At 35.7% G+C, this 72,089-nt stretch overlaps 2 protein-coding genes across 3 annotated transcripts in view; both read right to left on the reverse strand.

Annotated features, from left to right (window-relative positions):
• The window catches only part of LOC141399448 (ficolin-3-like), a 7,946-nt gene extending 6,371 nt beyond the window's left edge, over positions 1-1,575 (reverse strand). The window contains exon 1 of one of the 2 annotated variants that reach the window (XM_073978210.1): positions 1,436-1,575. In XM_073978210.1, coding sequence (XP_073834311.1) covers positions 1,436-1,501 — 66 coding nt within the window. In that variant the 5' untranslated portion in view covers positions 1,502-1,575. Of the gene's footprint in view, positions 1-1,039 lie in introns of both variants that reach the window. The other variant, XM_073978209.1, reaches the window with a different exon arrangement.
• A 24,582-nt stretch (positions 1,576-26,157) lies between these two features.
• On the reverse strand, positions 26,158-46,702 carry LOC141396635 (uncharacterized). The gene is made up of 13 exons (XM_073972257.1): positions 46,622-46,702; positions 46,399-46,514; positions 36,231-36,329; positions 35,751-35,849; positions 35,576-35,674; positions 30,194-30,292; positions 29,692-29,790; positions 29,519-29,617; positions 29,349-29,447; positions 27,257-27,355; positions 27,163-27,183; positions 26,494-26,988; positions 26,158-26,404 (listed from the first exon to the last, which is right to left on the reverse strand). The coding sequence occupies exons 1-13, from the start codon at positions 46,700-46,702 to the stop codon at positions 26,287-26,289; spliced, it is 1,623 nt and encodes a 540-aa protein (XP_073828358.1). The 3' UTR covers positions 26,158-26,286.
• Positions 46,703-72,089: the final 25,387 nt, after the last annotated feature.

Below are 72,089 nucleotides of genomic sequence, written 5' to 3' on the forward strand. Positions count from 1 at the left end.
TTGGAAACATTTTCGAGGTCATCATTTAGTTTCCGTGTACACTGCACAATATCGTTCAAAGGGCAACTAATGTAGACCTGTACATCATCCGCATACATGTGTGCCTTGCTATGTACTAATTGGAGGGGAAGGTCATTGACATAGAGTGTGAAAAGTAGAGGTCCTAAAATAGATCCTTGTGGTACTCCTTTATCAACCATCAAGGCTCTAGAAGCTTTCGTTCCCGAGTACACGGATTGAGATCTATTTGAGAGATAGGATTGTATAAGATGTGTCGAAGTATTTGAAAAATTGAAGAATCTACGTAGTTTGAAGCAAAGGTTGTTGTGATCAACTGTGTCAAATTCTTTAGAGTGATCGAGGAGAACTAGAAAGCAGAGATCATTATCATCTATCGCACATCTTATTGTTTCAGAGATTTCTATTAGTGCACTGGTACAACTGTGATCGGCCCGGAAACCCGATTGGGTTTCTATTATCAACGAATTCCGATGGATGTGGTCAGATATTTGCTTGTGCAGTATCTTCTCAAATATTTTGGACAAATAACATAGAATCGCTTTTGGTCGGTATTCCAAGTTAGACTTCAAAACAGGTATAATCTTCGCATGTTTCCATTGCACAGGATAAGTGCTGGTTGCGAGAATAGTATTGAAAAGATGTGTAATAAATGGCAGAAGACTTGGGAGAAGTATCCGTAAGAACTTGGGGTCAAGTCCATCAGGCCCAATGGCATTAGATTTGACGGCAGCGAAGCTCTGTAAGACTTCATCTACAGTGACGTTTCTAAACTCAAAATGTCCATCAGCAAAGACTTCTATATTATCATAAAAAGAAGAATTTGCTCGAAGAGACGGAATATTAATGAATGTTTTGTTTAATTCATCCACATCACCTTGAAAGGTGGACGTAGTCTTCGATTTCCCAAGACCAATGTCATTAATTGTTCTCCAAGTACTTTGTGAGTCTATTGCAGAACTAAAACGACTGGCGTAGTACTCAATTTTTGCTGTGTTAATCGCTCTATTCACTAACTTACGGGAGGAACGAAATATATCGTAGAGTTCTGTTGTTTTAAAGCGCTTCCACCGGAAATACGCTGCATCTCTATTTTTAATTAGGACTTTAATATTTGAGTTAAACCAGGGCTTCGAATTAGGGTTGCTGTTTTTATATTTCATCGGAACAGTGGAATCATTCAATTGAAGAATGTTTTGTTAAAGAAATTGTAATTGTAGATCAGCTGTAGGTATTCTGTATACTTCACACCAATTTATCTGACTTAATCTGTCATTCAGATCACTGTAGCTAATACTCCTGTAATCTCGGAAAGCAGATGTCTGGTTAAAATGTCTGGTGAATGGAATTCATAGGTAAGGAATATTAAGTCGTGCTTATGGGATTTCTACACGGTATGTTTTTTACATATTCATACATAGCAAATGTCACTTTTTTTCGCCCATATGTAATTCCTTCTGCACGGCAAAATTTTATTTTTCATTCGTTTTCTGTTGTTTTCTTTATTTATATCGCGTACAAACAAAACAGCTGTTTACCTTTGGTTGTACAGACGAGAATAGAGCGCGTTCTATTCAAAAAATATACATATGTATGCACATAACACTTTGATGCATTGAAATTTCTGTATGGTTCACACCATGTGTACAAAATTCAGATTTGTAAAAAGTGACAGTTGCTATGCACAATTATGTAAAAAACATACCGTGTAGAACACCTTTTAGAAAAACATGACGCTGCAATTTGATCGTACAGAAGGATTTTAGATGGATTGTTAACAAAAAACAGATCTAATAGTGTATTAGAAGTAGATGTGAGCTGGATTGTCTAATAAATTTGAGTTAAAGTCCCCTGGACAAGTTGAAGATCAATATTATTATTAGGTCTGTAAATACACCCTATTAACATTTTCGTATTGTTAGACTTGAGTTGAATAAAAACATTTTCAATTACGTCACCTATTTTGGATTTTGACACAAATTTGGCATTTAAGGTTTTTTTTTGCAAATATGGCAACTCCACCTCCACGACGTTCCCGATCCGACCTATAAACGGAGTAGCCCTTTAAATTAATAAGAGCATCAGGGATAGTAGAAAAGAGCCATGTTTCCGATACACAAATAATGTCAATATTAGATGTTTCAAAAATGTATCTAAACTCATCTGTTTTATTTATTAGGCTCTGGGAATTAAAATGGCATATGTTTAAGCCACTTCTTTGTTTGGATAAAATATTAACCATAGTCTTGGTACCATTCTGGGAATCTCTGACTGTACTAGCCATAAACGTCATGACTGGTGTTACAAGGGTTAGAGGAAAATGCATCAGCAGCGTTCATAAGGAAGTTGATTGATAAAAATTTAAGTTCGTAATTGTATGTATAATCAACGTTATTTAAGGGATATAAGATATAAAAATTAGTACTGAATAGTGTAAACATGTAACTGAGAGCAGGAAAATAAATAGCGATGATGGACCAAGTGATAATGTAGTTATTAGGTGAGTTGAGCAACACTCGATCCGTTTTCCAATGTTTCGAAATCATCAAGAATTTTACTGTGAGATACGCATATCGGTTCATTGCAGTTGAGGCGCTTGATGTGAACGAGGCCACGAAAGGTATATGCTGCCTTTATTAACCCTTTCTTCTTCAGGTGTAAAGCATCCTGTAGTAGTGCATAATTTGCATTTGAAATGTTTTCGTGTATGTAAAATTGTGCAGTGGAATTAAAACCAATAGAATTGAGTAACAATTTGTAGTTGTTGGCCTTACGATAGCGTGAAAGCGATTTAAGAAAGTAGTTTTTATCGTAAGGAGACATGAATTTGATAAAAATTACTGCGTCAGGCGAATTAACTTTTTTCGTGTTATTCCGATTATGCAGACGGTGGATCGATTTAATATTTGGCACCTTTATATTTAAGCATGTGCAAATGTTGGTAAATACATCGGTTAAGTTTTCGTTGCTATGAAACGGGATTCCATTAAGCCTAATTTCGCAGGCAACGGGGGCATTATCTTGTCTTAATAACTGTATTCTTAGTTCTTCAATTTCTGATTTGATATTTGTAAAGTCATCAGCCACTTTTTCAAGCTTGGAAACTCGTTGATGAACATTGTTGAGATCAGTTCTGAATTCAGACAGTTTAGCATCTAACTCCTTCAGAATGCGATTTTCCGTCTCTTGTAGCATCACTTTGAATTGATTCATAAGTCGATCTGTAAGTTTGGAGAACCGTTCATCCAGTTTTTGCATTAGTCTGAAGGGGGAGTCTGCCATACGTGGTGTTTTCGGGGAGTTCCCGATGAGACGTTGTGTAAAACTTTCTCTGTGGCGTTTAGGTGCCCTAGAGTCTTTTATTACAGATTCGTAATCTATAGACAAATTTGCCTGTGTAGTGTCTAGTTCGTTTTGATCATTCATCATTGTGTGTAAATATGGTTAGTGATTCATACCGCGAATTGTAGGTATAGGTAGTGTACTCTTTAATATAGGCCCCATAGAAGAGGTACATTCGATTTTGAAGCTTTTGGCAAACATTCATTTTAATACCCTTCACCATAAGATGTTTACCATTCCGTTCATTCATTACAACACTACTTTTTGTCTGAGAATAAAGTATATATGTACATATATTTTTGATCAGCATACACTTCTAATTCGATTTAACTTTGTCCGTCTGTCGATCTGATGAAATGAACATAGAACTCACAACGAATTAAATTTTATTTAGTCAATTGTAGTAATCCTAAGATAATTTTCTAACTGAATTAGCTTTTATCTCACATTTAAAGTTTCCATTGGTCAGAATACTCCATGAAAAATTTTGGCATACATCTCCATTTCGGTATACCCCAAACATAAGAGTACATCCTGATCTAATTTGCCATTTAAGGAGGCTAGTGTTTAAAAAAATTTTAGACATTGGTCCATATTATCGTCCAAATGGAATGAACGTAACATGGTATTTCGGATTCAGAATGCGTAGCAAATATTGATGTCTCATTCGTGTTAAACCTGGTTTAAAAGAAAGTTAGCAGTTAGCATATTCCACGGCTCCTGGGAATAAGCTGTAGAGTTTAGTATTTTCAAAATCGAATAGAAACTAATGGTTCCGTTTTACTAAGGTACAACTCGCATTGGTGTGTATAGCAAATTCGGCCCAGCCCAACTTTCTTCTTTTGGTTTAAAGTACCACATTGAAGAGAATTTGAGGTAAGCATTTATCTAATCAAAAGCTTTGGAAACTGATGTACATTGGACGGTTTTCTCAAAAACATCCGATCACAGAATCGACATACCTTCAACCAACCTTTTGCATTTATTATCTGTCTTCATAACCACCTCGGTTTCGCATCTCGTTATTCATATTAAATATGGATCCCTTGATTACGCACGAACTCTATGCAATGATGTGAATAATGCAAGTTGTTGAGTTGATGAAAATAAGAATGTGTTAACAAAGATCCAAATCGATGGTGAATTTGGCCGTGGGTATGTGGGGTCGATGACAACGAACACAATAATCAATTTTGGGTTACGTAAATAATAATAACCACATCAATAGAACGGCCGGTCAATGTCAGGTTCAATCCGTGTTCTTCAATAATAAGTCTGTCTGGTTACTTTCCCAGCAAGAATTGTCCAGCAAGAACTTTCTCAGAGAGTAAGGGGTTTTTATTCTCTTTTGCTAGAAAATTGTAAAAAGTAAACAGACACCTTCCCAGCAAAAACCAGCAAGCAATCAGCTGACTTGCCAAAACAGAACAATTTGTCCGCCAACAAAGGAAGCAAACACGTTGTATTTTATTAAAAATAAAAAAGAAAATGAAACAAAAAAGTATTTTTCCACTTTACAAATTTGTTCTCCATAAAACAATACAATTAGACTATGTTATTTCCACAATAAAATTGTTTTTAATGTTCACAAACATAAATCAACAAAAAACTAAAAACGGCTGATTGATTGTTTTCAGGAAGAAGAAGAGCTTGCAAGTGCTTGCTAGAAGAAATTTGTCCAGCAAGAATTTGCAAGCTCTCAGTGAAAGAACTGTCAAAATGTCTCTCTCGAATCGCTCTCTTTTGCTGGTTTTTTGTGTTAACAGACGACTTCCAGCAACAATTGGTACAAATTGTTACAAATTTTTGGGTAACCAGACACAGCTAATATTAGGTGTGTACGATAACCCAATAATTTGTACAAATTCGTACAAATTTTTACTGAATGCTGTTCGATAACAAAATTATCCAGCAAAAGAGAGCGAGTTTGGAGAGATTTTTGGAGAGTTTTGTGACTGAGAACTTGCAAATTTTTGCTGGGAAAATTTGTCCCGCAAAAATTTGCAAGTCTGATCAGCTGATTTGAAAACATTTGTTTTGTTTTATTTTTTATTCTTGTTTGGCGAAAACAAAATTAAACATTGAAATATCAAAAAATTAAACATCAAAAGCTGAAAAATATAAAAAAATCATGGAAAACAAGAACATCAAATTGATGTAAAAACTTTTCTTCTTCTTCTTCTTTTTCAAAACAGTTGATTCCTTGCAAGTTTTTACAAATTGTTGTTCGATAACTTTCTGCAATTTTTCTTGCTTGAGAGAGTAAAATTCACTGAGAGAGGTTGCTGGAATTGACTGAGTATTTTTTGCTGGGAAAGTTATCGTACACACCTATTAACTTCGAAGTCATTTGAAAATATCCGTTATATTCTGCCAGCGTACTTCCTATTAGATTTTCCAAAAATAACAATCCAGAGAATGGTAATATCAATTGAAGCTGCTAGTATTAAATTACTTTTCGCAATTAATTTGCACAAAGAATTGATTGAATAAAATGAAAACTGAAATTTATTAAATTAAATAAAACAATTTTATAGAACTTTTAAAAATTGACATAGAGATCTTTTAAAAAGTCAATAGCATGTGGTGCATACACCATTTTCGCCAAAAAACTGTAAAAAAGTGATACGATATACTCCGAATGCAAAAGCTCGACAGAAATGTGTGGAAAAATTTACATTCTTCAAAATTTTAGGTTTTATCCTTTTCTGCCATGAGACCATTCCGAATTGGTGCGAATTGTCAAAGTCTGTTCAGCCGTTCTTGAGTTATAAGCGTAGTAACTAACATCATTCTTTTTTATATACATATAGATATAGATATATAGATACATAGATGCCACAACTTCACTTCCAATGAAATTACCTCGGAGCTCTTGATGCTTCAATTAACCCACCAATTTTGTGGATTTGTACCTTTTTCCTCAAAACTGTGGAAACCACTTTTGGCATTATCATCTTAGTCTTTTCAATCGGTATCTGACCGAAACCACCACTAATCTTTACAAACTCTAAACTAAGCCCTTCTAACCATTTTTCGCTGTTAAGTTCCTAAAAAGACGCTTGAAAATAAATAAAAATCGATTTGATTGTGAATAAAAAATTCTGTACAACTTTCAAAAATTGACATAGGCGTACAATGGACCCTCACAGTAGGTGCAAATACAATTTTCGCCAAAAACTGTCCAAATAAGTGCCAAGATTTACTCCAAACGCGAAGCTCGATAGAAATTTGTGGAAAAATTTACTTTATTAAAAAAATATTTTTGCAAATTTTTCGCAAATTTTCGCGATTTTTTTAGGTTTTATCCTTTTCTGCCATGAGACCATTCCGAATTGGTGCGAATTGTCAAAATCTGTTCAGCCGTTCTTGAGTTATAAGCGTAGTAACTAACATCATCCTTTTTATACCCTACACCACACAGTGGATAGGGTTTAATGTCTTTGTACATTTGTATGTAACATACAAAAGGAAACGAAATAGACCCACAGTTCCTTTTGGGGATATACATATAATCACTTTCTGAGTCGATTTATGCGTGTCCGTCCGTCTGTCCATGTATTTTTGTTCGCAGCATACAGGTCGCATTTTTTGTCCGATTCAGCTGAAAATTGGGGACTACAACTTTTTTAGCCATAGGAAGAACGCTATTGCTTTTGGTGAAAATCGGTTCAGATTTGGATATAGCTCCCATATATATTTTCGCCCGATTTCACGTATTTGCTGCACCAAACACGCTATATACGTCCAATTTTGATGAAATTTTGAATGTGTGACTGAATTTTGTCTACAAATAAGTGTGCAAAATTATATTGAAATCGGTCCGGATTTGGATATAGCTCCCATATATATTTTCGGCCGATTTCACGTATTTCCTGTACCACACACGATATATATTTCCGATTTCGATGAAATTTGGAATGTGTGACTGAATTCAGTCTAGAAATAAATGAGCCAAATTATATCGAAATCGGTTCAGATTTGGATATAGCTCCCATATATACGTATGTTCGCCCGATTTCACGTATTTGCTGCACCAAACACGCTATATATGTCCGATTTTGATGAAATTTGGAATGTTTGACTGAATTCGGTCTAGAAATAAGTGTGCCAAATTATATCGAAATCGGTTCCGATTTGGATATAACTCCCATATATATTTTCGGCCGATTTCACGTATTTTCTGATGAAATTTGGAATGTGTGACCAATTTCAGTCTAGAAATAAATGAGCCAAATTATATAGAAAATCGGTTCAGATTTGGATATAGCTCCCATATATATTTTCGGCAGATTTCACGTATTTTCTGTACCAAACACGCTATATATTTCCGATTTCGATGAAATTTGGAATGTGTGACTGAATTCAGTCTAGAAATAAATGCGCCAAATTATATCGAAATCGGTTCAGATTTGGATATAGCACCCATATATATTTTCGGCCGATTTCGTGTATTTTCTGCTCCAAACACGATATATAAGTCCGATTTCAATGATATTGGAATGTGTGGCTGAATTCGGTCTGGAAATAAATGTGCCAAATTATATCAAAATCGGTTAAGATCTGGATATAGCTCCGATTTATATTTTACATATTCACAGTGGTTTAGGGTATCATATAGTCGGCCCCACCCGACTTTGATCCTTTCCTTACTGGTTTATATATATAGATACCGAAGATCGGAAGGTACCGCTATAGGGGGCTATACCAAAACATTAGCCGATATTGTTCATATTAATCCAAAAATGATGCTACAGCATCCTCTGGTCAAATACAAAATCGCTTATGTTGAAAAATTCGCAAAAGAACGATTCACAGAAGAACGGTAGTAAAAATAAAAGATTAAAGAATAAAAAGGCAACCTAGTTCGAAATTGGCTCGGCCTTCTTCATTCTTTTATCAGAAGCAAGCATGGCAAGCAGGCGAAGCAGCTTATGTACCCAGGCCTTTATACTTTTATTTTTATTATGTCAGAAATGAAGCAGGAAAGCAAGGCTTTAAGGCCACTACACATAAGAAGCATGACATTCTTGCTTAAGTAATATCTGGTAAATGACTAAAGACCAAATTCGACCTAATTCAAATGTGATTCTGAAATCTTTTTATTAGGTCGAGCTTGGTCTTTAGCCTTTTATCAGATATGACTTCAGCGAGACTGTCATGCTTTTCATGTGGCGAGACCTTTAGCCTTCGTTGAAGTAACAAAACTTTCCTCCAGAAATTTCTCGGTACAGGTCGATGTTTTGATACATCCCCCATAGAAAGGTACGCCCGATTTTCTGTATTTTGAAATTTTTAGCTCTATTATTTACCCCCTGTTTTTGTAAAAAATTTTATTGTTCTCACACGAATTGTCAAATTTTGTAAATCAATTTACTCGCCTTAGCGCAAATGTGGAACGCTGATTTTTGAATGCGGAATTCTTAACTACATATAGAACGTGTCTACGAAGAATTAGGTCTGTATGTCATCTAGGGGTTGAGGTATAGATGCCCAAATTATTACGAATATAGACGAACGAACAAAAAATAGTTACAAAAACAGGGGTTAATCGGAGTAACTGAAATTTCGTATTAAAGACCTGGGTACATAAGCGGCTTTGCCTTGCTTTCCTGCTTCATTTCTGACATAAAAAATAAAAGAATAAAGGCCTGCGTACATAAGCTGCCTTGCCTGCTTACCTTGCTTACTTCTGATAAAAGAATAAAAAAGAAAAGGGCAACCCAGTTCGAAATTTCCTCGGCCTTCTTTATTCTTTTATTTTTGTTATGTCAAAAATGAAGCAGGAAAGCAAGGCAATCAGGCAGAGCAGCTTATGTACGCAGGCCTTTAAGGCCTTGGCTGCTTACCTTGCTTACTTCTGATAAATTGCTGTAATGGGGAATTCGGCCTAAGAACACCTAATTTCATGAAATTTTTTAATGAAATTTACTCTAGTGTGGAACGGGATTTATGTACTCAGCCCTTTATGATTCTTGTAGTAGTTTTCATGATGTAAATCCAGCTATAGACCTAGTGTCATGATTCTTACAGAATTTGTCTTACCGTTAAATATTCATTATCTTCTGTGGCGCCACGTTGTGCCGCATAAACTAAAACCAGCAGCAGTGCCAGAAATTTCATTGCTATCTTTTTTCTTCGCCTATTTCGAAATGTTTCACGTTTTAAAAGCAAACTTGAACTAACAAATAATGTGATGTCTTAATTATATTTATATGAACGATAATAATTTTGAACTAAGACAAGAAACAAAAATTATAAAAATATGATCATCACCATTTTAAGTCTGCTGATATCAATACTGTACTGACATCAGAAGTGTTGATATGATATAACTCCTTTATATATAGCAAAAATATGTGTAGTTCGAGGGGGCTTTTTTCTGGAGCTTTTTGTTTTCTTTTCCCTGATATGAAATTCTCTAGAATTCCTGTTAAGTTTCTTAGAAACGAATGATCGAAAGTTTTCAACACTACATCACAATACTATTTTTGTTTATGATGAACAAAAACAGAGTTGCGTTTTGCCCTCTCCACCACCATCGACGATATGGTACTGTGGTTTCTTTGTTGTTGCTTAATTATTTTTTTTGTTCACTTATTTGTCAAGCGTCCAAAATTGATAATCTTTTATGTTTGGATTTATGATATAATTTGTGAGAGTGCTCAAATTAATTGCAGACTTCTGATTGTATTCTTATCATTCTAGTGTGGCGCAAAAGAAGAGCGCGCCTGCTACTTGAGTTGTCTGTGTGTGGAGTCGTTCAATCCAAAAATAGAGAAATGATAGAAAATTGAGTTTTACTTTGTGGCACTTGTAGCTACTCCATGAATTATTAATATGTTCTTCTAGATGAATCTCAATTAGTGAAAAAATTAGGGGTGTGTGGCTTCTATCTTTATTAAATGTGACAACATTGTAGTTAATTTATCTATAATTCATTTATAAATTAGAGTTGTGCCAATTGAACTATATTGAACGACCTAGTTCATTATCTAGTTCAATGGACACCGGTCATGTGTAGGGACAAACTGCGTATACTTAATATCACATGTTAGTTTGTATGACGTTACTCATACGTTTTAGAACTAGGACAGTGAACTAGGTCGTTGAATTGCCCAACTCTATTATAAATACTGAAATCGAAAGGCAATGATTAAAAGGAGGTGGGGAAATTCCCAACTTGCGTATCATTCTCATTATTGGCCTGTTCCCGTACTTTATAAAGTGGTAAAAGTCGTAAAAGTTGTAAAAGTCGTAAACGATTTTCATATAAATTTTGTGTACGAGAACGCAAAATGTGTAAAAGTGGTAAAAATTGTAAAAAGTTTTTAGTTCTGGAACAGAGCTAATATGAGAATTATCCTAGGTGCATCATTTTTTGTACAAATAATTTTGCACATGGAACCCGCAGGGTCAAAGAAGACCTGTAGTGCAATTCTGTAACTCATTTTTTTGGTCACCGACAAAAAATCGGTAAAATTAAAACTCAAAATTATGAATGAAAAGAGCTTTGTTCCTTTCCTTTTTAATGGTAAGGGTGGTAAAAGAGAAAAGTGTCAAAATTGCTCTCTCATGAACATTTTTACCAGAAAAGTAAAGGAACGGAAAAATGGTAGATGTGGCAGCAATGTCGAAAAGAAACCATGGTTTAATAATAAAGGTTATACTATGTTTACATTTACGAAATCCACTCGATTTCAACTGTCAATTCCATTGCCCAAACGTCAAATGAAATCCATTCGATTTCAGATGAGTTTTCATTTGACGTATACACAAAGGAATTGACAGATGAAATCCAGTGGATTTCGTAAATGTAAACATAGTATTAGCCAAAGCTTTATGTCAATTTAAATTTTTTCATTCTAGTATGCCTAAAACTTCAAAACAATATAAACAAACTGTGTATGTGTGTGTGGTGTTTGAATAATATGCCAAACAATTTTAAAAACAATCGAATTCAATGATTTTTAAAATTGTTTTTAGACCATTTGTATGGAAGAAATTGGTGAGATTTGCATTGAAACAATCAGTTTATCATATTCACAACTCGATTATGTGGAGAAAACTTAACTCTTCATTCATTTTTCGCGTTTTTTATAAAATGCTCAAAAAATGCATTGTAAACAAACCCACTTGTTGCTTTTATTTTGAAGTTTTAGGAATTCAAGAAAAACAAGGGTTCTATAGATTTTTTTCATTTAAATCTACCTCTTTACTTATACCATGAAAGAAACATAAAAAATCAATTTTCGTCTTTTATTTCACAATTTTTAATTTAGTTTTGTCAGCGTTCGATTTTTTCTTCTGTTTGTTTTTTTCATTGTGAAATAATCGTCAAACAAAAGTCGAAAATCAGTTCTGCCATTTTCTACCTGTAGAAATTTTGCTGGAAGCCTGTGGTAGAAGAGAAAGTCATTTTCGCTCTCTCTTCCCTCTCACTCTCTTAAAAATTGCTTCCAGTTTTGCCACTTTTCGGGGTTAAGGAACGCTTTGCAGGTTAAAAATGGTAACAAATGGGAAAAATTGTAACCTCAGGTAAGTAAAGGAACACAGCTAAGTATAAATAGAAGTTGAAATTCCAGTTGCTATCGGTAGAGCTTAGCGACTACTTTAAATCCGTATTATGAAAACGTGACATTTAAAAATTTCCACTTACCGTCGGTAGTTCTGTCGTTACTAGTTACTCATTTTTTGAGTTACCGACAAAAAATTGGTAAAATTAAAATTAACGATCAATATACATATCGTCACAATAAATGCACGAAAACGTAACCCACATGGAAATCGAAATTCGCTTTTTAATGGAATCTGATACATAAAACTAAAATACATGCTCTGGCAAAAGCTTCTACGTTCAAAAATACCGATCCTATTCAGGAAATGGTATTTCAGAAAATATGCATGTTCGTTTGCTCAAAATTTGTACGAATTGTCACTGGATGTTGTTCGTTTACACTACAGTACAATGCCAACGGCCTTTGTCGTTTATAAGAAGTTACTCGACTTGTACAAATTATTGAGTAAACGAATTCACCTAATGTGTTAACATTGCAGATGTTGTTGTAATGGCGGATCCCAAAACCAAGCGATTTCGCGGTTTTATACCCAAACAGACGGCATCGTTAATTTTCATTATACTCCGGTTACACTTAACCCGATAAACCCAGTGGGTTTGGGTGTTTAATGTCAATTCCATAGCGCAAACGTCAAATAAATCCGCATAAACTAAAACGCATTTTACATTTGCACTTAAAACAGGTGTTTTGGGAGTTTACGTCATTTATTTGACAGATCCCTGCAAACATTTTTTCAAATTAATTAATTAATCGCTTAAAGATAATCTGCGATTCGCGTGGAAGATCAATTTAATCGCGGAAGAGCGCGCCTAATGATAACCTGCGAATCGCCGACATAAAGTAACTGTGTCCGGGAAGCGAATCGCGAGGAAGAATCGCAGATTAATCATCTGGAAGATCTTCAGAAGATCAACATGTAAAGAAAAATTAAAAAAAGAATAGAATAATTGTTTTTTAAATGGTTTTATTTAGCTCACCCCGTTTGTTTTATTATTTATTCTTGGGTCAAATTTAGTAATTCAAATTTGACCCTCTTCCTGTCAACCGATTAATCTGAAATTTTGTATACAGTTTCGATTTTGGTGACAATACAATTATGTTTATTCATTATCATTATAAATTCAAGATGGCCGCTGCTACAAAATGGCGGATAACGTAGGTATTATCAATCCCATCAATATGAGTATCAAATGAAAGGGCTCAACAAGCAGAATACAATATACTATAAGAAATTGAAATCCAAGATGGCGGCCGCTACAAAGTGGCGGATAACGTAGGTTTTATCAATCCCATCAATATGGGTATCAAATGAAAGTGCTCAACCAGTAGAATACAATGTACTATATAAAATTAAAATCCAAGATGGCGGCCTCTACAAAATGGCGGATAACTTAGGTTTTATAAATCCCATCAACATGGGTATCAAATGAAAGGTCTCAACAAGTAGAAAACAATTTACTATGCAAAATTGAAATCTAAGATGGCCGCCGCTACCAAATGGCTGATAACAATTTTTTATCAATCCCACCAAAATGGGTATCAAATAAAAGGGCTTGACAAGAAGAATACAGTGCACTATACAACCTCAATATTTAAGATGGGTGCAGCCACCAAATGCGTTTAATTAAGAATTAAATTTAGAAATTGAATCTGTAATTTAGGTATCTGATTAATCCAGCCTGAATCCACCACCCAAGTCCAGATTTTTTATCGTTTTGAGGACTGTGTGACGTTAGGGTGGCTAAAAATGATACGTCGTTAGCGGTACACCACCCAAGTTAAGGTGAAAGGTTAAAACGCGCCGAGAACTGTATGGGATTAGGGTGGATAAAAATGAGATGTCGTTAGCGTTTCCCCTCAAGACTCAGGCGCATCTTGTTGTACATAGCCTTGCCCCTTAATTGGACCTCTGGGGGGTCGACCGTTTAAATGTCCATTACTCGTGGGAACAAAATGGTAAAAAAAATATAAAAAATACAAACACAAATAAAACAGAAACTGCAACACAACGTAAACGAAGGCTTCAAAAAGCGAAAGAAAAGTATAAAGCAAAACGAGGTAAAGAAAGTGAGGGTGATAGAAATTAGAACAGAACATATAGAACAATTAGCGTCAAAAACACAATATGAGGCCAGGTTAAAAAAGCAACGTCAGCGATATACACAAATGACGGCGTCAGAATCGCCTGAAGAATATGAAGCCAAGTTAACAAAGCAACGTGAGCGATACATACAGATGATAGCGTCAGAAACGCCTGAAGAATATGAAGCCAGGTTAACAAAACAACGGGAGCGATACACACAGATGTCTGTTGCCTTTAATACTATCATGGGCGTCTACAATACATAAAATACAAGCCAGCACTGTGGATCACGCAGTCGTATACTTACGTGCGAAACTGTTTGAAGAAGGTCAAGCCTACGTGGCTCTTAGTAGAGTAAGATCTTTGCAGGGACTACTTATAGAGGAGTTGGACTGCAATAAACAAACGGGCAAGAAACCTTGCAATAATGAAGCACTAAATGAATTAAACAATTTGTAGACAATTGACGTGCCCCACGGTTTTATTTTAGTCTAGTCTATGCATATGTTTATAATTCCCACGACTGTATCTATTTTATTATTTTTTGGTTTTTAGTACATTTATCTCAAACATTGCAATGTATGTTTAACATAAAACCGTTTAACTTAAAAAGTTTTTTTACCTATTTTTATTGTTTCTTTTATTTGTTGTTTAGTTTCTGCTTTTCTTTTCTGCTTTGTTATGGTTTTTAATTATTCCTTTATGTTGTGGTTATTTGTTATAGGCACTGTGTACTCAGTACTGTTTCCTCAGTCAATATGTTGTCTTTTGGTTAAACTTTGCAAAACCTGGACATGTGTGGTTTGTCAATACTCATAATATTATACGTACCATTTATATCAAAGTTCTGAAGAAAGTGTATATAAGCATTATATGCAACAAAATCAAAAATTTTAGTAACAATCATCTGTTGCTCTTCCAGAAGAGTCTGCTGTGATTCCCAACGGCGATCATTTGAAAAATGTAAGAAAACAATGTAAACAATCACCTAATGATCGCCGTGGGGAATCACAGAAGATTAATCTAAGCGAACAATCTTCCAAAAATTGAAAAAATGTTGGCAGGGATATTGTATGGAATTGACAACTTAAATGATTAACTGCCTTTATTGAAATTAATTCGTGCATTATCCACATTCATAATGCATAAAATCATTCTGAATTTAAACAGCATTTAGGTATTTCAATATGGAAATACTGTAAAAAGAGTCCATATTCATGTAGGTTTACATTTGCTTTTTGCGTCATTTTACTCATACACACGCACACAACCTACGTACCATGGTGGAATAAGAAGGTGTTACAATAATTGTTCACAAACGTCAAATTTGCCGTTGTTCCTGTATTATTTGCTCAGTTCCAGAACCTGCAAGCAGCTACTACTTTTTACTACGATAACATTTTTTCCTTTATGTTATCGAAAAAATAGTAAAAATTAGTAGATTCTTGCAGTACTGGAACAGACCAATTGTGTCATGATACGTACACAATAATTTTTAATGGCTATATCACACCTGTCTGTATATTAGTATACCCAAGGTGACAACATACATGTAAAAAAGCATATGGTGTGATATAGCCATTAAGGTTGAAACCCAATGAAATACGCCGCTTTTTCACGCTCAGCTTCATGTAAAAGACTAAAGGACAAGTACTACCTAATTCAAATGAATTAGGCAGCATTTGAATTAGGTAGTACTTTGCCTTTAATCTTTTACATGAAACTGAGCGGACAAAAAGCGGCGTATTTCATTCTGTTCACACCTTAAAGGTAGAAACACAATGAAATACACCGCTTTATCACGCTCAGTTTAATGTAAAAGACTAAAGGCAAAGTACTATCTAATTCAAATTAATTAGGTAGCATTTGAATTAGGTAGCATTTGAATGCATTTGAATGCGGCGTATTTCACGGAATAGGAATTACTATGAAGAGGAAAGACTTAAAAATATCAAAACTAATTTTTAATTTATTCCGTCATTTAGGTATAGATGGTGCTTATGTGGATGGCAAAGTTCGTATTCGTACACCTAGAATCACTATTTGTTTGTGGTATTTAAGGATTTTTTTAAGCGAAATACCACTATTTTTTGTTTAGTTCGTCTATTAAAATGCTTTTGTTGTAGAAAATGTAAAAATAACAATATCTTTATTAAACATTTTGCATGAATAAAAGGTCGGACGAACATTCGAAATACCTAAAAACCGAAAATGTCGTTATATTACCCTAGCCCGGTTTATGTTTCGTTGCATTTCCAAACGCTGAAAACATTTATTTGCACATGAGACCTCTCATATTGTTGCAGAAGTACTACTATTTCGGGAACAAATTGTCATAGTTAATTACATAATACTACGGTTACACTAGAGTCTTTTGCCGGGTTAACCCACTTCGAGAGGATTTATTTGACGTTTGCGATATGGAATTGACATTTGAAATCCAAACCCACTGTGTTAATCCGGTTAAGTGTAACCGGGGTATAATAATATATACATATATAATTGTTCAACAAACATCCCATAGGGACATGGGAGACTTCTCTCATATTAATGAGTGCACCCCGATTCACATTAGCTCAATGATATGGGACCTACAGTTTATCGCCGAGTCCGAACGGCGTGTCTAAGACATCACTTTTGTAGAGAAGTTTTACATGGCTGAAATACTCAGAAAATTTCGCCAAAATTACTGTGGGGTATTTTGCCACCGTTGAAAAGTGTGCAAGGCGGGTGTGGATATCATTGCACCACAGTCAATCATATGTATTAACATTTTTTAGGTATTTCGAATGTTCGTCCGAACTTTTATTCATGCAAAATATTGATTATTTAAATAAAGGAAAACAATGCACATTTATTTGGACGAGATTTCGACTTTCAATTTCTCAGTAGCCAAAAAAATCCATATGTTTACAATTTATGCCGTCATCAGACCATCTGCTTTTTCACATGTATGACATCAGCTGTTCTGTATATTGGTATACCCAAAGTGACAACATACATGTGAAAAAGCAGATGGTCTGATGGCCGCCTTAGTGATCTTGTGCTGCCCTGCCCATAAGGAAATCGCGATTACCCTGGGTTCCTGGTGTTCATGACAAGACAGTTACTATCTAATTTCTCACTAATAATCCCAATTTACATATATAATCTCAGTATTGGTTTACATTTACGAAATCCACTCGATTTCAACTGTCAAATCCATAGGTTAAACGTCAAATGAAATCCAGATGAGATTTCATTTGACGTTTGAGCTATGGATGTGACAGTTGAAATCGAGTGGATTTTGTAAATGTAAACTTAGCATCAAATCTGCACTTATGGAAATAAATAGATTACCTCCCGATGAATTTCCTAAGGAATACATCAATCGTCGGTATATTAAAATATAGATTTCGGTATATAAACACCATGTCGTTCTACGACTTTTAAATTGAATCATACTCTATACTCGTATTTTCTTTTTTCGCTCCAAAGGAATTCCCCAGTCTTGGGCCTATCTAGAAAAGAAACTTAACAAATCTTAAAACAGAATTGAATCACAACGAATGTGTTTTCTAACATTTGCGCCATACCATAATCGAACATGGTAAATTATGTGTACTATCAATATTGAATTGACTTACTAGACTTTATTGGCATTGTCAGGTTAATGATAAAAAAAAACATTTTGCACAGATTGAATGTATTTGTAAACAAAAGAGTGTAGATTTATGTGCAAACGATTTTCAATTCCGCGTGATTCCAAACTGTTTTGTTCATAAATTTTTATTTATCAATTTTATTTAAAAACAAGTAAGAAAAGTCTATAGTCGGACGGAGCCGACCATTGGATACCCTATACCACTATCCCTGGACAATCGCTCTCCACGGAACTTCTTTTCAATGATTGTGAAAATTTAATTATCAAATGTCAGAGATGTAATGTATAATACTTATGACCAAAACCAAAAAGTTATCTAGCATGACAAAGACATTTTTGTAGCAGGAAAGGAAAATTTAGTTCACACAAACTAAAATGTAATGAAACCCAATTATGTAGTACTACTACTTCCGTTGTTTAACCGCTACGTTATTGATTGGTTTTGTACGCTTCTTCTTCATCATAAACTCAAACTTTGTTTAAAATTTTGCGGGTTATTATTTTGACCTACAGAGCCGCTACAAAATTGGTTTAAATTTTTTTTTTGGTCCATTTCATCCCATGAAAATTTCACGATCATCACCAAAAACTAATCATTTCTATTCTGGCCCGAACCCAACCTCCTTAAAAAAATCTTTACAATCGGTCCACACATTGCTAAATCGTTTTATCTCGTCGAGATATGAATTTTGGCATACCAAATAAGGGGTCTAGGACGAATTTCATGGTGTAACATAAACTTTTGGAGAGACAATATGTAGCATGGGATAAAAATGTGGTTCTCTACACAGAACCCATTATAAAGGGTGTTTTTTTAAGCTAGATAGAACTTTAAATTGTAAAAAGTAACACAAAAAATTAAATTTTGATGAAACTTTTTTTATTTGTTTCAGTATACTCTGACAAATCATCATGAATAGACTCACGCTTGAACAACGCTACGAAATTATCCAAATTTACTTTGAAAATCAGTCGTCGACTCGACCCGTTGTTTTATCGCAAAATTGTGTTCAACGATGAGGCGCATTTTTGGCTTAACGGGTTTGTTAATAAGCAAAATTGCCGCATATGGAGTGAGACCAATCCACAAGAGACCCTACAGACTCCATTACATCCAGAAAAATGCACCGTATGGTGCGGTTTTCACGCTGGTGGCATCATCGGACCTTATTTCTTCAAAAATGAGGCCGGAGCTCGCGTTACGGTCAATGGAGATCGTTACCGCACCATGATCAATGATTTTTTGTTTGAAAATATGGATGACATTGATCCGGAGGAGATGTGGTTTCAACAGGATGGCGTTACGTGCCACACGGCGAACGCAACCATCGACTTATTGAAATCAAAATTTGGCGATAAGTTGATTTCGATAAGTGGACCTGTCAATTGGCCATATGCCCGAAGTCATTTTCAAATGTTAATGTCAAGTATTGGTCTTTCGAATAAAAAAAATTTTGATTACAATTTAATTTTTTGTGTTATTTTTTACAATTTCAAGTTCTATCGGGCTTAAAAAAACATCCTTTATATTAGGCAGTAGGCCCGTTATCTAGCAAACACTTTATTGCAATTTACATCAGAGGACAAGTCAGTAGTTTTTTTCCATATGTAGGCTACTTTGCGAAATATATATGTCCTCAAGGAATTAAAATATCGACCAAAAATAAATTTTTTATATTTTTCATACAAAAGTAATGGTCCATTTCACCCGCTAAAGAATATCAGATGCGAATTTGCACCTGGAATGTTCGCACTCTTTATAGAGAAGGTGCAGTCTTCGCATTGGCAGACGTACTTGAAAAGTACAAGACCGATATTACTGCCATACAGGAAATACGATGGATTGGGAAAGGCGTCGCAACAACACCTAAAGGTGACGCACTGTATTATAGCTGCCATGACGTAAAGCATGAATTTGGTTGTGAATTCGTAGTTAATCGGAGACTAACAGGGTGTTTTTGTAAAAATGCTTGCCTGTCACACGAACCTTTCGTACTAAAACGTATACGTTCAAAATTTGGTTCTTGTAAAATTTTACGAACCATTCGTTTTTATCTGAAAGCTTTCGTCTATTTCATAAAAGCTTTTATATTTCAGGGTTTCCATGATACTTATTTTGTGAAATTTGCATAGACGTCTGCACGTAAAATGTGTTACTTGATGACAACCCCGATAAACAGATGAAAAACACAAAATAAGAAAAAAATTTAATCAAATTTGTCCAAAAATAATTGTGATAATATGAAGAGACGGATGTACATATACGCGTGTGCTTCTATGGAAATAAATAAAATTGCATTCCCTTCCAGTGTTCGTGTGTTTTGTGCCATTTATTACTCAAATTATTTAATTTTCATTCAAAACGATGGGTCTTTTCCATTCGTTTATTTTTGACGTATTCGTTCGTCTGATTTTGTTACGAAAACCAAAAAAATTACGAAAATAAAAAGCTTTCATTTGTTTGTCTCACGAATACAAACGTCAACTGCTATGAAAACCAAATTGTGTCTTCGTTCATGAAATCGACGAACGAATGGGCAAAAACTTTTTACAAAAACACGCTGTAAAACATCTGGTATCCAGCTTCACTCCAAAGAATGAAAGACTTGCTGCAATTCGGATAAAAGCTAAATTCTTCAACATCAGCTTTATTTGCGCTCATGCTCCCACTGAAGAAAAGGACGAACAGATCAAAGATATATTTTACGAGCGCTTAGAAGAAACATATGACCGCTGCCCTGCCCATGACATTAAAATCATTCTAGGCGATTTTAATGCCAAAATTGGAAAGGAGAATATCTTTGGCCCAACAGTCGGGAAATTCAGTCTCCACAGCGAAACATCTGACAATGGTATGAGGCTGATAGACTTTGCAGCTGCAAAAAACATGGTAGTTAGCAGTACCAGATTTAATAATCTCGATATTCATAAGGGCACCCGGCTGTCTCCAGATCAGAAAACAAGAAACCAAATTGATCATGTTGTGATAGATGGAAGACATTCATCGAGCGATGTACGATCGTTCCGAGGCGCAAACATTGATTCGGACCACTACCTTGTTGCAGCAAAGGTACGCACCCGCTTAAACGTAGCAAACAAAGTACGAACAGATACAACACGAAAGTTAGACATCGGTAAGCTGCAATCACAACAGATAGCCACAGCATATTCCACTCAACTAGCCCAATTGCTTAATCAAAGCACTCCTCATCCCGATAACATATCAGCGCAATGGCAAAGCATTGCCCACTCCATGCAAACAGCCGCAAAATCCATACTTGGATACCAGAGACCTCCACCAAGGAATCCATGGTATGATCAGGAGTGTCGTGCTGCCACCGAAGAGAAAAATGCGGCATATAGGGCTACTTTACAATCCGTAGCAACGCGTAGCGCACGAGAGAGATACAGGGAGAAAAGGAGAGAGGAGAAACGTCCTTTCCGCAGGAAAAAGAGAGAGATGGAAAAGCGGGAGTGTGAAAAAATCTAGATGTACAGGAGCCAGAATGAAGTCCGAAAATTCTACCAAAGAGTCAAGCATCAAACTGATGGCTTTGGTACAGGCACATCCTCCTGTAGAGACCAGCAAGGTAATTTGGTAACTGATACAGATAGTGTACTCAGGATATGGAAAGAACATTTTTCAAATCTGTTGGTATCCAATAGCAGCGAAGACGACGAAGATACCACAGTCCCAATCCCAGAAGATGGTATTGAATGTATACCGCCCAGCCAAGATGAGGTAAAGACAGCAATAAATCGGCTGAAGAATAATAAGGCAGCAGGGGCCGATGGCTTACCAGCCGAGCTGTTCAAAACCGGAGGCGACACGCTGATAAGGTGTATTCATCAGCTAGTTAGCACCATCTGGCAGGAAGAACGAGTACCCGACGATTGGAACCTGAGTATCCTGTGCCCCGTCCACAAGAAGGGAGATAAGACTGTATGCTCTAACTATAGGGGCATAAGTCTACTCCCTATTGCCTACAAGATCGTGTCAGGGATATTGTGCGAACGACTAAAGCCTATGGTCAACGAGATAATTGGACCATACCAATGCGGCTTTAGACCTGGAAAGTCCACCATTGACCAGATATTTACCCTGCGGCAAATCCTGGAGAAGACCCAAGAGATGCAGATCGACACATACCACCTTTTTGTCGATTATAAAGCAGCCTTCGACAGCCCGCTGCGTTCCAAGGTATTCCAAACCATGTCTGAATTTGGTATCCCCGCAAAGCTCATCCGGCTTTGTAAAGTGACTTTAACTGACACGAGGTCCTCAGTTAAAATAGGAAAGAACCTCTCCGAAGAGTTTGGTACCAAAAGAGGTTTCAGACAAGGAGACAGCCTTTCGTGTGACCTCTTCAACATCCTGCTAGAAAAGGTTATACGAGAGGCAAACGTCAAAAGAAGTGGCACAATCTACACATGTTACTTGCTTATGCTGATGATATAGACATCATGGGCCGATCAGTAAAAGAAGTAACTGATACCTGTATAAAGGACGAAGGAGAATCTGCTAAGGTGGGTCTGGCGGTAAACGGTGAGAAGACCAAGTTGATGGTGTCGACGCGCAATGCGTCCATTGAGCTCGGACCGACTGTGGAAGTTGGTTCCTATAATTTTGAGGTAGTAAAAGACTTCGTATACCTCGGCACCTCCGTAAACACAACAAACGACATCAGTTGTGAAATAAAAAGAAGAATTGTATTGGCCAACAGATGCTACTTTGGTTTAAGTAAGCAGTTTAAAAACAAAGCCACATCTCGTCAAACAAAAATAACGCTCTACAAAACACTGATACTACCCGTGCTGATGTATGGCTCCGAAGCCTGGGTACTTGCGCAAGCAGACATGGCAGTGCTTGGTGTGATTGAGAGAAAAATTCTTCGAAAGATCTACGGACCAATCTGCGTTGACGGTGAATATCGACGTCGCATGAACCACGAGCTGTATCTGCTATACAACGACATCAATATAGTTAAACGTATCGAGATGCAGCGATTGCGTTGGCTAGGCCATATCATAAGAATGAGCGATGATGAACCCGCTAAAAAGGCGTATGAACACATGCCACATGGCGGTGCACGCAGAATTGGCAGGCCAAGGAATAGATGGCGCAAACAAGTGGATGATGAGATGAAAAGGCGCGGTATTCCAGAGTGCAAAGCAACAAATAGAGAGGAATGGGGATCTCTTCTTAGTTCGGCCTATAGAACAAATGTTCTGTAATGGGCCAGCTAAGTAAGTACTACAAACAAAGAACGGAATATATTTGGCTGTAACTCTGTTATCTGATCATGCACACCAACATAATTGGCATCAATTGAAAGGCCAAGCGTTCCACTTTCAAGTATATCTCACTTGTCCGGAATGTCACTTCCAGGAATTAAGATATAAAAATTTTCACAATATTCACACAAAAGTTTTGGTCCATTTAACTCTCTAAATATTATCCGATCGCCATCTCAAATTGCAAGCTTCTCCTTTGTGATATACTCTAACCTTATTTAAAATAACGCGTTGATCGGACTATTATTGAGACCTACAGAGCCGCTAGAAAATTGGATAAATATTATGTTTTTGGTCCATTTCACCATTCCATTTCACGATCAACACCAATAAGAATAGGGATCTATTCTGATCTGAACCCGACCTCCATACAAAATTTCGCGATGAAGATTGGTATACCACATTGGGGGTCTCCGACGAATATTTCGCGGTGTTACATGAATTTTTACCAAAACAAACTTATAATACCCTTTTCCACATTGTGGTATAGGGTATAATTATTATAAATTGTATGATTTTACTTTCGGTGTTATTGGCCGGCCTAATAACATGATTAAGTGTTTCCATAACCATCACTGAAGGGACAAGAGAGACTTGTTTCTCTCTTATCAGTGAGTGCATGAATACTAACTTGGCTAATAGCACACAAGAAATCCTCAACCAGATTGATAAAAGCAGGACAAATCTAACAAAAGACAGTCACGGCTGTAAGATTCTCAATCTGCGCCCATAATATATGTATGTGTGTAAACCTAAGATGTCAGGTGTCAGAAACTCGGTGTATTATATCCCAAATATAGTTGGGCCCTGCTGTCGTAGATCCTAGCTAAAAACATCAGTATCTTCCCCTGCACACCCAACAAACAAATAAATTTCGACCCAATATCTCACAACCTGGCAAACAGAACCACACCACCATTATAAACAAACATGATATTAAAATCCTGCAATGGAATTGCAACGGCCTTAAATCGCAAAACAAAAATAGGAATTCTCATTCTCAAAAAGGATATCTCATATTCTTACACAAAAATTTGACAAGACAGCGAAAAAGACGCTGGCGGAGGGATTGCCTTTATTGTCCATGACTCGGCTACCTACAGTCCCATGACACACACATTGAAATTCAGGGCATCAAGAGTTCCTCAGATGAAAATAACATACGACTCTTAAATATGTACCTAAATTCATCCCCAGTCTGTATGTCGAGCGGATTTCAAACCTGACATCTGAAAACACCTGACTGGTGAAATCACAATTCTTCTCGGATAAATTAACACCCACCACGAATCGTAGTGGGGCATCATTTCTGTGTCATCATTGAAGACCACCCCACTCATATCACGGCTTCGTGCAGAAGCTCTCCATATATGTATTTGCATTTCAAGTCCCGAACTTACCACATCCACTTCATTACATGTAAACATATACCTCAATTCTGAACGCCCCCCAAAGCTGCCTCGCCTGGTTGCCTTGCTTTCTTGCTTCATTTCTGACATAACATAAAATAAAAGAATAAAGAAGGCCGAGTCAATTTCGAACTAGGTTGCCCTTTTCTTTTTTATTAATTTATCAGAAGCAAGCAAGGCAAGCAGGCGAGGCAACTTATGTACCCAGGCCTTTAAGGAAAGAGAATTTTCAAACACCCCGATACCAATCACCACACCGGTATGCGAAGGAAAGGGACAAGTGCAGAAAACACATTGAAGAATCCGACATGGGAGTAAAAAGACTGTCGACGACTTAAAAAAAAAACATTTCTAACACAAAGAGTAAAGGCCTGGGTACATAAGCTGGCTCGCCTGATTGCCTTGTTTTCTTGCATAATAAAAATAAAAGAATAAAGAAGGCCGAGCAAATTTCGAACTGGGTAGCCCTTTTCTTTTCTATTCTTTTATCAGAAGCAAGCAAGGCAAGTAGGCAAGGCAGCTTATGTACTTATCCGTAAGGATAAGATAGCAATAAGTTTACTGTTAATTTCTTTTTTCAATATATCTCTTTTAAATTTTTCGAGGTCGAATGGAGATAGCTACAATTAATGCGAAAGATGAAAAAAGCTGGAGGCATTTGAATTGTGGATTTATAGAAGAATTTTAAAAGTACCCTGGATCGTTCGAGGAACGTATGAAGCCCTAAACACATCCAACGTTTGAGGAAAGTTCTGTGTTATTTCTGGAGAGAAGAATAAAGAAAAATTTAAACTTGGCAGCACTTTGTATTTTGTTCATATAAGTCCCAATTTACATTAGGCGAGTTTACTTGCGGCAATTGTCAGTTTGTTGGTGAGAGAGGGTGCTGAGAGGCAAAGGGTTACCATATGCCTCACCTCTCTCTCCTACAAAATGACAATTGCCGCAAGTAAACTCGCCCAATGTAAATTGGGACTAACAGAAATGATACAAAACTTTACTCAAACGTTGGATGTGTTTAGGATACCACTACCGCAATTTCATAAATTTATGGTCTATTCCAGAACTGCAAGAATCTACTAATTTTTGCTATTATTTCCGATAACCAGAAGGAAAAATGTTATCGTAGTAAAAAGTATTAGCTTCTTGCAGGTTCTGGAACAGAGCATTTACTTTACTATGGAACTCGATCTAGATACGCACAATTTCATGAAATTTTTTCAATGAAACCACTCTAGTGTGGACCGGGACGCGTATATATTTGAATGATAGTGTGTACTCCACTTTAAGAAGAATGTCCACGTTCGACTATTGATTAAAACAGTAAAAAATCTTTTATTTTAAGCACGTAATTAGGGCAATCATGAATATTCCTCACGACGTTTTTTCGCACGGAAAATAATTTAAAAAGGTGAAATTCTTTAAAACCAATATTTTAAAACGTGGAAAACTACTATAATCACTTAATTATGCAATATTCTCGACAATATTGTGGACAAAAATATTCCCTTTTTTGATTTGTAAATACAAAAATAAAAAAAATGTGAAATTGGGGAAAGAGAACAAATTCTTCACGGAATTTTTATTCATGATTGCCCTGAATGAGAAACAATAAACACCAACTCATCCAAACAACTTTTAAAGGGAAAAATTAAGAAAGACCCAGCAGAGAAATATGAGAACGTTCTTGATTAAAGAATATTCAAGACCGGACTGGCTACGATGACGTAAGGAACTTGTTCAGGGAGGTCATAAATAGAGAACTGCCGACAGTATAAATAAAATATGTTTTTTTGTAAATTGAAATACAATTTTATTATTTTAAAACTATTTAATATATGATCGCTTATATCGGAACAATGGATGGACAAATACAAGAAGAAGAAGAAATAAAATAATATCATAGACTCATATTTTCTAAGGTTTAGATCGTATCATCATCTCAGCAGATTTCAAAGTATACTTCCAGCCATTCCATGTGCCCCAGAAAATTCCATAAACATCATCAACCGGATTGTAGTATGAATGTAGATCACTAAAAATAAAATAGACAATTAGGTTTCGAATACCCAAATTTACATATATATCGCCCTCTCTCTCTCTCTCTCTTTCGCTTTAACTTACCACATTGTTTGCACGGAACGCCACCAGCCACCACCACGTTCTGTGGGGAAATTGCCACGATTATTGTCTTTGGTAGCGAATGCTGCTCCAACATGTACACGCAACGAATCACCAGCATCGCCGTCATAATGTCCCAAATCTTTGATGACATAACTTTCTGCTTCGCTGCCAACCCTAAAGATATCATATTTGGCATAACGTGTTTGATTTTGATGATCTTTGAGTACGACCAATAGCTCTTGTGTTGCACCATATGTCGTGAGGGCGTGTAATTTTTCAAGACCTAAGAAAAATTCACCATTTGGATTACCAAAACCTTTTTTATAATCTTCCCAGCCAAGATCAAATGCCACCGAACCATCTAAACGTCGGGATATTGTGGTCCATTCACGATGTCGATTGAGCGACACAACATCGACAGTTTCTTCAAAGGAATATGATTTGGGAGCGGTATTTTCAAGGATTCTCAAGCTAAGTTCCTGTTGTGTGTCATGTCTGTGAGAGGAATTGTGATTTAGTTACTGAATTTGTTTTTGTAGTTTTTGGCTACATTACACCATATGCTTTTTCACATGTATGTTTTCACTTTGGATATACTAATATACAGACCAGCTGATGTCATACATGTAAAAAGGCATATTATGTGATATAGCCATTAGAGATTCTTACCTTTCCTCCAAATTGTTGAAACTAAAAATAAATACATTTTGAAGAAAACGGCAATTAACTGAAGAATAATAGTATTCGGAATAATATTAGTTACCTTTGTTTAAATCCTTCAAGGTTTGATTCCATGGATTTCTGAACATTGATGCTAATATTTTGAAGGGCAAGATTAACTCGTTCTTCTTGATCACTTAAACTGTAAAATGGAAAGAAATGATATTAACAGAAAAAAATTATAAAGAAAGAGCCACACAAGAGAATCATTAATATGTTGGATTCGTTGGCCCGCTGCCGCTTGGACCTTCAAAATAAGAAACCAATGAGAACCATAAACCTTTCCTGTAGACTGAAATGTCATTATATGTATCTAAATTGATGAATGTGTGCATAGATGTACATCCATCTTCAGAACAACAGCAGATAAAAATGTACAGAGACAAAGCGTAAGGTCCGAATTCACACTTACACATTGTTCGGTAAAGTAAATTGAGTTTTTGCGAGAGAGTGTGGACGAAAGAGTTCCTTCATCCCCGCTCTCTTCCATAAATTCAATTTACTTTACCGAAAAATGTGTACGTGTGAATTTGGACAAGGCGTAGTTTCCTTTCAAGAGTTTTGTCGCAACCAAACCTCAAGGCTGATATCACGAGCAGTATAATACCCTAGACAGACGGCAGCGTTAATATGCATTAAGAACTGCATTTAATTTTGCTCTGACAGACGACACTTTCTGCATTTACGAAACAGCTGATTGCTGGTAAAAACTGTTTTGTTGTTGTTGGCAATGCAAATTGTGTCTCAGAGCATGAATATCTCTTTCCTTCATATGAATATGGTGTCTCTTTTACGGTATTGCCATATTGAAATACCTAAATGCCCTTTAAATTCAGTTTCATTTTGTGCATTAAGAATGTGGAGAATGCACGAATTAATTTGAATTAAGGCAGTTAATGCACATTAACGCTGCCGTCTGTCTAGGGTATAACCTCAAATCATATATGGAAAGCATGCAGGTGGATGAGTGTGTTTATAGACTTTACCGAAACAACCTGCAAGGCGTAGTTTCTTTTCAAGATTTTAATGGCAGAACGAAAAACGCTACAGAATATAATCCGAAAATGTGAAGATTCAATCCTCAAGGCTGATATCAGGAATTTATATTCCACGAGCAGAATATATTGAAATCATATCTGGAAAGCAACCAAGTGAACTGCTTTCGACATAATAGGTCTGCACGATAACCCAAAAATTTATACAAATTTGTCAAACTTTTACAAAGTGCTGTTCGATAACAAACTTGTTCGGTAAAAGAGAACTGACAGAACTTGCAACTAGTTGCAAGAACTTGCAAATACTTTTTACTTGCGAAGTTATCGAACAAGCCTAATGTTATGAATCGTCTTTTTATCCTCTCTTTTATCAGAAAGCAAGAATGTCATGCTTCTTATGTACCGATACCTTAAGGGCAAAACTAATTCGCCTTGCTATATTTCTACTAAAAGATTTAATGACAAAGGGCAACATAGTTCGAATTTGTCTTGACCGTTCTTTATTCTTTTACCAGAAATAAAGTGAGGTAAGCAATAAAAATGCATTGAGTTTTGACCTTAAAGGCCTGTGTACATAAGCTGCCTCGCCTGATTGCCTTGCTTTCCTGCTTCATTTCTGACATTACAAAAGAATAAAGAAGAAAAGGGTAACCTAATTCGAAATTGGCTCGACCTTCTTTATTCTTTTATTTCTGTTATGCCAGAAATGAAGCAGGAAAGCAAGGTAAGCAGACTAGGCTGCCTCGTCGCTTGCCTTGCTTGCTTCTGATAAAAGCGGAAGCCAGGAAGGCTGCTTATGCACACAGGCCTTTAAGTCTTCTTTTCAAGGATCATAGCTAAGAATAATAGTCAACGTCGCTTTCCTCTACAAATAGAGAACCTCTAATGGCTTGAGTACATAAGCTACCTCGCCTGCTTGTCTTGCTTGCGTCTGATAAAAGAATAAAAAAGAAAAGGGCAAACCAGTTCGAAATTTGCTCGGCCTTATTTATTCTTTTTTTTTTATTATGTCAGAAATGAAGCAGGAAAGCGAGGCAATCAGGCGAGGCAGCTTATGTACCCACCCCTTAAGTTCTATCTTATATTTAAATGACATCTGAAAATCGTGGAGCTTTTCAATTTTCACATAAATTATCCTACCTTTTGCGTATTTCCTCCATGCCATTTTCCATGTATTTCTTGGAATCATTTGTTAGAGAGTCCACTAAATGTGTTACACGTACTTCTTGGTTATCGAGTCTAAAAGTAACAGAAATGAAAAACAGTTGAAATGAATTAAAAGTGTCAATATCGCTTTTTTTGGCACTTACCTCTTTTGCAGAACTTCTATGGACTCTTCTACAGATTGTTTGGCATTCGCGGATACCGTGTGAATCAAATTACCAATTTGCTCTACTTGTTGGTCCTGCCTGTTGAGGGAAAGGCAAATAAGTATAATAAGTATATCCAACATAGTATAATAAGTATATCCAACAAAATTTACCTCTTTTGTAGTTCAACCAGACCCGTTTCCAGAAATACTTTGGCATCTGAAGATATGCTATTAGCCAGTTGCAAAATACGATCTTCTCCTATTTCTTGTCTTAAAAAAGGATTAAAAAGAATTACATATTTTTTGTTTGATAGGAAGTTTGTTTGAGGTCTTCGAAAAAACTAATGGCCCGTTTCTCTAAGACGATTCGAATTCAAATTCGTTCGAATTGCTACCTTACTCCTATTGTTGTAGAAAAAATTATTTGATTGAAAGCACAATGAATCAAATATTTTTCAAAACACAGAAGTTTGGTCGTAAGTCGAACGAATTTGTATTCGAATCGTCTTAGTGAAGCAGGCCATAAATCTAATGGAGCAGAGTTTTAGGAATCACTTTTCAAATTCTAATTCAAAAGAAATCTATAAGATGCTCACTGGTTAGGATATATTTATGTTCGAACTTTTAAATCCATTTTTTTTTTGTACATCTATCCTATATTAAGCTTTCCTACCTCTTTTTAAGTTCCTCCAAGGCTGCATCCGTATATTTCTTGGAATTATTTGCAAGTGAATCCACTAAATTAGCAATACCAACTTCTTGATCATCGAGTCTTAAAGAAGAGAAGAAATATTTTAGTTAAAGAGGGATCTATTGTTAATATGCTGTTCACTTAAACAAAATAAAGCCGAAAATACAACCAACGTTTCAGTAAAGTTGGGCGTATAAAAGAGCACTAGCAACATAGATAGACTTTTTCTTTATTCTTTTATCAGAAACAGGGACGTACGCAGGGGGGGGGGGCACAGGGGGCCCGGGCCCCCCCGAAATGGTTTGGTCGAACAAAATTTGTTAAGATGCTGTAACTAGTTATTATATTTTTTTCTCATAAAAATGTTTGTATTTTTGCAGATTTCAAATTAAAGCTTATATTTTCTTAAGTTTCTGAACAGTAAATGTACATCATTAACAAGTTTTGTAAGAAAATATTTGAAAAATTTTTTTAGTATGCTGTTGTTGAGAGAAACTTCCAATGAAATCTGAATTACTTCTTCATGTCATATTATTCCACTATCAAATGCGAATCCTTAATGAATGTACTCCAAGTTTATGTCATATTTGAACTATACAGAGCTCTCGAGGCTTAAAACTCATCCTGTAACAACAAAAATAACGAGTTCAGTATTGTGGGAATGGAAGTATATGAAAAAATGTCTATTGGATACAATGAATGAAGGGTCGGTCCTTCGTGGACTACATCTTGAAAACCAATTAGAAATTTGTTTTACTGCCATCGCCAAAATTTTGTTATTCTATTTTAGACAAATTTGCTGCTAAACTGTATGAGAAAATAATGAAGACAAATGAATTTTTGTGCGTTACTTGATTTTTTCCTTATCATCACCGAAGTATAATTGTAGCCTCAGACTTTAAGGTTACGAGATTATATACACTAGGATACAATACAAATATGTAGGTCTCATCAAAATAATGATTTTAGACTCCACATAAATATGTTTGGACAAAATCCTTTTCAGACATGATGGATGTACTTACCACCGTCCATCCTTCTGTATCTCTGTTTGTCTGGCATGTTGGAACTCATGATAACTCTCGAACGGATCAACCGATTTGGTCCAAGTTACGGATCTCGTAATGTTTTGTCCAAATTAAATTTAAGTCATATCGGTACCTCCGCCATAAAAGTTCACAATTTTCACTAAAATGGTCGAAGGGACTAACCGATTCGGTCCAAAATCGAACCACTCGCAAAATTACATCCAAAAGTACATCAAGTTCCAAGAGAATATGTTTGGACAACATCTTCAGGTCACTCATACAAGTCTAACATAACCGCAGTTTAAAGACTGTTTGAGGATCCTTTAGACATTTTGTAGTCTTGTTTACAGAGATATCCTATTTTTCGTGGACAAGTTCATGCTTCCTGACAAAGCTCTAAATGCTACGGTAACCAACTAAAATAGCTTATGGGCGCTGTAATTATCGAGAGGAGCGTCTCTCAAAATAAGATCCATTTCTAAAATTATTTAGCTTATTATAACCGAATAATTAAGTGGGGTTCAATAAGGATCGATTGTTATTTGTCAAAACTATATAGAACTAAGTCCATCAAAGTGTTTGTCCAAAGTCCATCAAAGTGTTTGTTAAAGTGTCGAGTCCAATTAAAAAAAATATAATGCTTCTTCTTTAACATTATAATAAAAGTAAAAAATAATCCTGAATCAGACTCTATCTCTTCCGGTAAATAACACTGTGCAGCATTTATAAGGTATTCTTGTGCAAAAAATTTGAAGTGAGGATTTTTGAAAGTACAGACCCAAAGTACAAAAGCCCTAGTTGCGTTTTGTTGAGTCAGATCCACATGGTGTGCCTTAACCAATTTTAAATGGAAGGTGAAAACCGCTTACACATGGGAAGATTTCGCTGATTCTGAAACAGCAATGTTCATAGATAAGAAAAATAAAAAAAATCAGAAAAAATTGCAGGAGGGATTTATTTAAATCGCGATTAAAATTCACAATTTTAGGGGGTTTTTAGATTTTCACGATTTTGCTTGGAAACCGCAAGTCGTATCGAAATGAGTCTAAAGAAAATGTTGTGGCTATGAAAATTCTCTACAAGACTGACCTTTAGGTTTTTTCGTAGGTTTTACCATTTTTGAGATATAGAGGATTAGTTCGAATTTTTAGGTTTTTATCTTAAGTCTTAAAGATTTTGCTTGGATACCGCAAGTCATATCAAAATGGGACTAAATAAAATGTTGAAGCTCTGAAAATTCTCTACAAGATTGGATGATTTATTTTTCCCTAGGTTTTACCATTTTCATGATATATAAGTTTAATTTAGGAAATTGCAGTAATGACATTACAGTCAGTGCATTGTCTCAATTTGAACTTTTATATATCAAAAACGGTAAAACCTACGAAAATATTATAAAGGTCAATCTTATGGAGAATTTTCACAGCTACAAAATGTTTTTAGGCTAATTTACATGGGACTCGCGGTTTCCAAGCAAAATCGTGAAAACCTAAAGAACCCCTAAAAATGTGAACTTAAATCGCGATTTATTTGAAAATCCCTCCGGCGATTTTTTTTTTTTGTTTCTTGATATGTCTCATCTATGAACAGTCTAGTTTCAGAATCTGCAAAAAGGTGTAAGCACCTTCCATTTAAATTTAGTTAAGGCACACCGTGTCCAGCTTGGATTTTATGGCCCCCTCTAAACATTGCTAATTATCGACTTTTTACAGCAACTCGGGGCTATATCTCTGAAACCAATGCAAATCTTCTTCTGACCTCTGAAGCAAATTTGTAGATAAGGGTCAGAATAAAATATTTGGACAAATATTGGACTGGAAAAACTACATTTGTTACCTCAAATTTTATAATATATCTAAAAATTCCATAATTTGTATAGATTTCGCACCATATATCCAAAACTGTTAAATTTTTCTTAATGTTTTCATTTGGAAACATATCAACGACAACGGCAGCCGATATTCTTAAAAATTAGGCTAAGATCATCGAAATAGTAAAAATCTTGCTATAGCAAAGACAACGGCAAATCTTTGTGGTTGTAAAATTCTGCGATAAACTATAACGTGAGCCCGTATGATTTAAAACTTCAATATACTGAAAACGGGGCTTAAATTTTACATGGCGACTTTACCGAACCGGGCCACGTTCGTCTATTTTCAATTCTAAATATCCTACTCTGTAAATTTTAAAATTGTATCTTAAATATAATGAATTCTTTCTATTGAATTTATATACTTTGTACCAATATCTATATATATAAAAATGGTGTAAAAAATGTATAGTAATTCATAAAATGAGAACAGCTAGGCCGATTTCTGTAAAATTTTTTGTCAGTTATTCGTATTTTCGAGGAGAAGGTCTTTACGGAAGAAAATTTTGGAAAATCTCTCTGGAAAAGTCGGAAAAATCGAAAATTGAGTTTTTGTATGAAATTTTATTCCTTAGTAGCGAGACGAAGTTCGCCGGGTCCGCTAGTTTCATATAAAATTCGAAAAATCGAAATTTTGTTGGCTCATTTTAAAGTACATGTAGAATAGAATATGTGCCAAAATTTTCAGTCCATCGGACAAAAATTTACCGAAATATTAGCTATCGAAGGGAAACATTTATTGTGTTCTGTATGTAACATAGAATTTAAAAACGTCTTTTCCTCGAAATGGCACTTTTGAAAGCGGTGGCAACTGTAGCTCGAAAACGGATGCTCCGGTCTTTATATGTTTTTGTGGGACTATTATACACATAAATCATGTGCTTACCGAGAGAGTCTTTAAAAAACTGCTGACGGAGTCCGAAAAAAAAACTGTGGTTTATAAATCGAAATTTTGATTTTAACTGTTCAAAATTTTTAAAATTTGATTTTTTAATTCCGTTTCTATAATGGAAAAGATTATTAGGTTCGTAATGATCCCACAAAAATATATGCTGATCGGTTTATTCTTTTTTAAACAACAGTGTAGTAAAACAGTGCTTTATAGTCGGGCATTTGTCAGAAAGATTATTCAAAAGAAAAAAATAGATTTATTATAAAAAATGCATGAAAATGGCTTTTCTGATACTTATAAGTGGCCATAACCCCTTAAAATAGCTTTACGTAACGCTACCCAACATTTGAATTTTTCATGATTTTTGGTCAAGTTGGGCCCCCCCGAAATGAAATCCTGCGTACGTCCCTGATCAGAAATGACGTCCAACTTTATTGAAACGTTGAAAGTGTTTTCGGCTTAAACATGAGGGTGAGCAGATCCTCTTCTTATTGGAGGTCGTTACAATAAAATGAGAAGATTGTCTATTGCCACATGTGGTAAGAGTATGTTTGCATTTATGATATCCAGTCAATTCCCTTGTCCCGGTCCACACTAAGAGTAACTTCACTGAAAATTTGACATGGAAGTAAATGTAAAAAATGTAAAATAAAACGGTCTGATTGTTTCATACGAATATTGCAATAAAGCAAAATTGCAGAACACATGAAAGCGTGTACACTAGTTTCTTGAAATTATGTGTTTTCCCAAAAAATCCTAAATGTCTTGTCAAAATTTAATTGAAATTACTTTAGTGTGGACAGGGATCCTGCTTCAAGTGAAAAGTACTGGATTTCGCATTAGTTTTTATTTGAGATTTTTTAATTCAATTAGGCCGAAAACACAATAAACGTTCGAGTAATAGCCTGCGTACATAAGCTGCCTTGCCTGATTGCCTTGCTTTCCTGCTCCATTTCTGACAAAATTTCGAACTGGGTTGCCCTTTTCATTTTTATTCTTTTATCAGAAGCAAGCAAGGTAAGCAGACAAGGCAGCTTATGTACTCACCCCTTTACAGTTTGCGTTATTTCTGTTAAAAGGAATAAAGAATGCCCAAGCAAAATTAAAAATTGGTTGCTCATTGCCCCTTATTCTTTTACCAAAAAATTAAGCAAAAAATGTTTATTGTTTTTCAGCTTTAAAGGCCTCGACACATAAGAAACATGATATTCTTGCTTAAGTCATATCTGGTAAATGACTAAAGACCAAGTTCGACCTAATTCAAATGTGATTCTGAAATCTTTTAATTAGGTCGAACTTGGCCTTTAGTCTTTTATCAGATATGACTTCAACAAGAATGTCACGCTTCTTATGTGTCGAGGCCTTAAGGCTTAGCTACATAAGCTGCCTTGGTTGCTTTCCTTGCTTGTTTCTGATAAAATAATAACAAAGAAAAGGGCAACCCGCTTCGAAATTGGCTTGGCCTTCTTTATTCTTTTATTTTTGTTATTTCAGAAATGAAGCAGGCAAGCAGGCGAGGCAGCTTATGTACCCAGGTCTTCAGTCTTTAATGACACATCTTCTTCTTTTCTTACCTTTTTTGTAATGCATTTACAGTTTCTTCCATTGATTTCTTGGCACTCAAGGTAACTGTTTGTATCAAATTACTGATATTCTCCTCTAGAACATCCTGTCTAGAGAGGCGATACAAAGAAACATGAGAAAAAATAGAACTATATATGTATACATTTAAAATTTATAAAAAATTACCTATTCTTCAATTCGCCAAGACCCGTTTCAAGAAAAACTTTAGCATCTGAAGAAATATTATCAATCACACTTGAAATACGACTCTCCTCCGCCTTTTGTCTATAAGAAGATAAGAACAAATTTAAATGTTCACTTTAGGCTATTACAACGGATATTTGGTGTTATATATGGAATTGCAGGTACCAAATTCTTGTACCAAGTACATAGTACATTTTATATGGGAGTCGTTAACCACTTTACGACTTTTGACATTTAATAAAGTACGGGAACAGATAGTGTGTTGTAAAGTGTCAAATTATTGGTCTATTCTAGAACTGCAAGAATCTACTAATTTTTACTATTTTTAAGAAAATCTAAAAATTTTTACATTGATAACAATTTTCTTTTATGATATAAAGAAATGTAAAAATTAGTTGATACTTGCAGTTCTGGAATAGACATATATGTATATATATATATATTGTATTTAAGTGTACTTACTTTTCTTTCAGCTTCGATATACTGTCCTCCACGAATTTAGTGCTTTCCTCCAATAGATTTTGCACCACCAATGTCACTCGATTTTCCTGATAATCTTGCCTAAATTTGGACAGAAACCCTTATTAACTTCAGGTAATGAACAATTTATATATGTATGTATGACAACTAAGAACTGCTTAAGTTCAGCTTGTATTGTCGGTATAGGTCGACGTTTTGATATAGTATTTTGAAGGTTAGCCATATTGTTTTACCGAAATTGTTGAATAGTCTTCTTCATAAACGAAGGAAACTAATTGCTCCATTTTATTTCAATTCAACTCGTTGTGGAGGATATATCAAACTCGATCCGGCCGATCTTAAGGCCTCGACACATAAGAAGCATGGCATTCTTGCTTAAGTCATATCTGGTAAATGACTAAAGACAAGTGCGACCTAATTCGAATGTGATTCTTTTATATTTATATATCTTTTTAGTAGGTCGAACTTGGTCTATAGTCTTTTATCAGATATGACTTCAGCAAGAATTCCATGCTTCTTATGTGTCGAGGCCTTTGACGCATTTCTAGAGCTGTAAGCACATCCAACGTTTGAATAAAGTTTTGTGTCATTTCTGGTAGATGAATAAAAGACAAAGTGCTGCCAAGATTCAATTTTTCTTTATTCTTCTACCAAAAATGACACAAAACTTTACTCAAACGTTGGATGTGTTTAGGGCTTTACTTGTTGCCATTTAATTTTGTCACCATTTTTAATTTAAACGCAAGCAATTTTTTTTGAGAGCTCCCGTCTTGGACAAGAATATACTTATTGAGGCTAAGAGAAAATTTATTTTCTAGTTTTTAGTGCATTTTTAAATGAAACATTGTTGTAATAATTCTTTTATTATTAATACTTGTTGTGTATTTATTTCAGCTAAAGTCCATACTTTGTTGCTTCAAAATTTGAAGAAAGTCCCAATTTACATTAGGCGAGTTTACTTGCGGCAATTGTCAGTTTGTGGGTGAGAGAGGGTGTTGAGAGGCAAAGGGTTACCATATACCTCACCTCTCTCTCCATCAAACTGACAATTGCCGCAAGTAAACTCGCCTAATGTAAATTGGGACAAACAAAATGTTTAACAGTGGGTATTGAAATTGATTATTATTATTAATTTCAAAATCTTACAAAGTGAAACACCTTAGGGGGTTGTGCACAAAATCCGACATCGATTTCTTCCCTTTGAGTTAAAACCAGTCTAGTATATACATTCAATAGAGATAAATCACAATATTTTAGATACAAGTTTGAAATTTTAAACAGCGTCCTATTAGTCCTTGGATGTGTAGAATTGAAAATGAATCATATCGGTATAGTCCCCATTCAAAAGTTTTTAACCAATTTCTTCAACAAAATTGAAGCAATAACAAAATTGAAGCATAAACCGTTCAAATGAATATAACCCATATACATAGGTTTGCGTTTTGGTGTATCCCAGAACTTTAAACCAAATTAGCTCTTTTTTGGCATTTTGTTTTCTAAATTCCGTAAAGAATTGCTAATATAGCTTTACGGCTTTGCTTTCGAAAGATGTTCAGTAATTCAAAGCTATTAGCATAATTTAACAGAGAGTGGTGAAAATATATCCACGTTTGAATAAAGGGATTGTTTTCGCGAATATGTCGAATAGAGATATACGGTGGTGAAGGATATAAACAGTACATATATGCAGATATCACACACTAACTTCAGTCGTATTAAAAATGTTATTTATTATTTTTGCATTATTATGTTGTCAATTGAACACATTTTTGTATTAATTAATAATTTGAAAAAAATATCTTCCAAAAAGAATTTTTAATCGAGCTTTATGATCAATAATGCAAATGAAAAAGGAAAGCCGACGATTCGAACCCAAATACCCACCACTATGTGACATGGATGTTTCGCCTTCGGTAGAGCCTCTTCAGACATATCGGATGTGGAGCGGCTTCGTTGTCCTCGAACTTTTCTTCTTTCAAATGCATTTTTGTTTTTTTTTTCTTTTTACAACAACAATGGGGATTTTCCCATTTAGTTGTGCTTTCATGACAAACGCTTAGCGCTGCCTTTGAAAGTAATGAGTTTGGCTCTGAACGCTAACACGCCGTGACAAAAAAACAAAACAAAAATGCATTTGAAAGATGAAAAGTTCGAGGACGGCGAAGCCGCTCCACATCCGATATGTCTGAAGAGCCTTTACCGAAGGCAAAACATGCATGCCACATAGTGGTGGGTGTGTGGGTCCGTATCGTCGGCTTTCCTTTTTCATTTGCATTACACTATGCAACACTGAAAATGCAAACAGCTTCTAGTGTGCATTTTTTGAAAGTACATATTTAGACTATAAAAACCCTAGTAGGGTTTTGTCCTGTCAGATCCAGTTCGGATTTTATGGCCTCATCTAAACCGGGTTAAATCTACACTTTTTTGCATTTATTAGGGCTTTATCTCAGAAACGGATAGGAATTTGGACTTGCTGTGCTTAGCAATATTGTAGTCCTAAACTAGTAGAACTTATCTTTTGAAAAAACCACATAAGAAAAACTCCATCTAGGGCATCAAAATCTATAAAATATAGAAAATTTTACATAATTGCTGAAATTCTGGTCAGTATCGGCTAGACTATTGGGAGTTGAACCAAGTAACCTTTTCCAAAAATCTTCAGAATAAAGTTATCAACAATTCTTTAGAACATTCTGAAACTCTAAAATGCGTACTTCATGTTGTTTCAGCGGTATTTTGCATCATAACTTTTACAACACGTATTACAAACACAGTTCACACCAACAGTTTATTCTCGCATTTCGGATTTCACTACTTTATTGACATTTTTATTAAATCGTCGTTGAAAAATGTGTATTACATTCCAGGGAATATTTTTCCCAAAGAAAATATTCAGAAAAAAATTAACGGTTTTGGAGATACGTGCGAAATGTATAAAAATTGTGACATTTTTGCATATATATTCAAATTTGAGGCAATAAATGTAGTTTTTCGAGTTCATTATTTTTCCAAATATTTTATTCTGGTCCTTATCTACAAATTTGCTTTAGAGGTCAGGAGAAGATTCGCATTGGTTTCAGAGATATAGCCCCGAATTTCTTTAAAAAGTCAATATTTTACCATGTTTATATGGCGTCATAAACTCCGAGCTGGATCTGACACAACAAAACCCAACTAGGGTTTCTTGTCGTTTGGGTATGTACTTTCAAAAAATCCTCAGTTCGAATTGTTTGCACAAGATCACCTTAAAAATGTTGCACAGTGTTATTGATCATAAAGCTCGATTAAATATTAAAAAAAAAGTTAATACTAAAAATGATCTTGGCCTAAAAAGGCAACATTTTCAATTTTCTAATTGGTTTTCGAGATATGCACCACGGAAAATCCTACATATGTCGTACATTTTGTCCAATAGACATTTCGCTCATTTACTCAAAGAGAAACACATCTCAAAAAAACGAGTTTCGAGAATAACGCGTTTTAAGTTGGCAATTGAAATTTGACTTCTCTACTTTAAAAGATTATTACACAGAAACTAAAATAAAAATTTGGACCATAGTTTACAAACAGCTAGCCAGATGTCAGCGCTAAATTTTTGTGCAAGATGAAGTACAATTTGATGTGTCATAAACCCCAAAAACGTTTGTGTTGAATTATGCGAAGCACGTAGTAAATGTGCTGTAACTCGTTGAGTCGTAGAAAAAAACAGAAATTGCTAACTCAGAAAACGAGTTTTTTTGAGTTTTGCCACTTTTTGAGTAAATGAGCGATTTGATTCATGCACTTCTAATCCTTACAATACTGAACGTGTAATTTTTTATACCCTCAGCATTTACGCTAACTATGGTATATTCACTTTCATACGGGCAAAATGTGCCTCATCGAAATAATGGTGTTCTAGACCCCAAGTATGTTTGTACGAAATCCGTTTCAGACAATTTGGAGTTGATTTAGTCATGTCCGCCCGTTTGTCTGTCTGTCTGGCTGGAGCGCACGATAACTCCCGAACGGATCAACCGTTTCGGCCCAAAATGTGGCTTTCGTAATATTTTGTCCAAACTTAGTTTAAGTTCGAAGATGGGTAATATCGGTCCACTTCTTCCTGTACCTCCCCCACAAAAGTTTGGAAATATTCGGAAAATTTGTGCGCACGATAACTCTTGAAGTGAGTGACCGATTTGGTCCACACTTTGTACATCGTAAAATTTCTATCAGACTTAGATAAGGTTTTAATATGGACTCAATCGATCCACTGCTTCGGGTACTTTCTACACAAAATTTCGGAGAAGTGCAGTTTAGGACCAGCTTTCGAATTTCTTTGATTTTTGTTGTAGCAAGTTGTACTCTCTGTCCCCCATACGGCAGTCATCATTTGCATGTCCATACTTCCTGAGAAAATAGCCTGAAAGTCGCAAATGGGTCTGTCGATTCGGTCCAAAATTTGGCCATCATAATATTTTGTCCAAACTTAGTTTAAATTCGAAGACAAAACATATCGGTCCACTCCTTCAAGTACCTCCCCACAAAAGTTAACAAATGTTCGGAAAAATTGTGCGCATTATAACTCTTGAATGGATTTACCGATTTGGTCCATACTTTACACATCCTAACATATCTACCACATATAAATCAGGTTCGAATATGGACTATATTTGTCCACTCTTTTGGGTACCTCCCACACAAAATACCGATAAGTTCACTTTAAGACATGCTCTCGAATCACTTTATTTTTGTTCAAAAAACTTGCATTCGCTGCCTCAATTACGATGGTAAAAGTTTTTCCAGTCCATACCTCTATAGAAAACAACCCGAAAGGTGTAAAAATCCCTGTGGCACCATATGTAGTGGCTGGAGAGCATGATTTGGTCCAAATTTGGCCTTCGTCATATTTTGCCCAAAACTAGTGGGCGCGATATCGATCGGAAACATATGATTCCCAAAATAAGATCAACTTCCATAATGGACTATATCGGTCCATTTCTTTAAGTACCTATTCCGCAACACTTTTGAACTCTAATCCTAATCCACATTTTTGCCCGCACATTCAAAGGTCCAAAAAGGGCCTCAAAATTCCCTATATACATTTGATCTGTCCGTAGATAAAACTTTCAATTCACATAGGCTGAGGGTATATCTCTGTCGGAAAAGCCGACTGACACTTTTTTACTTGTTTGAATATAGAGTGAGTTTAAAGCCTAAATACCCTCATATTCATTACAGAGTTCATGACAAACGCTTATTGCCGTGGTCTTTGAAAGTTATGATTTTGGTTCTGAACACTAACACACCGTGACAACACTTTTTTCCTTGTGTTTTCAAGAACGTAGGTTCAAGCCCCAGTCTGGTTCAACTGATTTTATTTATTTGAAGATTTTGCCTTTTTAGGCGAAGATCGTTTTTTGAGAATTAATTTTTTTTAATTAATTTCTCGTTGGAATCGAGCTTTATGATCAATAATGCGAGTTTAAAAGGAAAGCCGACGACTCGAACCCACACACCCACCACTATGTGACATGAAGTGTTTCGGCTTTGGTAAAGGCTCTCAGGCATAAAGGTTTCGAGTCGTCGGCTTTCCTTTTTCACTTGCGTCATTTATCATAAATTGATTAAAAAAATAATTCTAAAAATGATCTTCGCCTAGAAAGCCAAAATCTTCAATATAAGTTTTCATTTGCAATTTCTAAAAACAAAAATTATTTTGGAGAAAAAACGTAATAATACGTCCCTTTTCCGCCTCATTTCTGACATAATAAAAATAAAAGCACCAAAATTGGCTTGGCTTTCTTCATTCTTTTTTTATTTTATTATATCAGAAATGAAGCGGAGCGAGAAAGACAGCCGGCAAGAAAGTCAGCCGATGCCCACGGTGCTCTATAATCAAATTTAAATGGAAGGTGCTTACACCTGGGAAGTTTTTGCGGATTCTGAAACTACAATGTTCATAGATGAGAAAAATCATAAATAAATCGCGATTCAAGTTGACATTTTTAGGGGTTGTTTAGGTTTTTGCGATTTCGCTTGGAAACCGCAAGTCCTATCAAAATGGGAATAAAGAAAATGTTGTAGCTATCAAAATTCTCTACAAGATTGACCTTATTGATGTTTTCGTAGGTTTTACAACTTTTGCTATATAGAAGTTGAAATTGGGACAATTTAAATTCAATTCAATTCTGTATCGTCTCCTTATAAAACAATGTCATGACTGCAATTTCCCAACTTCAACTTATATATCTAAAAAAATTTTGCAACCTAGGAAAAATTACATAAGCCAGTCTTGTAGAGAATTTTCACAGCTATAAGATTTTCTCAGGTCCCATGCCGATAAGACTTGCCGTATTCAAGCAAAATCGCGACTCCCTAACAAAAAAAAAAACCTATAAATGTAAACTGAGCTTCTTTATCTCAAAAATGGTACAGCCTGAGAACAAATCATAAACGTTAATCCTGTAGAGAATTTTCACAGCTACAACATTTTCTTTAGCTCCATTTCGATTGACCTTGCGGTTTCCAAGCAAAATCGTGAAAACCTAAAAAACACATAAAAATGTGAATTTTGACCGCGATTTATTTAAAAATCCCTACAGCGATTTTTTCTTGTTTTTGGATTTTTTTCATCTATGAACATTGTTGTTTCAGAATTCACAAATACTTCCCCTGTGTAAGCGGTTTTCATTAAAAGTTACTTAAGGCGCACCCTTCATGACATTGTTTTATAAGGGGGCGATGCAGTCAGTGCAGTGGTAAAACCTACGAAAATACCGTAAAAGTCAATCTTGTAGAGAATTTTCATAGCTACAACATTTTCTTCAGTCCCATTTTGATAGGGCCTGCGGTTTCCTAAAATCGTGAAAACCTAAAAAAACCTAAAAATTTAAACTTTGCGGTTTCTAAGCAAAATCGTGAAAACCTAAACAACCCCTAAAAATTTCAACTTGACTCGCGATATATTTAAAAAGCGCGATTTTTTTTGATTTTTCTCATCTATGAGCATTGTAGTTTTAGAATCCGCAAAAACTTCCCAGGTGTAAGCGCCTTCCATTTAAATTTGAATCAAGAGCACCGTGATTGTTTTATAAGGAGACGATACAGTCAGTGAATTGTCCAAATTTGAACTACTATATCTCAAAAATGGTAAAACCTACGAAAATAGCATAAATGTCGCTCTTGTAGAGAACTTTCACTGCAACAACATTTTTTTTCATTCCATTTTGATAGGGCTTGCGGTTTCCCAGTAAAATCGTGAAAACCTAAAAAACCCTAAAAATGTGAATTTTGATCGCGATTTATTTAAAAAGCGCTCCGCCGATTTTTTTTTGTTTTTTGATTTTTCTCATCTACGAACATTGTAGTTTCAGAATCCAAAAAAAAAAAAATTCCCAGGTGTAAGCTACTTTCATTTATAGTTGGTTCAAGTGCACCGTGTTTTATTTCTTGCTACTTCAGTAGACAGCGGAATCCTATGCAAATGCATATATGGTTTAGATGGTCGTAGAGAAAATCTGATTAGACAGAAACTCGTTTTATTACAAAATAAAACGAATTAGGCCCAGAAATGTTTGCATAATTTGCATATTTTGCATATCGTGCATATTTTGACATATTTGTACATATCTGCATAAAATGAGCATATGCAAAAATATATTCAAGGATTTGTAGTCTAAATATCCCACTGAAATGGCTGAAGTCTGGTATTAAGTCTTCGTTAGGGGTATGCAATTTTACAACTGAAATTTGTCGGTATAGGTCCACGTCTTCATATAGCCCCCATAGAACGGTACCTCCCGATTTTCGGTATTTTTAAGGTTGTAGCCTCAATATCCCACCGAAATGACTGAAATTTGGTATTTAGTCTTCGTTGGGGGTATACAACTTTCCATCAAAAATTTGTCGGTATAGGTCCACGTCTTCATATAGCCCCCATAAAACGGTTCCTCCCGATTTTCGGTATTTTTAAGGTTGTGGCCTCAATAACCCACCGAAATGACTGAAATTTGGCATTTTGTTTTCGTTGGGGGTACAAAATTTTCATCTGAAATTTGTCGGTATAGGTCCACGCCTTCATATAGCCCCCATAGGACGGTACCTCCGGATTTCTGGTATTTTGAAGGTTGTGGCCTCAATATCCCGCCGAAATGGCTGAATGTTGGTATTAAGTCTTCCTTGGGGGTAAAAACCTTTCCACCTAAAATGTGTCGCTTTAGGTTCAGGCCTTCATATAGCCCACATAGAATGATACCTCCCCATTTTCGGTATTTTGACAGTTTTTAAACCCTCAGCATTTATGCTAACGAGGGTATATACACTTTCATACGGGCAAAATGTGCCTCATCGAAATAATGGTTTTAGACCCCAAGTATGTTTGGACGAAATGTGTTTCAGACAATTTGGAGTCGATTGAGCAATGTCCGTCCGTCTGTCTGGCTGAGCGCACGATAACTCTCGAACGGATGAACCGATTAGGTCAAGAATTTGGCTTTCGTAATATTTTGTGCAAACTTAGTTCAAGTTCGAAAATGGGTTATATCGGTCCACTCCTTCCGGTACCTCCCCCACAAAAGTTTGAAAATGTTCGGAAAATTTGTACGTACGATAACTCTTGAAGGAAGTAACCGATTTTGTTCATACTTTGCAAATCGTGAAATGTCTACCAGACTTAGAAGAGGTTCCAATATGGACTCAATCGGTCCACTCATTCGGGTACCTCCCACACAAAATTTCGGATAAGTTCAGATTAGGACCTGCTCTCGAATCGCTTTGATTTTAGTTTTAGCAACTTGTATTCACTGCCCCTCATATGACGGTACAAGTTTCATCAGGGGCAAGTCCATACTTCCTGAAAAAAAGCCTGAAAGTTGCACAAAACCCCTATGACACCGTATGAGGTGTTTGGAGCTCAAGATAACTCTCGAACGGATATGCCGATATGGTCCAAAATTTGGCCTTAGTAATATTTTGTCCAAACATAGTTTAAGTTCGAAGATAAGCCATATCGGTCCACTCCTTCAGGTACCTCCCTCACAAAAGTTCAGATATGTTCGGAAAAATTGTGCGCACGATAACTCTTGAAGGGAGTGACCGATGTAATCCATACTCTACCAGACATAGATCAGGTTCAAATATGGACTATATTTGTCTACTCCTTCTGGTACCTCCCACACAAAATCTTGGATAAGTTCACTTTAAGACCTGCTCTTGAATCACTTTGATTTTTGTTGAAGCGATTTACATTCGCTACCTCCATTACGACGGTAAAAGGGACAAGTCCATATATCTTGGGGAAAAAAGCCCGAAAGATATAAAAAACTCTATGCCACGATAACTCCCGAACTGTTCAACCGATTTGGTCCAACATTTGGTCTTCGTCATATTTTATCAAAACTTAGTTTCATGGCGATATCACTTGAATTGGTCAACCAATTTGGTCCAAACCAATTTGGTTCTCCTAACAAAATTCAGTTTAACTTCTAAAATGGCCCATATCGGTCCTCCCTAAGGGTACTCCTCCCCCACAAAAGTTCAACATTTGTGTCTTAGTGCACTTAATTCCTAATCCACATTTTTGTCACAAAATTCTGAAGAGACCCTAAATACATGCGATCTGCCCGTAGATGAAAGTTTCACTTCACATTGGCTGAGGGTAAATCTCTGTCAGCAAAGCCGATTGACACTTTTTTACTTGCTTTCTATTTTATTGACTTGTCTGCATTTTGCATAATTTTGCATATGTCATATGTTTCGATTGCAATTTAATCAGAAGCCAAAAATATGCCTAGTCCCAAAATTTGACATGAATCGGACAAAAAATAGGGGTTGCATAAAATTCCGCTGTCTATACTTCAGTATGTTCCTGTTATTATGCACTTTTTGGCAGAAAGAGGGTCTCTTACTCTATATTTTGAAACATTTAGGCCTCTAGTGATGTGTGTTGAGAAATATTCATGAATTTTCGAGATACAATGGAAGAGTCCAAAAGCAATGTTGTCGAATTGTGTTTTGAACCTTCATTAGAAATGAGGATGAAAAGGAGTTTTCATATACATAACTAATATAAATAATAGATCAAAACTTTTATGTATATGAGAGGCACTCTCCCGAATCCTTGTATATTGGAATTTGTTTAGGTGCACTTTAAACTTTATTTACTTACCTTTGCCTTAGCTCTACAAGATTTTCCCTTAAAACGGCAGTTTCATTCATCAATAGATTTAGTTTAGAATATAAAACACTCCATAAACCGGCATTGTTATGTTCGGGGATGGGATCCTAAGAAATTGTTAATTTAGCACATTTTATATTTACACATTTTACATATTAAAATAAAACAATTTGTATATTTTATATTTTTTTCGGTTTCACTTCATTTCACTCACATCATTATTACCGACAGTCAAATGGCTTTGGGCGGTGTTTGCTGCTGCCCAAATGAGTACTAGCAGAAAAAGAATTTTCATTTTTTTCCTGGCATATAACTTCTTTACGCGAGTAAAGTTAGTTCAATACTAGTAGAGGCGGGGACAAATTATCGCATTTTTATAATACAATTTTTTGACATTTGGCCAAAAGATAAGGAGAAGCAAGAAGATAGAGTTTGAAGGAGGAGGATCTTTGTTAAGGTAGACGTTTTTATTTAATGTGGACCATGAGGGATGAGACTACAAGGATATGTAATAAGTATCACACGTAACCTCTTCTAGGTCCCTTGCACCCCCTTTTCTGCCTATTAACATGATTTTGAAGTCTGTATTTTAAATATTTTTTCTATTTTTTTTTTTCAAATTACAGATAAATTTGTTTTTTTTTTTAATTGATTTGGTTTAGACGCCTAGACCCCCAAACAGATTGTCTTATTGATAAATTGAACATTTAAATATTTATGACATGGCTAATTGTTATTTTTTGTTTTAAATTTAAAAGTTTGCGTGTTGATTTTTATAACTGGCCGATAACCTCATTTATGTTTATAAAAAGAGATTTTGCACAAATAATTAACGTAATTTGTTATTTATATAGATTGCCATATGTGGTTCTCTACAACAACATAAATTAAATAATATCTCTAAAATTTCTTTCTTCAGTAATCATCGAACAAACATTATCACAATTGTTAACCTTTAGCGTCGTTTAAGATAGCTGAGAATGATGTCAACTACATAAGTGTTGAAAACTTAATTAGATCATAATTAGATCGCAGGGGAAATATAATGGCAGAGAAAATAACATTGCATGGGAATGGAAGGGGTGGTGGCTTTAAAGAGGTGAATTTCGGTGGAAAGCTAGGGTTTGCCATTGAAAGTAACGTCCTAAAAGTCCCTATCGATCCCACGTGTGCAAACGTAGTTATTCAGGGACAAAGATCATTTTTGGAGGCCTTATTCAGTTTCTTTATTTTTCTCAAAATCGGTAAGACCTAACCGAAATCGACTAAAGTAAAAGTTGTAGGTTTACAATTTTTTCTATAAAAATGATCTCTATGAGTTTTCGGTAAGAGTCAACCATTCTCGAGATATCGTGACATAAGTATCAGACAAGTAAAAAAGTATCAGTCGATATACCCTCAGCCTATGTGATTTGAAACTTTCATCTACGGACAAATCGAGTTGTGGACCAGTAATGCCCATCTTCGAACTGAACCTAAGTTTGGACAAAATATGACGAAGCCCAAATTTTACCAACTCGGTTGATCAGTTTGAGATTTATAGTGCGCTCCATACACAACATATGGTACCATAGGGGATTTTTACACCTTTCGGGCTGTTTTCTCAAGAAGTATGAACTTCCCCCTGTAAAAACGTTTATCGTCGTAATTGAGGCAGCGAATGCAAGTTGCTTCAACAAAAATTAAAGTGATTCGAGAGCAGGTTTTAAAGTAAACTTATCCGAATTGTTGTTTGTAAAGTACTCGAAGGATTGGATAAATATAGTCCATATTCGAACCTCACCTATATCCGATAGATATATTTGGATGTGTAAATTATGGACCAAATTGGTCACTCCCTTCAACAGTTATCGTGCGCACAATTTTAAGTTTGGGCAAAATATTACGAAGGCCAAATTTTGGACCGAATCGGCTAATCTGTCCGAGAATTATCTTGCGCTCCAACCAATACACACGAAGGCCAAATTTTGGACCGAATCGGCAAATCTGTCTGAGAATTATCTTGCGCTCCCACCAATACACACGGTGTCATAGGGGTTTTCTTGCAACTTTCAGGCTATTTTCTCAGGAAGTACGGACTTGCCCCTGATGAAACTTGTACCGTCATTTGGGCGGCAGTGAATACAAGTTGCTACAATAAAAATCAAAGCGATTAGAGAGCAGTAGGCCTGTTCTGTAACTTAACTATCCGACAATCGACAACGTTGTCGACACTAACAATTGTTTGCAGTAACGATTGTGCTTTTCTGTAAAAATGTAGACAAATTGACGATAAATTTTCAAAAGTTTTCAATTTTAAATGTATTCCAAAGCAAAACATACACACAAACAAAACAGTCAAATCCAATATTGAACTTCTTGTCGATTTTTAGACTACGACAATTTTGGTGTTGTTTCTACAACGAAATTTTTAACAAAAGTTGTTAAAATTTACCCCCAGTTTATGTATTTCGAAACGAAAATGTGTGCGCATGAAAGACACCCAAACTTTAGTTTTTGAAATATTATTTCATTTGCTTTCGCTTCAAAACAAAATACAAATTTGAAATACACACTCAAATTTGGTCGTTTTTCTTCCGCATTCGTTTTCTTATCGACATACATAAACAGGCCCTTATTTACAGAATACCAAGGTTGTTAATTATGTTGTTAAAATGGTTTTCTGGAAAAAAAAACAATATCGACGATCGTTAAAAAGTTAGAGAATAGGCCCACAGGTCCTAAACTAAACTCTTCTGAAATTTTTTGTTGGAGCTACCCAAAGGAGTTGACGGATTGAGTCCATATTCGAACCTCATCTAAGTCTGTTAGAAATTTCACGATGTGTAAAGTGTGGACCAAATCGGCTACTCCCTTCAAGAGTTATCGTGCGCACAATGTGTCCGAACATTTTCAAACTTTTGTAGGGGTTTCCTACCTACCCCTACAAAAGTTAAACTAAGTTTGGACAAAATATTACGAAAGCCAAATTTTGAACGAAATTGGTTAATCCATTGGAGAGTTATCGTGAGCACCACCTAGACAGACAGACGGACGGACATGGCTAAATACACTCCAAGTTGTTTGAAACGGATATCGTACAAACATACTTGGGGTCTAATACCATTATTTCGATGAGGCACATTTAATTTAATTTATTTTAATTTATTTATTTATTTGTATATCTCCTGTACAACAAGACTTGAGTCTTTTAGATTATAGTACAGCCCCCCTATTCCGTAACTTTTTAACAACTTTACTCATTGTTTATTTTACAACAATTTCATTTGTTTGTTTTGTAGTTGTTACCAAAACAAAAGAAATTTTAACAACTTTTCAATCGATAAAAGTTACAGAATAGGCCTACAGGATTACATATATAAATCATATCCAACTTAAATTTAATAATTTAACAATATTTTATAACACAATGTTTATTTGAAATTACAAAAGAAAACATATTTTGTGGTAAATTAATGGACACTTAAAAAAGATAATTAATTTTGTATAGTAAGAATTGTATTAAAAATAGAAAAAAAAAATCATCTAATTGAAAGCAAAGTTCGTAGCCTGTTTTTAAACGTAAAAGCGTTGCTGGTGTTTTGTAGATCAAAAGGGAGAGTATTCCACAGACGCACAGAGGGGAAACATAGGCCTAAAGTTGCTTAAAACTCAAAATATGAAAATAGTTTTTTTATGAAAAAATGTTGATAAACGGCAACCAGACTCTTTTCTACATTTGCTATAACCATCCTCGACTTTGTAAGATTAACCAATCCAATGCAGCAGTCAATTGTACTCAGCCATACTGAAAACAAAAAGTAAATTTTCGAAAACTAAGAAATTAGGTGAATATTAAAATGACATTATTTTCACGAAAATTTATATTTTTCAAGATTTATTGTTTTTGTACAGTCTCTGAACAAGATTAGCATTTAAAATTTTCGGATTGATTTTACATCTTTGCTCTTTAATAATGGTGATACATATCCTCTTTATGAAAATATTTTGTGATAATTTTTAAGATTACTACTATTACAATAGTGAAAAAGTCTATTTCCCCGTCGTTTCCCGACCATAGTTTCTTCTAATGTTTTATGCGCTTGAGTCTCAAATATCAAATTCAATCATAAAAAATTGCGCATATTTGCGCCATTCCGAAAAAATCTAATTTTTCTCAACTAAAATATGAAATATTTGCATATGGAATTGCAAGGTTTACTCAAATAAATTTTGCTCCGCCTTATAACCGGGCTCTTATTTATCAGACTAAACCAACACCTAGCAAATATGTTTGCATTATTCAGAAACATTCACGACTTTTCTCATGTGAATTGAGAAAAATTTAATTTAAGTAAGTTTCAAAAAATAAAATTCGGAATGAAATATATGTATATGGGACTACATATACATCTGTACCGATTTGTTTGAAAATTGGTTCATTGTTTTTTTAGGCTAGTTCAGGTTGCATGTGTCAAATTTCAGTGATTTTGGTGCATTTTTATCTCATATCAGATGCGAATATATATGGAAGCTGCATCCAAATCTGGACCGATTTTCATTATTTTCTATAGGATTAATGCTTGTACAGAAGATATGCTTTGTGCAAAATTTTATATCAATCGGACTATAAATTACCTTTCTAGGGCTTTTGATCAACTTTTAACACAAATTTCCCCTCTGTGAGACGTATGGTCCCTATGAAAAATTGCCACTCAGATACCAGACTTCGTCTCCTTATAGGTATAAGTTTTTTTTCCTCCATTTGACCTTGCAAATGTAAGCCTATTAAATAAGTAATGTGGTTTCTGTTTATAAATTATTTTGTGTAGAAATAATAAGGCTTTAAAGTTGAGTAGGGTGTTAAAATTGAAACCGTATAGAGAATTACTGTAGGGTGAAACATGATCAGTTTTCCTGAGACCGTATACGTAGCGAATTATGCTATTAAATGCCATATTTAATCTACGTCGGCTCTGTGAATCGCAGTGAGCAAATAGTTCACATCCATATAAGAGGCCAGGCACCAGTATAGTTTTCGCCAAAAGATATCTTACGTTGGGAGGTGTGTAAGAGTGCGTAAGCCACAATGCATGTAGTTTTCCAAATGTTTGTCCAACTACTGTATTGACATGATTTGACCGGCTTAATCTATTATTGAAAATCACTCCCAAATTCTTCACGCTGGAAACTACACCTACCTTTTCATTGTTAACAATTATTTCGACACCTTCCCAAGTAATATTTTTATTTTTGTGAATTATGAGGCATTTCGACTTAGCTGGATTTATAAATAAACCATTTGCTTTGGCCCATTCATGAACACGTTTGAGGTCATCATTGAGTTCGCTCACACATTGAGTAATGTTATTTAGATGGCTACTCATGTATAATTTGTCCGTATGAAAGTGTATATACCCTCTTTAGCATAAATGATGAGGGTATACCTACACATGTGAAGAATTTAGCCGCGTAAGAACATCGTGAGGTGAGTAGAACCGGTTCTAACCCGGTTTTAAAACTGGCCTTTCGGGTCAAATAACCGACGAACCGTATCCGCCGCCCATGAAATGTATACATATCCGTAATCAAAAATTCAAAAAAATCGGAGAGTTTTCGTTGGGTGTGTTTCGTTTACAAATTAGGGTTAAATTGGCTAGGTTTGCATAAAATGACTGTAAAGGGCCAAATACATACGGTCCGTTGTGTGACGCGTTGTGCGTAGAAAACAACAACCACATGTGTAAGTGATGCCAAGTTTGTTCTTGAAGTTTTCATGTGGTTGTTGTAACGCAACGCTCAACGCGCCGTATGTGCAGCGGCATTTAAGTGGAATAAATCTACAAAACGCGCTCCGATTTTGTTGGAATTTTTTTAATAAATTGGTATAATTTCGCGTTTTACATGAATATGTGAGTATTTCTCTTATAAGTGCATATAAATGATGTGTTTTTAGAACCGCTATATCTCAGGAATGGTTCACCCTAAGAAAAAATTATTAAGATTAAACTTAAAGAATATATTGGCTCTAGTCAATTTTCGATTAGACCCACCGTTTTCAAGAAAAAAATCCGAAAATCTAAAAAATCGCTAAAGTTTGATCTTTGACCCCGAATAACTGTTTTTGCGCACATGGGATTGATGGGGACCTTTACGACATTGCTTCTAATGACAAACCCTAGCTCTCCACCAAAATTCAGCTTTGTGGGAATTTTTGCTATTGCAGTGTCTATTTTGACTGGACTCTCATTTTCAAAGAGGACGTGTAGATGACCTTTTGTTCATAGAAGACCTTTATAGAAGGTCTTCTTCTCATAGAAAACCTTCAAATGGTCTACTTCACATAGAAGGATTGCAGAACGTTTTCTTTTTATAGAAAACCATTAGAAGCCTCCTTTCATCGAAAACCTTCAAACGGTCTTCTTCTCATAGAAGGCGTTCAGAAGGTATTCTTTTCATAGAAGGATCTTAGTAGTTCTTCTTTTCACAGTTCTTCTTTTTTCTTCCGATGGAAGACCTTTAAAACGTCGTCCGGACTTAGTAGCGTCGAAATAAACCCGACACCCTACTACTTTTTACACCCGAAGAATTGAAGAAGAAAATTAGTAAAGTTGAAAAGTCATTTAGAAAGACGGACTGTTCGCCGCCACCGCTAACCTCCAAAAAGCCAAAACTGTAAAGGGGTGGGTACATAAGCTGCTGCACCTGCTTCCCTGCTTCATTTCTGACATAACAAAAACAAAAGAATAAAGAAGGCCGAGTCAATTTCGAACTAGGTTGCCCTTTTCTTTTTTATTATTTTATCAGAAGCATGCAAGACAGGCGAGGCAGCTTATGTACTCAGGCCTTTAGAAAAATCTTTAAAGTACGTAAAATCGGGAGGTACCTTCTTATAGGGTCTATACCAAGATATTAACATTGAGAATTCGAAATACCAAGTTAAAGCCACTTCAGTAGAAAAAGCCTTTAAAAGACTTCACAAAGGGTGTCATCGTTTACTTTCCAATCTGAGAAACCGCCGTACGAAATTACAGCCACATCGGTCGGGAGTGAACGTTAAATGGGGGATTTAGCAAAATGCGGACATATGCATGTCTACATGCATGTTTAAACCTTAAAATTAGAGCAATGTTGGTCGGAAAATGTTGCTAAAGTCCTCGAAGTAGCTAAAATCGTAAAGTATCTTCGAATGGCATTATAACTAAATATGGACATATGGCAAATTTTGCGTATAGACACTTTCTGATCCTTTGGAATCTTAACTGTCGAATTTCAGCTATGTATGTATGAAAATAAGCTAAAATCTTCAAAATGGAAAAATCATCAAATGTTAGTAGGCCTGCAGGTATGTTGTAAATTCCCAACGTAGTCTAAATATCGCTCATTTACTCAAAGAGTGGCATAACTCAAAAAATTCGGTTTTTTTCTACGACTTCTACTTTATATTGTGTCAAATTTTCGAGTTGATATCTCTAATACTCAACGAGTTACAGCTCATTTGCTAGGAGTTTGGCATAAATCATCAAAAAAGTTTTTTGAGTTTATGATGCACTTAAGCACTTCAAATCATCATCACTCATCATCATAAATGCGCGATATGGAATTGTACCCATTTCTGTAGGATAGTGCGGCTAAAACTCTAAAAAATGGCTGGTACCGTCCTATGAGACCATATCTTATACTGACAAATTTCTGGGGAATAGTTTTGCGGCCCCAATTAAGATTAAATACCAAATTTTCAGCCATATCGGTGTGATAATTATGCTAAAACCTTTAATATAGAAAATTATAAAAAAACGTGGACCTGTACTGACAAGCTTCTGGGGAATTTTTTGTAGGCTCAAAGTAGACAAAAAAAGGAATTTTCAGTCATTTCGGTTTGATAATGAAGATAAAACCTTTAAAATACGAAAATCGGGAGGTACCATTATGAGTGCGCTAAATCAAAGCATTGACTTGTACCGACAAATTTCTGGGGAAAAATTTTGTGGTCCCAAAGAAGACTAAATACTATTTCGGTTGAATAATGAGGCTATAACACTTAAAATACAGAAAATCGAATGGTACCGTTCTATGGAAATCGAGACTAAATCCTTCAAAATTCCCATTCAAAACATGTACCTTACGGACATATTTCATGGGAAAAGATTTGAGGCCCCAAAGAAGACTAAATACCAATTTTCTGCCATATTGGCTTAAAACCTTTGAAATAGCGAAAATCGGGCACCCTATCGTGGACCTGTACTGACAAATTTCTGGGGGGAAAAGTTTTGTAGGCCTAAAGTAGACAAAATACAAAATTTCTGCAATTTCAGGAAGATAATGCGGCTAAAACCTTCAAAGTACCGAATATTGGAAGGTACCGTTATATGGGCGCCCTATCAAAGCATGGACCTGTGGTGACAAATTTCTGGGTGAAAGTTTTGTAGGCTCAAAAAAAGACTTAATACCATTTCAGTGTGATAATGAGGCAAAACCTTTAAAGTGCCGAAAATCGGGAGGTACCATTATGAGGGTGCTATATAAAAGGGTGCACCTGTACCGATAAATTCCTGAGAAAATTTTGTTGTCTCAAAGAAGACTAAATACCATTTCGGTTGAATAATGAAACTAAAACCGTTAAAATACAGAAAATCGGGAGGTAGCATTCTATGACAAATTTCTGAAGAAATGTTTTGAGGTCCCAGAGAAGACTATACCCCAAATTTCAGCCATTTGAGTAAGATTATGGGAGTAACACCTAAAAAATATCGAATATTGTGGGGTATAGTTCTATGAGCGCACTATCAAAGCGTGGACCTTTGCTGATAAATCCATGGGTAAAAGTTGTGTAGGTTCAAAGAAGACTAATTACCAATTTTCTTAAATATTGCGAGCTGTATCTTGATTTCAACAGACGGACGGACATGGTTATATCGGCTTAGACTTTTATGCTAATAAAGAATATATATGTATGTATATACGTTATAGGGTGTCGATGAATATTTCGATGTGTTATAAACGAAATGATAAAATTATTTATACCGTCTATATTATGGTGGAGTGTATAACGAGTGAAAATAGCGTTATGTTCGGTTTGGCCGAAATTTTTATACACTTAACTATAAATTATAGGAGGGTCACTAAAAACCTTCTCGCCTGGGCAACACGCAGTATCGCCAGGCATCGTTTGATCGATCGACAGGGGATCCAACAAGAAAACCCCCATTTTTGCCGTCAAGTGGTTATGCAAAATCAAATGTTAGTTGGTGGAATAAATGCCCAAGGATGCTTCTATCTCAAGGTTCTACGTTCTTGCATTATCCGTTCGCACACGGTTTAATTTTATCTGGCGCAACGATCGTTTTTGGACGACCCTCACGAACTTCGTTTTTTTTTTGCGAGTTTCGGCCACGATTGAATTCATTAAACCAGTTTTTCATAGTTCTATAGGATGGTCCTTTATCGACATATAAAGATTTAGTTTGATCGATGCACTCTTGCCATGACTATTCAAGTGACCCTCATATTGAAAACAAATTTCAGCAATTTCGGTTGGATGATGGGGCTGACATTTAAAAATAACGAGCATCAGGCGGTAACGTCCTATGGTGGCTATATCAAACCGAGAGGACCTGAAGCGAAAATTCTTTGCGTGAATATCTTATATATTTAATACCCCCATCGAAGATTAAATAAGAAACTCCAGTCAATTCTGTTGGATAATGTCACTAAATTCTTTAAAATTCACATAAATGGGAAGGTACCGTTCTATGGAGGCTAAATCAAAACGTGGGCCTATATAGCGCATCTACATTCCAGGAGTAATTGGAACTTCTGTACTCAATTATAAAACTCTACCTTAAATATTGCGAACGGTATCTTGATTTCCACAGACATACAGACGGATATCGGCTTATAATTTTATGCTAATCAAGAATATACATTAGGGTTATAAGGGCTACTACGGAACTTTTTTACAACCTCATACCCCTCTATCATATTTTGGTGAGTTTTTACCTAAAATTAAATAACAACTTAATTATAAGGTGGTTCGTTAAAAAAGCTCACACGCAAAGTCATTTTTCAATATGAACTTTTTTGTCAAACATTTGAAGTCACTTAAGCAGATATAAAACTGAAAATAAGCTTTGGAGTCATATGAAATAACCAAAATGGCATAACCTTTTATTTCTCACTAAATTTATGAACATTTCATTACATATATGTGTGTACATATATCAATTTAAATCATATACATACTCGTATAATTTTATTTCGTATATTATATCAAATTAAAGTGGTTTGTGTGGGACCTTTTTCAATATTTAAATCGAATAAAAAGTATTATAGTCCATAACAGGCAAAATGTAATTTATTCGTGCAACAGGAAATAATTTTTTTGCCAATTTTTTTTTATTTCATAGTATTTTTTATTTTTTTCAAAGTGGTTTGTGTGTGACCTTTTTTTAATACATATTTAATACATACTTAAATATTTTACTAATTAATATGCAAAAGTTCATTCATTCCCGCTACAAGAAATAATTTTCGAGAAAAAAAATTTAAAAAGTCATAACCCTAATATACTTACTTTATCCCAGCAAAATGTTCGATGCCAAAGATGACATTCAATCATGGGTGTAAGTGATCTAGCATGTCATCTTTTTAGCATCTTCATCGATGAATTTTATATGAGCGTGGACCCCAAAAGATGACGTTCTTTTCTGGATCCTAAGCATGTCATTTTAACCAATGCGTTGACATGTCATTTCCACCAATGCTTTGGCATGTCATTTCCACCAATGATTTGACATGTCATTTTCACCCAAGCTTTGACATGTCATTTTAACCAATGCTTTGGCATGTCATTTTCACCTACCCCTCGGCATGAAATTTTCATGTCTTGTTTGGAAAATGGAAATGCTGTATTGAAATATGGTTTTCATGAAAAACAAAAGTCCTTATTAATTCAAACGAATTCATGAAATAGCTACAATAAATTTATCAGTTTAGTTTTTCAAAAGTTTACATCCAAAATTGCAATGTAATCACCACCGCTGCAACGCAAAAGATTACTTCCTCCGTTCTCCGCAACTGATATTCTTTCATCTTACAAAAATTTTTTTCAATTATCTTCCCATCACCAGTTCAGATTTCAACATGGACTCCAAATGCACTCCTTTAAGTATTTTTATTTCGTAAATTACTTTTATTTTATAATTTTGTTATTTTATAACAACGTTTTGTTAATTTATACTCTTTTGTTTAGTGACGGAAATATGTAGGGATCTACAACCCGGCTTGCTTTAGGGATCTCTAAGAACAAAATGTAACGAACGGGGAGGAGAGACTTTTTATGGAAAATACCATTTATGCTTAATTAATTTATTTTTAATTGTTTCTTTCCAAAAGTAGTTTCTTCTTTATTTTCAGATTCTTGTTCCTTTTCGTTTCGGACTTTTTTTTCAAATTCCAAGAAGCGAGATTTGATTGATTTCATTTTATGTCAGATTTAGAACAGACAAGGGAACTTTTAAAATAGCAATGTGTGCAGTCAGATTCTATTTTTAGCTCGATGGTTGGGACTTCATATAATACCAATTGTTTAGAAGTTTTAGTTGTTTGATATGCAGGAACTTTGGTCTGTTCCAGAAACTGCAAGAATCTACTTATTTTTACTACGATAACAATTTTTCCTTTATGTTATCGGAAAAAATAGTAAAAATTAGTAGATTTTTGCAGTACTGGAACATACCAAAATGAAAATAAACAGGTGTGTAAATAAAAACATAAACATCATCTCTATTGGAGCGATGGAATGGGTACAAATGCTGATGAAAAGATCGGATCTTTCACGACTTCCTTTGCATTGTTCAAATCCTAATGAAAAGATCGGATCTTTCACGACTTTCATTTGAACCAATGCAAAAGATGACATGAAATCACGTCATCGGAAAGAACCCATTCCGTCAAATTTTGCTGGGATACGGTATCCGAATATGTTTTACAAATGGAATGCCAAAATTACTATTCACTCCATTTTATGATGGAGGGTATAAAAACTACAAATTATGACTTCTTAAGGGTTAATAATTGCCAAGTTTCAAAATTAAAGCATACATTTAGGCTTACTCCATATGTCAACATTAAAAATCATTACATGGCGTCTTTTTCATTTCCAGAGTGGAATTAGAAGTACATATTTGAAATTTGTCGTTAAATCGTCAATATCGATCGATCGGGCTGGGTGGATTACGATTCCGATATTGCCAAAGTCAAGGAAACAAAGATACATAAGCATTCTATGAAAGGGTCTTCTAGACCATTTCAATTTCTTCTGATCAAGAAAAAAAGACTTTGTGAATGTCTTTAATGGAGAAAAGACCTTCTGAAGGTCTTTTATAAGAGAAAGAAAGATTTTTTAGAATTCTATGAAAATAACTTCTTCTAGACCATTTATAATATTATATAAGAAGAAGGGAATTATTCTTAAGGTCTGAATGTCGTCCACGTGAACCATTTTGAAGTATTTCTGCGGTGAAGAAACATTTTAAATCTCGGCTTTCAGAAAAGAAATCCTTTTTAAGGTCTGTTATGGGTTGTGCCGCTCAAAATGCAGCACGCGGCTTACATCTTGTGATCAATCCCGTGTAAAATAGATTTTTTTTCGGTAATAAAATATGGTTAAAAATGAATGAAATGTTGGCCTTTTTTCCCTTTCCTCTATTTTTCGTAATAAACTTCATTATCTGGGAGTAAGAGCACACTTTCCAATTAATTTGATTAAGCAAACAAAAGAATACAAGAATTCTCCCGCTATACACAATTTGTGCATTAATGGTATCACAAAAATCATGGGACAAAGTCAATTCAGATGAATCTGTTGATGATGATGATGATCCCAGCGAAAATACTCATTACAAATTGGCCTACTTTCACATTATTTTAACACGGGCATGTCATAGGGAGTAAGTACTTACTTTTTGGCCACTAAAAAGTAGATAAATAAGTAGTTACTCCCTGGTTACTTCAAGTCGTACTTCAAGTCGTAAGTACTTATTTAAGTACTTATTTATTTACTTTTAAGTGCCAAAAAATAAGTACTTACTCCCTATGACATGCCCGTGTTAAAATAATGAGAAAGTAGGCCAATTTGTAATGAGTATTTTTGCTGGGATATTATGTATCCTTTTAAAATTTGGTAGATTACCTTAAAAAATGTAATAAAAATTGCAGAGTTTATAACGATTGTACAATACTATGCCATTTTTACTTAAAAATTGCATAAAAACATTGCCTCCATTATCCGGGAAAATCGATTATTCGTAATGCCTCCGGTAATGCCCATTACGGATAATCGAGGTTCGACTGTATGATTATACGAAAGGTATTATCTTGTACACCTTTTTTTGCAGGAAGTATTTTTGGGTATTAATTTTGTATGCTTTCTAGGGTATACAGTGGTCGAAATCACTGATCTAGCGGCGCGAAATTAATAACTTGCAAACGAACGGAGATATGTTTCTGAATGTTTCCACAAACTCCGTATATGAGCATGAGTAATAATGGTCTAAATATCAACAACATCGGCTAATATTTTGGTATAACCCCCCTATAACGGTACCTCCTGATATTCGGTATTTTGAGGATTGCAATTTGGTACATAAGGTCTCTAATGATCACTAAACTTATTATATGAATAGCTGAGAGCATGTTTACAACAACAACAAAGTAAAAAAATGAAATGTTAGTCAGCAGAGTGCCTGTAATCGATACAATGGATCCCATTTCAATTTTATAGTTCGATTTTTATACCCTCAGTATTTATGCTAACGAGGCTATATACACTTTCATACGGGCAAAATGTGACTCATCGAAATAATGGATTTAGACCGCAAGTACATATGTTTGAACGAAATCCATTTCAGACAATTCGGAGTTGATTTAGCAATGTCCGTCCGTCTGTCTGTCTGTCTGGCTGGAGCGCACGATAACTCTCGAATGGATCAACCGATTCGATCCAAAATTTGGCTTTCGTAATATTTTGCCCAAACTTAGTTTAAGTTCGAAGATGGGCTATATCGGTCCACTCCTTCCGGTACCTCCCCCACAAAAGTTCGAAAATGTTCGAAAAATGTGTGCGCACGATAACTCTTGAAAGAAGTAACCGATTTGATCTATACTTTGCACATCGTGAAATTTCTACCAGACTTAGATGAGGTTCCAATATGGACTCAATCGGTCCACTCCTTCGGGTACCTCCCACACAAAATTCCGGAAAAGTGCAGTTTAAGACCTGCTCTCGAATCGCTTTGATTTTTGCTGCAGCAACTTGTATTCACTGCCCCCCATGCGACGGTACATGTTTCATCAGGGGCAAGTCCATACTTCCTGAGAAAATAGCCTGAAAGTTGCAAATAGCCCCTATGACACCGTGTGTAGTGGTTGGAGCGCAAGATAACTCTCGGACGGATCTGCCGATTCGATCCAAAATTTGGCCTTCGTAATATTTTGTCCAAATCCGATGTAATCCATTCTTTGCACATCTTAATATGTCTACCAGATATAAATCAGGTTCAAATATGGACTATATTTGTCGACTACTTCTGGTACCTCTCACACAACATTTCGGATAAGTTCACTTTAAGACCTGCTCTCGAATCGCTTTGATTTTTGTTGAAGCGATTTGCATTCGCTGCCTCCATTTCGACGGTAAAAGTTTTTTTTTAGGGGCAAGTCCATATTTCTTGGGAAAACAGCCCGAAAGGTGTAAAAAACCATTTGTCGGAGAGCACGATAACTCTCGAACTTTTCAACCGATTTGGTCGTAGTTTTATGGGCCAATACCGGTCCACAACATCCGGTACTTCTCCCCAATATTTAAAACATGTCACTAGAATGGTAGGACGATATCACTTGAATTGGGCAACCAAAATGGACCAAACTTTGGATCTCCTAATATTTTGTCAAAATTTAGTTTAACTTTTAAAATGGCTCCCTAAGGGTACTTCCCCTACAAAATTTCAACATTTGTGTGGCAAGTTCAAATGTCCAAAAAGGGACATTTGGCGATTTGGCGATTTGAACACGTTTCTGATTCCTGGGATTGTACTGAGCAAAGACCGTAGAAAATTAAGCCTTCCGATTTTCAAGTTATTTATCCACGTTTTTTGGATATTTTGACATATAACAGCCAAATCATTGAGATTTTCGATCCAACACTGAAACAAAAGTTGTAGTTAAGACAATAATTAAATGCTCCTTCTGGCAGTATTGGCCTTGTGGAGGGAGGCTCGTTTTTCACCGTAGACATATGGTCTAGTGGAGTTTTTTGTTCAGTACAATCCCAGGAATCAGAAACGCGACGCGACCATTAAGGCTTTCAAATCGCCCGGCCTAATATAGATACATATATACATATGATGGAAAAAAGGCCTGATGGAAAAAACGACCTTCAATGGAAAGAAGGCCTTCTAAAGGACTTCTATAAGAGGAAGGAAGAACTATTAGAAGTCGTCTATGAGAAGAAGATCTTCTTACTTATTTACTTAGTTGGCCCATTACAGAACATTTGTTCCATAGACCGAACTAAGAAAAGATCTCCATTCCTCTCTGTTTTTCGCTTGACTTTTTGGAATACCGCGCCTTTTCATTTCTTCATCCACTTGTATGCTCCATCGAAGCTTAGGCCTGCCGATTCTGCGTGCACCGCCATGTGGCATGTATTCATACGCCTTTTTAGCGGGTTCATCATCGCTCATTCTCATGATATGGCCTAGCCAACGCAATCGTTGCATCTCGATACGTTTAACTATATTCATGTCTTTGTATAGCTTATATAGCTCGTGGTTCATACGACGTCGATATTCACCGTCAACGCTAATCGGCCCGTAGATCTTTCGAAGAATTTTCCTCTCAAACACACCAAGAACTGCCTTATCTGCTTGCGCAAGTACCCATGCTTCGGAGCCATACATTAGCACGGGTAGTATCAGCGTTTTGTATAGTGTTATTTTTGTTTGACGAGATGTGGCTTTGTTTTTAAATTGCTTACTTAGACCATAGTAGCATCTGTTGGCCAATACAATTCTTCTTCTTATTTCACAACTGATGTTGTTTGTTGTGTTTATGGCAGTGCCGAGGTAGACGAAGTCTTTAACTACCTCAAAATTGTAGGTACCAACTTCCACAGTTGGTCCGAGCTCTATGGACGCTTTGCGCGTCGACACCATCAATTTGGTCTTTTCGCGTTTACCGCCAGACCCACTTTCGCAGATTCTGCTTCGACCTTCCTAAAGGTATCAGTTACTTCCTCTACTGATCGTCCCATGATGTCTATGTCATCAGCATAGGCAAGTAACATGTGGCTATTGGTGTAAATTGTGCCATTTCTTTTGACATTTGCATCTCATATTACCTTTTCCAGTAAAATGTTGAATAGGTCACACGAAAGGCTGTCTCCTTGTCTGAAACCTCTTTTGGTACAAAATTCTTCGGAGAGGTTCTTTCCAATTTTAACTGAGGACCTAGTATCAGTTAAAGTCATCTTACAAAGCCGGATGAGCTTTGCGGGGATACCAAATTCAGACATTGCGTGGAATACCTTTTATCGGAGGGGACTGTCGAATGCTGCTTTATAATCGACAAAAAGGTGAAATGTGTCGATCTGCATCTCTTGGGTCTTCTCTAGGATTTGCCGCAGGGTAAAAATCTGGTCAATGGTGGACTTGCCAGGTCTAAAGCAACATTGGAATGGTCCAATTATTTCGTTGACCATTGGCTTTAGTCGTTCGCACAATATCCCTGGCACTATCTTATAGGCAATAGGGAGAAGACTTATGCCCCTATAGTTGGAGCATACAGTCTTATCTCCTTTCTTGTGGACGGGACATAGGATGCTCAGGTTCCAATCGTCGTGTACGCGTTCTTCCTGCCAGATGGTGCTAACTAGCTGATGCATACACCTTATCAGCGCGTCGCCTCCGGTTTTAAACAGCTCGGCCGGTAAGTCATCGGCTCCTGCTGCTTTATTATTCTTCAGCCGGTTGATTGCTGTTTTTACCTCATCTTGACCGGGCGGTATACATTCTATACCATCTTCTGAGATTGGATCTGTGGTATCATCGTCTTCGCTACTATTGAATACCAGCAGATTGGAGAAATGTTCCTTTTACGAGATTACCTTGCTGGTCTCTACAGGAGGATGTGCCTGTACCAAAGCCATCTGTTTGATGTTTCACTCTTTGGTAGAATTTTCGGACTTCATTCTGGCTCCTGTACATCTCGATTTTTTTAACACTCCCGCTTTTCCATTTCTCTCTTTTTCTTGCGGAAAAGACGTTTCTCTTCTCTCCTTTTCTCCCGATATCTCTCTCGTGCGCTACGCGTTGTTACTGATTGTAAAGTAGCTCTATATGCCGCATTTTTCTCTTCGGTAGCAGCACGACACTCCTGGTCATACCATGAATTCCTTTGTGGAGGTCTCTGGAATCCAAGTATGGATTTTGCGGCTGTTTGCATGGAGTGGGCAATATGTTGCCATTGTGTTGTTATGTTATCGGGACAAGGAGTGCTCGCGTTAAGCAATTGGGCTAGTTGAGTGGAATATGCTGTGGCTATCTGTTGTGTTTGCAGCCTATCGATGTCCAACTTCCGCGGTGTGTCTGTTCGTGCTTTATTTGCAACGTTTAGACGGGTACGTACCTTTGCTGTAACAAGGTAGTGGTCCGAATCAATATTTGCGCCTCGGAACGATCGTACATCCAAAACGCTGGATGAATGTCTTCCATCTATTACAACATGATCAATTTGATTACTTGTTCTTTGATCTGGAGACAGCCAGGTGTCCTTATGAATATCGAGATGATTAAATCTGGTACTGCTAACTACCATGTTTTTTGCAGCTGCAAAGTCTATCAGCCTCATACCATTGTCAGATGTTTCACTGTGGAGACTGAATTTCCCGACTGTTGGGCCAAAGATATTCTCCTTTCCAATTTTGGCATTAAAATCGCCTAGAATGATTTTAATGTCATGGGCAGGGCAACGGTCATATGTTTCTTCTAAGCGCTCGTAAAATATATCTTTGGTCTGTTTGTCCTTTTCTTCAGTGGGAGCATGAGCGCAAATAAAGCTGATGTTGAAGAATTTAGATTTTATTCGAATTGCAGCAAGTCTTTCATTCACTGGGGTGAATCTGGATACCAGATGCTTTAGTCTCCGACTAACTACGAATCCGCAACCAAACTCATGCTTTACGTCATGGCAGCTATAATACAGTGCGTCACCTTTAGGTGTTGTTGTGACGCCTTTCCCAATCCATCGTATTTCCTGTATGGCAGTAATATCGGCCTTGTACTTTTCAAGTACGTCTGCCAATGCGAAGACTGCACCTTCTCTATAAAGAGTGCGAACATTCCAGGTGCAGATTCGCAGATCATGGTCCTTAAAACGTTTGCGGGGTTCTTCAACTTTAGAGGGGTTTGTTTTTCTTTTCTTTCGTTTTTTCATAGTAGGATGTTTTTTCTAGGGGAGGGTTACTAACCCGACTCCCAAACCCAAGTTTTTAACGTTCTTATGGGTGAACGCGCGGCACATGTTAGTTCACTACCTTTAACGGGTGTTAAAGGCAGTTCCCCAGGTGACACCACGGGGAGGTCAGTGTCCACTTGAGATGAAAGAGGGACCAAGATAAATCCTGGGCTTTGCCATGTTAAATCCGGTTAAGACCGTTGCTTGGTATCATTCATCCCCTACGTCACCCAGATCTTCTAGATTATTTAAATTCGTATATAAGACGAAGAGAGTTATTCTTAAGGTCTGAAGGTCGTCTATGTGAAACCTTTTGAAGAATTTCTTTAAGAACTCGGCTATGAACACTGACCAATTATACGAACAACCTGGCCAAAACTCTAAAAATTAATGGATTTAGACCTAACCTTGGTTTCTTATGTTTTTCGGGTAGCTGGTTTCATTTTTCATAATTTTTAACCCTCAGAGGGTCATTAAAGGGGTCCCTTTGTAACAGATCAAAATATTCTACAAATTTGTTCGCCATCAATTTTTACTATAGGTCCTTGAACACACCAAACCTTTATATCTTACCTACTCATCAGAAATATGCTAAATTAAAAACAAAAATTTTATCCGCTAAATTTTACTGTGAGGCACCAAAGAAATAAGGTATACAACCCAACTCGATCCTAATCACAACTTTTTTTAACATTTATTGTGAAAATTGATCTTAAAAAAAAAACAACAAGTAATGACATCAATTATTAAAAAAACGCGAAATTCATTGGCGACACTAAACATTTTAAATTCGTTTCACATAACTATCATTACAATTACAACAAATTATTTAAAACCCGTTGTTTTTTTGGATATAATAAATATTTTAATAAAAACCTTAAATATTGAAAAAAACATTTTTTTCCAAATAGGCTCACTTTATAACCGATTCGGCTGAAATTTGGTTTTTCGACTTCTTGGAAGGTATGAATCCTGCGTACAAAAAAATGATTAACATATGTCAATGTTTTGGTTTAGACCCCCAAACAAAGGGACCACCCTGTTCAATGCATTTTGGCAGTTTTTGGTAATTTTGGACGCAAAATTTTAGAATTGCTGGTTTTACACATTTATGAACGCTGAAATAGTTTTGGCCAGAAAATTTCGATATGATACCATAGTGCAATGGGCGAATAATGCAGAGTTAAAGTAAAAAAAGAAACACAAAAAACAATTTATTTGCATATAATTACAGTAGAAACTATCCTAGAAATATTATATATAGTCGTTAATTTTAAATCAATCCTAAAAATCTAATGTTCCAATTTATTTCCTCAGACATTTATTACGTTTAAAATTTTCCAAGATATATAAGGGGTCTCCTAGCGCCCCATCAATGAGGTATTTCTTTATAAAATCTCTGCCAAATACTTGTTATGGCTTCCTCCTGGACCCCATGGCCTTTATCTTCCTTTAAACTCAGCAATAGCTCAATATGTTTGGTGGTACTTTTCCGGTTTAAGATTTTCCTTTTTGAAAGATTTCACTTCTTCGACCAGTTCTCGTTGAAATGGTGACAAGGTTTTATAGGTGGGTGTTTTGGGTTTGCGTTCTGACAAGTCGCTAGTATTAGCAGGAATATCACTCAGATCATTTACATTATTATGAGACGATGCTGCCAAAGATTGGGTAGTAGTAGATGATGGCGTTGAAATATTGTTGCCGTTGTTTAGGGTAATAACTATTACCGAAGCCGAGTTGGGTAAACTTAGTTGTAAGGTTGATTTGGAATTTTCAGCAGCTGATGTGGTTTCAATACAGGACACCTTAGCAACTTGACCATTTGCAGAGGCAACATTAAAATCTTTGGGTGTATTTCGGGCTACCCCCAAAAGTATATCAATGGCTTTCTGTACTTCCTCTTCCGAATTTTTTGGGGCTGGGGAATGTCCGCCAATGGCTGCTGCAATTGTTGTATTGCCATTTGTTTGCGTTGTGCCATTCTGTTCCACAGCAACGGCCGGTAATGCTTTGAAAATTCCATTTTTTCCTTGCATTTCTTGTTCCTCAACTTTTACAGGGATGGCCTTGAAAATACCGGCATTTTTGTTATTATTTTTCTCACCAGCATTATGCTTTAGACTGGCATCCTTGTGACAATGACCATTTAGTACCTTTTCTTTTTCCTTTTCCTCTTGGTCCAGCAGTTTCTTCAAACCATTTGGCCTTAATCCCATCAACCCTTGGGAATTGGTTTCTAAATTTTTATTTTTTTCTCCCGTATTGAAGCTACGCCAACGAATAAATTGTTGATTATTTTCTATAGGTTTCGATGATTTGGTGGAGGGTGTGTCAACTTTTCCTTTTACCCTAGGTAATGTTCCACCACCTACATTTACAATCAGTTGTTTAGGTGGTTTAAGTACATCTTCAATTTTCGGCCGCGGAGTTAAAGTGGAAGTTTTATTTACAGGTTCCATATTATAGTGAAAATGCAACCAACATCAAAAGTTCGACACTGTTGACCGTATCGTTGTATGACCGAGACTAATTTTTGTTCGTTTTTTTTCGCCTTTCAAACAAATATTGACTTGTTGTGATGCCTATAATGCAAAAATTAGCCATGACATATGGCTTGATAATGGTAATGTGTTTTTCCCATTAGGACCGTTTTTACGGTGTCTGTTAACCTTAACTATGGTTCGTAAAAGAAATGTAAGTTAGATATGTGATATACTCTTGTGTAAACAACCCAGAAAGGGACATGGGAGGGGGAAATTCTCTCAAGATGCATCTCACCTACTGATGAGTTGTTACTAAGCCTATAGTCTAAGAACACTACTGAAGCGGTAAGGGAGTCTCCACACAAGAAGTGCAATGACATCAGACCTGTTTCTTACGATATAAGTAACATTCACTATGGCTTCTGTCGGTTGCGGTAATGGGATCGAATAGTCAACGAGAGGGCACCCGATATATGTGCTTATAAATCACAAGATTGGTATCTTTGTTCTCGGTACTCTCAAGTAATTTAAAGGTAAATGAATAAAGAACGGCCTAGCCAAATTTGAACTAGGTTGCCACTTTCGTTTTAGTCTTTTACATTAGTCCTTAACTTTTTGCCAGCCAAATGTTGGTGATCTGCAAAGGATAACAGAGAAATGGTTTCTACAACCTTACCACTAGCAATGGAGGGATTACAGGTCTATAGGAGCTTACTTGTTGCGCAAGATTACCTGTTTTAAGCAATCATCCCTAACCTTCCCCATCTTTCACATATCGGAGATCTTAAAAGTTCTGATAGACAGGTTGAACACATGTTTAAGATAGCCTGCAGCACCGACGTAGCCAGGGGGGGGGCCCGGGGGGCCCGGGCCCCCCCCGAAATGATTTTCGTTCCCATAGGATATTAGCTTTTGTTACACATTTTTTAATTTTTGAGTAAAATTTTAAAAGTTTTTAGATTTTTAAAGAAATATGTAAAGTATTTGGGTCAACTACATTGGTTTACTTATGGAAAGTATGAAATAATGAAGAAGTTAGGTTTTTTGAACAATTTTCTGCATAGTTTTTGGTAAGTTTTAAGGTGCTGTTTAAGCGTTTAATAGTAATTTTAGGCTGACTCTGAGTGTTGTTGAGTTCAGAACAAGATGTTTACTGGCTTGTAAACAATATCTAGAAAAAAACATTCTTGTGGTCCTTTTTCTTTATTATGTTTCAAATTTGGATAAAAAGAACTATACCAACCATTTTTATCATAAAACTACTGTTCCACCGCAGTCTCGTTCTTTGAGATTATTAGAAACTGGTCTCTTGTTACAAATTAGTAAATGTCTATTGTACAAAATTTTTCTGTCGTACTTTTATGTTTTGTTCTACCTTTCGAATGTTAATAAAACCAAGATTTATGAGCTTGAGGTCAATATTTATATTTTATTTATTGCATATTATTTCCAATATTTCGAAATTACATTGAATTTCAACTTCAGGGATTTTTTTCTGTCGATTACACTGTGCAACATTTTTAATGTGATCTTTTGAAAGTACAGACCCAAACGACAAGAAACCTTAGTTGGGTTTTGTTGTGCGAGATCCAGCTCGGATTTTATGGCCCCATCTAAACATGGTGAAATATTGAGTTTTTAAAGAAATTCGGCACTATATCTCTGAAACCAATGCGAATCTTCTTCTGACCTCTGAAGCAAATTTGTAGATAAGGACAAGAATAAAATATTTGGAGAAATAATGAACTCGAAAAACTGCATTTATTCCCTCAAATTTCAAAATATATGCAAAAATTCCACAATTTTTATACATGTCGCCGTATCTCCACAACCGTTAAATTTTTCTGAATATTTTCTTTTGGAAAAATATTCTCTGGAATGTAATACACAACTCTTCAGAACATGTCATTGTTGTAAAATGCCTCTATGCTGTTGTTTCCAGCGCATTTTTCAACGACGATTTAATAAAAATATCAATAATGTAGTGAAATCCGAAATGCGAGAATAAACTGTTGGTGTGAACTGTGTTTGAAATACGTGTTGTAAAAGATATGATGCAAAATACTGCTGAAACAACATGAAGTAAGCATTTTAGAATTTCAGAATGTTCTAAAGAGTTGTTGAGAGCTTTATTTGGAAGATTTTTGCAAAAGGTTATTTGGTTCAACTCCCAATAGTTTAGACCATACTGGCCAAAATGTCAGCATTTATGTAAAATTTTCTATATTTTATAGATTTTGATGCCGTAGAAGGAGTTTTTCTTATGTGGGTTTTTTCAGAAGATAAGTTCTACTAGTACAGGGCTACAATATTGCTAAAGACTGCAAGGCCAAATTCCTATTCGTTTCTGAGATAAAGGCCTGATAAATGCAAAAACGTGTAGATTTAGCCCGATTTAGATGACGCCTTAAAATCCGAACTGGATCTGACAGGACAAAACCCTACTAGGGTTTTTGTAGTCTAAACATGTATTTTCAAAAAATTCATACTAGAAGTCGTTTGCATTTTCAGTGTTGCATAGTGTTACTCTTTGAATTGTATTTTGGGAATTATGGTGCACATTTGTAGAAATGTTCCCTTTTCCTGCTTTAACAAAGGATTTTGTGACGACAAACGATATCAAAAAAAAAAAAAAAAAAAAAAATACTGATCGGAAACAGATTCTCTTCTTCGTTAAAATCTAAACAGGAATCAGTCGGCTTTGCGGACAGGAATATACCCTGAGTCTGTGTGAACTGAAATTTTCATCTATGGACAGATCAAATAGGGGCCACACAACCAAAATCCTTTAACCTAAAGCTATGTATTAGGAGATTTTCAGAATTGTGTAGCCATTTTCGGACGTTATATCATTGATCACAAGTGTTGCGGATAAGGTACCTAAAGAAATGGACCGGACCGACATAGTTCATTTTTTAAGTAGACTTTATTTTGGAAGTCATTCCTTTTAAAAGATTTTGGTCCCCCCAGTCATTTCAGTTCGTCACAAAATATTTTTCAGTTTTTTTCAGGAAATACTGACTTGCCCACGAAAAACACAATACCGTTCAAAACACAAGGAATACCTTCAGTAAACATTTCTAAGGATCCTCGAACAGACCTTAAACTGCATTTAACAACTATTTTGATGGTTTTTGAAGGATATACCGCAGTGTAAGGTTCGAAAGTTGTCGTGCGCACCATTCACTACACATGACGGCCGTAGGTGTTCTTTACAGCTTTCGGGCCATTTTCTCTGAAAGTATGGACTTGCCCCTGAAAAACTTGTACTGTAGTAATAGTGGCCCGAGAACAATTGTTGCAAAAAAGGAAAGCTTTTCCAGAGAGGTCTTTTTATTTATTAATTTATTTATATCATATTTTTACTTATAACTAAATTATTAGCAAAAAGGAAGTGAAGCCATGACTACTTAGGTCTTCAGCTTACACTTATCCACTTATTTATTGTCGAGAGAGGTCTTAAACTGCACATCTCTGAACATTTTTGAAATACTCTGTGGAAGGTTACCGAAAGAATGGATTAATATGGTCCATCTTTGAAGTTGATCAAAATTTGGACAAAATAAAACGAAAGTCAAATTTTGGACCGATCTGTTCGAGAATCATCGTGTCCTCCACCAAGACGGACAAACATAGCTAAGTCGACTTCAAGTTTTCTGAAACAGATTTCTTCCAAACACACTTTGTCCCTAAAACCATTATTACGATGAGGTTTATTTTGACTAAAGGCTGAGAGTATAAAAAATGTAGATTGGGAAACATTTTGTTCATGGATTTTTGCTAAACGAATGTATGCATGTATTGATCTTGGGTTGGACGCCAGAATTTCATTTAAAAAGAATTCAATACTGGTTGCCAGAGTTTTCCTAATTCCTGATCAATTTATGAGAGGAACTACGATCAGAAACCAGAATTTCTATAAGAGAAGTCCGACGATTGGACGCCAAAATAGTATATTTACATGCACGATTGGGCAATAGAATTCGTCTTTTACATACCCGCGATTAGGTGCTAGAATTTCATGATTGATAGACTCACTATTGCTCAGAATATTTTTTTTATCAAGAAAACCACTATCGGCCTTTAGAAATTCTTTGTGATAAGATCTACGATTGGACACCAAAATACCTTTAGGGAAATAACGATAGTTGGTTTCTTTATGACAATAAAAACGATTGGACACCTGAACTTCCGAAATTGAAAAATTTACCATACTCTGGTGTGAAAAATTGAAGCCTAAAACAAGGGGAAATTGGCCAAGAAATCTTACGCCATTTTAGTTAAAAAATAGTAATGAAAATTATTTCATCAGTAAAATAAGTAGTAAATTTTCGCTAACATTTACATTAAAAATTTTGGTCTGGTGGGCCCCCCCCGAAATGAAATCCTGGCTACGTCCCTGGCCTGCAGTATTCAATCCAATTTTGTTGTCAAACAATCCATACCAATTGCTTAAATTCATTTCCCCATGTTAAAATTTCTACGGCCTTAGAAGCCGTATATCTTTAAAAAAGTCTAAAGTTAATGTATAACAGAAAATTGGCCCCTCTTAAATATTCTTTACCTCAGCAATTACTCATTACAATTGCAATTTGTTTGCTGTTTTATCTTATCAAAGTGATTGAAAATATTTTTTGTTGTGCTTTTATCAAAAATTGTTTTGTTTTACTCCCCCAATGCCTCTAATCATTACCTGAGGAACATTAC

Source organism: Musca autumnalis, unplaced genomic scaffold (genome assembly GCF_047663935.1).
Source record: "Musca autumnalis isolate F117 unplaced genomic scaffold, ASM4766393v1 scaffold_3, whole genome shotgun sequence".
NCBI classification, from domain to species: Eukaryota; Metazoa; Arthropoda; class Insecta; order Diptera; family Muscidae; genus Musca; species Musca autumnalis.

Coding starts and splice junctions, on each gene's coding strand:
- LOC141396635 (XM_073972257.1), bottom strand. CDS start 46,702: ATGAAAATTCTTTTTCTGCTAGTACTCATTTGGGCAGCAGCAAACACC. Junction 27,356..29,348: donor ATGGAGGAAATACGCAAAAG/GTAGGATAATTT, acceptor TCCATTTTACAG/TTTAAGTGATCAAGAAGAAC. Junction 26,989..27,162: donor TTCAACAATTTGGAGGAAAG/GTAAGAATCTCT, acceptor TTCCTCTCACAG/ACATGACACACAACAGGAAC.